The sequence below is a fragment of the Chionomys nivalis genome, chromosome 17, assembly GCF_950005125.1.
Source record: "Chionomys nivalis chromosome 17, mChiNiv1.1, whole genome shotgun sequence".
In the NCBI taxonomy this organism is placed as follows: domain Eukaryota; kingdom Metazoa; phylum Chordata; class Mammalia; order Rodentia; family Cricetidae; genus Chionomys; species Chionomys nivalis.
The window spans coordinates 54,618,021-54,689,358 of NC_080102.1; the positions used below are offsets into that span (position 1 = coordinate 54,618,021).

A 71,338-nucleotide genomic window follows, 5' to 3' on the forward strand; every position below is an offset into this window, starting at 1 on the left:
AAAGGGGAGAGAAACAATGAGGTTTTATAGAGAGGTAGCTGGCATATGGGTTTTGAAGCCACATGGACTTAACTGTTCAGTTTCCCCAGTTCAAGGGAAGGGTTTGAATTTGCATAAGCATTTCCATTTCATTTTTTTTCAGGGACCCCAGCAAAATGGTTGGTTGGTTGTTTTGAAAAAGTTTCTTGATACAAAGCTCTGGTTGGCCTGGTCCTTGAAATCCTCCTGTCCCTGTCTCTGGAGCACTGGAATTACCAGACCTGTGGCCCCCTGCTGGCTTCCAGAAAAAACTCTTTAAACGTGATAATTATTGTGAAAAACAGATCTGTCCAAGGCTCACGGAAGCGGGTGGCACATTGTGTTATGCTCATCCATCCGCATGCTCAGCTGGCTCTATGGAAGCTTTGCTTTGTTCCAGTCTGGTAAACATGCTGGAAATACATGCCACGCTTCCTTCTATGGCACGGTGAAAATACTGCACAAATGGGGCAACCTGGATGGGAGTATGGATGGTGAGGGGCAGGGAGGGGAGTATGGATGGTGAGGGGCAGGGAGGGAAGTATGGATGGTGAGGGGCAGGGAGGGAAGTATGGATGGTGAGGGGCAGGGATGATCTGGGGAAGCCATGAAGTCTGAGCTGGAGATTTAAGGAGCACAAGGAACTTGTCTTATTGGGGAACTATGAGGGTAAAGAACAAGGGGATTCTGTGGGGGGCAGCGTGCAGAAGGCATTCAGCAGGGGCCCCAAAGTGTAGTCTGGGGTCTCTGTGAGTCTTGGAGACCCGGCAAAAGCAAAGGTTGCAACGCATTTCATAAGAGCACTACCAAGGCACTATTTACCTTTGTTTATTCCTGTTTCCAAATTTACAGTGCCTCCCTTTCCCCCAAAGTGGTTGTCACGATGACCATGATACCATGATACCACACCAGGCTGAACACAGAACCCGATAAAGAACAAAGCTGGCTTCTGTTAAGGCCAGCATTAAAGAAGTTTGAGAAACTGTGTCTTTGTCATTAAAATAGTGTTGCTCAGAAGAAGGCCATCTTAAATAATAACTGCTTAATATTAATGTCTAAGATTCATTTACTATATTTAAAACTTAATAAATATATACTTTAAATTTCTTAGTTTTGATTTCTAACAACATAAATATTGCCGGATTTTATTTTTATTTATTATTTATTTAATTTTGAAACAGCATCTCATGCAGTTCTCCTTGGTCTCAAACTCTCACTGTAGCTTAGGTTGGCCATAAACTCTTGATCCTTTTGCTTCCTTCTTACAAGTGCCCTGATTACAGCTATATACCATCATACCTAGCAGCTAGGTATAATTTACATAAGTAAAAGTTCCCAGGGTTCCTTGTTTATAAGAGGCAAGGGAGTGCTGAGAACAGCCATGAGCTTCTGGACTGGCAGGCTCTGAGACGCACTTGTGGAGAGCTGAAGCCTCTTGGATACAACAGTGGCTCAAGTTCCAACATTTGGCGCAGGGACCCAAGGACCCTGGAGAGATAGAGGTGGGGGTTGCACTGCACCCTGGGATATGTGAGCGAGAGAAAATGGCGTAAGTAAAGACGACAGATCAAATCTGATTCCTGACCCTTGTGCAGTCTTCTCTAAGCACGTGTCCCTGTTCACCTGGAGTTATGGGTGTAATCCACACTTCATGAAATTAGGAGATAAGGGGTACTGGTTTTGGTTTTGGTTCTCCTTTGTTTGTTGGTTTGTGGGGATGAGGCTGTAAAAGAAAGGATATAACTGAAAGGAGTTGGCGGTGGCAGTAACCATAATTCTTTGTATCCCAATTTAGATTCCACCCCTCCAGCCCCGACAATCTGGTTGGGTTGGGTCCAATTTGGCTCATTAAATGACTCACTGCCCCCTGGTGGTCAGATGGCCTAATGACACCTTTTTAAGATGCTGATAATCAGGGAACAGAAACCCCTAGCAAGAGGCTGAAGAAGAGGCTATAGACAGAAGTCTGGGAACAATCAAGTGACCCAGAAAGAATCAGTGGACAGAGCATGGCAACAGTATCACCTTCTTAGTACACATTTATTTGACCACCCTGCAGCCCAACTATGATGCTGGCAGGCCTTTCTGATTAATGGCTATGTGCCAGATACTGTGACGAATTCTTTACACAGGGTGACCTATAGCAACAGTAACCTATCAAGGTGGCTACTGTTACAGCTGCCATTTTATAGAGGAAGAAACCAAGGCTCAAAAACATCATGTGACAACCTCAAGACAGGGTGTAGTTTTCACCCTTAACTGTTACTCTGGCTTTCGCTGCTACTGTCTCCAATGGCCTGTTTGTGTGCCTATACTTAGAAACTTAGGAAAGAACACACAATCGGGCTTGTGGACAACTCCAGGCTTCTCACCCTCAGCATAAATGGGGCTCAGAGGCAGCAAGTACAAGACTGGACCGTAGGAGACCCCTGTTTGAGGTGTCCAATGTACTGGTGTAGGAGGGAAACACCATCAGGTTACTTCAGCAGCAGGACCCCAGGACCATGCTGTAGGGTAGTAACTCCCCCTAGTGGTGAGGCTCAAGATGAGCCTCCAGCTGAGATTTCACTGCTGGAAGAGGCTCAAAAAAATCATAGGGGGTCGGGACTTGGGGAGGGGAGTGGGGGATGGTGGTGGTGTAGGGGGAGTTGAGGAGATGGGAGGGATGGGGGTGGGTGGGGTTTCCTTCCCCAAGAACTGCAAGGAGGACACTGGAATACTTCTAGCTTCTCCCCAAGCTAGAGCAGTCCTCTGCAAAAGGTCTGCCTGGTTTAGATAGAACGAGAAGAAATATGCTGTGCTCCTACCAGCCCTTGGCATACCTCAAGGTCACATCAAGGTCACCCTCGATTCTGGGGACAGCCGCACCTAATGGCTCTCTAATGTAAAAGTAGAAAATCGGGGGGGTGAGGGTGAGGAGACGGGGAGCAGTGGAGGGAGGATGGGAAACCTGCATTTGAGATGTAAAATAAATGAATACATTTGATTAATTTTGAGGAAAAAACCCATCTTCCTCAACAGGAGGCCATCCAAAGTCCAGCCCAGCTTTAGGCTCTCCTAGAGCGGCATTAAGACTTTCATTGGGATTGTTATGCTCAGATCACAGAGTTCTCCCAAAACCAACAAGAAGACCGAGTCCTGTATGTAAAAGCAATGAGCCTTTATTCTTACACAGGTTTGTAAACTCAGACTCTCCATGTGTCCATTGTATTGGAGAGATCAGAGAGCCTTGAGTTTGGTTGGGGTTGGGTAGGGGTGAGGGATTTCTAAGGTTCAGGACCTCTGATTGACTGACACTTGTCTAGGTGTGTCCTGGTGAAAAGCGATGGGTGTGTGCTGGCAGTGAACCTATCTACAATGGTTGGAACATTGGGAATTTCCTTTGTATGGTCTGGTCCTAGCTGGTGCCTGGATAGTCTCAGTTTGTCGTCTTTCTTGGAGCCGGGTATTGTCTTAGGGTAAACTAATGACACTTAGTCTCTGTTGAGCTTGTCATGGCTGGGTCCTGTAGGGACATTTCTCAGTCCAACTCCTCTGTCTCATGCTATTTCACACAACCTCTCTCCAGTAAAACTCTGGCCTTCAAACTCCATTTTAGGGTCTGCTTCCTTTGAACCGCCCTCACAACATTGTCCAGCATATGATGTGTGTGTACGGCCACTCAGAGCATATGACGCGTGTATATGGCCACTCAAGAGCATATGACGTGTGTATATAGCCACTCAGAGCATATGATGTGTGTGTACGGCCACTCAGAGTATATGACATGTGTATACAGCCACTCAGAGCATATGACGTGTGTCTATGGTGACTCCGAGAAGTTGTCTGCAGCTGTGAGCCCTGCCCCACAACATCCCTTCTCTCATCCTACCAGAAGAATTGAGTTTGAAGTTAGTCCGTGATATATAGTAAGTTCCAGGCCAGCCAGTGCTATACGGTAAGAGTCTATCTCCAAAACAAAAGCACCAGGGCCGACTGCTTGGGGTAGACCACCCTGTGACAATAAAAATATTCTGATGCATGCTTTCCCTAATGGTAGTTCTGAGGCCGCTGAGCACTGGAAACACTGGGACCTGGCTTGTTCAGTTGCAGAACTGAATGCTTATTTTGGTCTGTTTTTTTTTTGTTTTGTTTTGTTTTGTTTTGTTTTTTGTTTTTTGAATGACTACTAGAAATGGTTTGCTTGTTTTGTTTTGTTTTTTTGAGACAGGCTCTCTCTACATGGTCATTGCCATTCTGGAACTCCCTCTGTAGACCAGGCTGGCCTTGAACGCACAGAGCTCTGCTTGTTTCTGCCTCTCAAATGCTGGGATTAAAGGTGTGTACCACCATGCTCCACTGTTGGTTTGACTTTAGTGATTTTAAATTTAAGAGGTTCAGCAGGGCATGGTGATACATGTCTTTAATCACAGCACTCAGGAAGCAGGGGCAGGTCGATTTCTGAGTTCAAAACCAGCCTGGTCTATAAGGACGGCTAGGGATACACAGAGAAAACCTTTTTCTTTCTTTCTTTCTTTCTTTCTTTCTTTCTTTCTTTCTTTCTCTCTCTCTCTCTCTCTCTCTCTCTCTCTCTCTCTCTCTCTCCTTTCTTTCTCTTTCTTTCTTTCTTTCTTTCTTTCTTTCTTTCTTTCTTTCTTTCTTTCTTTCTTTCTTTCTTTCTTTCTTTCTTTTATGAGACAGGATTTCTCTGTAGCTTTGGAGCCTGCCCTGGTACTAGCTCTTTTAGACCAGGTTGGCCTCGAACTCACAGAGATCCACCTGCCTCTGCCTCCCAAATGCTGGGATTAATGGTGTGTGCCACCACCGCCCAGCTGAGAAAAATCTATCTTGAAAAACCAGTAAATAAATAAAATAAAATAGAACTAAGTGGTTCAACAGTGAGGTATAGACCAAAAGCTTGGCGTGTGAGAATGGATCACTTTGGTCTGCTTTTTGTGTTTCCTGGATTGAGTCCTCATCCGGGCCATCTCTGAGAACACTGAGGATCTGTGAAGCTGTCACTCGGTTTCACACTCCCACAGGTGGGCCTGCCATAGGTAGCTACATGTTCCGTTCTCTAGGAAAACCCTCCAGCCTCTGTCCAGTTCCTCTCTCCGCTTCATTCCACTGGGACATCTTAGCTTGTGGCTTGAGATCTTTTCAGATGTTTCTGTAAATTAAGGGAAATCATGCCCCAGGTTTCTGAACCCACTTAAAAAAAATACGTGTGTGGGGCTTAGCAGTGCCATCTGCAGTTCTCAGAGCTGACTCCTTGGCTAAACATTCTTATTCACTATGCCTGTCTTCCTCTCCTGGGCCCCTAAGGAGTCGTATTTATGCACAGGGCTACTTGTAACACTCTGAGGCGCTGGCCTAACAGATGTCCCCAGTGTAAGGACTTTTACCAGTAGTCCCTTGGTTTCCCAGTGATGTTCTTTGGCAAGTGCCACACCTGACTGTGGCCAACACATTAGGCTAGATGCTTCTTCGGGAGCGAGCACTTTGTGACCCAGCACCTCCAGTTTCACCATCTCTGAATGGAAACTTCCCTCATGTCCTCCCTAGGACAGTAGCAAGACTACCCATCCTCTGTCACCGGGCTTAACTCCGTAGGGGCGGTAAAACATGGCAATTAATCAAAGGCTCCCAGAGCTGGCTGCCCAGGTCTGAACCTCACCTCTCCCTCACCACTAGTGTAGCTGTGGGCAGCCGACCCCCTGCACCGTGTGAGGGCAACTTTCACGGGTCCCTATGAAGAGCAAACAAGTTGGTTTTCACGAGGCCTTTATTTACAGCGGTGCTTGTCACAGAGGGAGCGCTGCTGTCTGGTACCCTCGGCAAAGCTTCTCATGGTTTATTTGACAAGATCTTAGAAAACATTTTTTTTCTCTATAGGAATCTCTTTGGAGGCTCTTTAGATGTCTAATGTCCACCAGATTTGTCATTTATGTCCACCATCACTGTTGGCCCGGCTTGGACTCCCAACTTTCCTCCTCTTAGGCAGCAGAAGGATTCTCCTATCTTGGGAAATCTTGCTGCTTTTCCGTTGTGGGGTCTGTCTGTTTGCCTTCATGTGTGGTAATACCTCTCAGAAGTGCGAGCTCTTTCAATGCCTACCTTCGTGCGCTCAGAATAAACAGACTAGACATGCTTCTTAACCTTTCTTGGCCGGTTTGGTTTCCTCCTGCTCCTAGGATTCCCTGTGGGCGCTGCCTCAGTGGTGGGTCCTTGGGCTGATTAACTGGCCTGCTCTGGAGGCCTGTGGAGTTTCGTGGAGAGGGCAGGAAAGGAAGAGGACAGAGGGGGAAGTTTTCCAAAGACCGACACATGTTATTGACAAGACAACAGTAGCACACAGGGCTGAAGTGGAGAGTCCAAAAGCCAGGCCTTTGCACGGGTGGGTGGGTTATTCTCCGGGGGAAGAAGGAAGTCCCAGATGTAGGTTTGCTCTAAAATCCAGGGCTTCCTCAAATCCTGGGCCATCTACCAGAGCAGTGGAAACAGGCTCGATATAAAACGGCCCAGGGCCATAGTTCAGAGTTTCTCCAGGCCTGGGGACGTTTCTGAGTAAACCCTGCTCTTCTCTAATGGCAGGTTCTGTTATAAAGGCGCTGAGGTCCTCAGCAAGTTTCAGACTTTCCCTCCCAGTGAACGGCGAGCTGGATCAGTGTGTCTGCAGCTAAAATCAAAAGTCTCTCTGTAGTTTTTAAAGCAGTAACAATAATCATCAGTGTACAATATTTTCACACACACACACACACACACATTGCTGATTCAGGTGCTGCCACCTCGGTGTTAGGACACAGTCTAGGTGGGGTCTAATTCTGAAAACAACCCTGATCTAAGAAATTTAAAATGAAACCTTCTGTATGCCATTCTGCAATCTGGGAATGTGGCCCCAGATGCTTTCCACTTGAATTCTGGGACATGCAGGGCAAGGTGGATACTAATCGTCCTTGCAGTGTTAAATCTGTCTTGTCCCAGGGTTTCCGGGGAATACAAAAAAAACGTAACTATGTTCCCACTGACCTGTATTGCTGCTTTCAATGTGGCCGTGTTTTCTAAATCAGGCATCCACCTAAGGACCTTCTATGAGTACCCTTATGAGAACCTCTTCTGTATGGGTCCCACACATCCATGATCAGAAAGGGCTGTACTTGGGGTGAGCGAGATCAGGGTTCCAAGCTCCTGGGCTGGGCTGCCACAGAAGAATGGAGTTTGAAGATGTGCACCTAGCCCATTGCCTGTCTGTTTCATAGGCCTCCCTTGACTTTGGGTGGTGGGTGCGAATCAGGGAACTGGTCCCATATCTTTGTACTCCACACGTTCTGATCACCCCTCTCTGTCTCCGGAGGTGAGGAGTGATCCTGTCTGGTTTTCTATCTGAATAGCAGGCTTGGAGCTCCACTCGGGGAGCTCTTGGTTTTCCCCCATCTCCTTCTAATAGGAAGAAAAGGTAGCTCCCCTAGGCAAGTGAGACACTGCTGCTCCAAATGGGGTTGACGGGGAAGCGGAGATGACTTGTGGACATTCTTGGTGAGTTCCCGGGAAGCCAGAGAAAAAGGGTCTTTTCTAGGTAGGTGGTAAGGCACTGGCAGGGTAAGGGGTGAAGACAGGGCTGGGGATCTTCTGAAAGTTGGGGACATTTGGTCCTGACACATGTGTAGGTAAGAGGAGCGGTTCCACTATCTCCAGGCTGAGGGACCCTCTACTTGATGACAAGGACAGAGGGGTCTCATTCATTGTCCTGCGGGAAGAAGAGGCTGGCTCTGTTCTTCTTTACTTGGCCTGTGTCCCATCCCCTGGGACCTATCCTTAGGTGCTTTCTAGGACAGTGGTTCTGGGATGGGGAAGAAGCCCCCTGGTCCAGAGGTCCTGGCCCTGGAGAATTCCCATGGCAAAACCTCATAGGTGGGAATTCTGGAGCTAGGGGAGTACTCATTGGTTAGTGTGGTAGTGTATTTGGTCATCTTGGCAGTGAACAAGTCCATGAGTATAAAACAAAAGAAGGAGGTCCTGGGATGGAATAGCACACACTGGCGGCAGGATGAGATGGGATGCAGGGGATTGTGTGGGTAGGTGGGTACCCTTTTTGGCAGGGGTAGGGAATTTCTCATTAGGCTCTGGGTAGGTGGGGCTGGAGTTGGGGGGAGGTACAGGTACCTGTCCCTGAGACATGGGCACATTTCTCCTGCCTGCCTCCCTTGACACAAGCAGTAGCCCCTTATAATGGGAGCATCCCCAGGCAGGGCTCTGCCTTCGGCCTCTGCCCTCTATGCCCGCTTGAGTTTCTTTGTCAAATGAGTAGCAGTCTCTCCTTAACTGAAGTCTCAAGGGACAGGGTCAACCTGTGGTCTGCAGGAAAGGGAGACAGGCTGGGCAGGGGAAAGGATGGGCCCGACAGACGTGGGCAATGGCAGAGGAAGGACTGAACTCCAGAAGGGGGCAGGAGGCACTGCTGGACTGCAACCTGCCCAGAGCCTGGGCACGGGGCCCTGGAGGAGCGGCCCCACCCAGGCACCGCTGCAGGCTACCCTGGTCAGGAGATCTCATTGCCAAACACCTCCAGCACAAGGGGTGTGAGCTTCATGCTATTCTCGGGCTGGAAGGAGATGGAGCGATACTGTTTGGAGTGTTCCTCATTGAGGCTTCTCAGGTCAGCCAGCTTCTGGATCATCTTAGCGTAGAGCTGGTGGCTGCCTGGCGGTGGGTGGCGGCAGCGGATATAGGTCTGCAGCGTGTTGGAGAGGCGGTCCTGAATGGCTTCAACCAGCTTGGCGTCTTGTACCCCAGGTCGGTCTGTGTCACAGGGGATGGAGAAAGACACAGGGACACTCAGATGCATTCCTTGCTTCTCGCTTTCACAGTCATCCATCCACATAGATACCCATGTCAGTGTTCACCCAATGACGTCCCACTGTATTTGGGACCTCACTCCTTTTGTCTCTAGGTTCAGTCTTTGGTATTCAGATCTTCCACACTGGCCTCTTCCCTCTGGCTGGAAGTCAGCTCTCGACTCTGCCTGCCTGACTGCTCGTCAGGGAACAGACTCAAAGCCCTTCCTGAAGAAGGCTGTCCTGATACCCCTTACCTCGCTGCTCCAGATCTACCTCAGGATCTCTCTTGTAGTATCACTTCATCTTCATATTCAAAACTCTCACCATAATGAAAATGAGTATATCCTAGCATTCATTTTCCCGCTAACCTTCTTGAGGGAAAAGTCTATCCTGTTTGCTGCGACGCCCTGAGCCTTGCCTAGTGCCTGGCCATAGTAAGCGCTCAGTAAATCATGACTGAGCATGTGAGTGAGTGAGTACATGTCAGCTGGGCACCAGGAGGGAAACCTATGCCTCTTCCCTGGACCTTCAGCCTAGGAGGTATTTTTGGGCACGGGCCACTAGTTTTCCCCTGTGCACACGTGGTCCAGGCTGAGCCGGCACTGTGTTCCTTGGACTTTATCACCGTTGTAACATCTCTAAGAGCACAACAACTCCTTCTCAGTCTTTTCCCACCTTGGGTCACAGCTCACAGCCTCCAAAGTCAAGTCAGGCAGAAGCATCCATTGCTCCACAAGGGTTTGTGCCCTGCCTCCGAAGAACCTCGGGTGACAGGAAAGTTCATCCCAGTTCAGACAAGAACAGAACCTGAGTACTGGCAACACCCAAGCCCTATGTGTGGCCTGTGGAACCCTGTTCATCTGGTTCCTCAAAGTCCTCTGAATTACCCTGGCCTCCATGGGACAAAGTCACATGTGTTGAAGGACTTCTCCACACGCCATATAGGCTATGCAAACCCAGCAAAGTGAGCGTTTCCTCATTTGCCTTTCTTGTTCCATGCTCTCTCAGGCTGCCCCACTGACTCGGGGGGTGGGGGGGGGGCTTTACCACGTGACGGTCCCCACCAAGCCCCAGGTCTCTCCGTTCCTCCCTGCTCGGCTCCATACCTGGGGAAACAATGCAAATGGCCATGAGCAGGACGTGTTCCTCCTCGTGTAAGTTCAGCTTCTTCAGCCCCACCTGGAACTTTATGAGGGGCTCAATCAGCTCCAGGGTGTGCCCAGCTGTGAGAGAGAGCGAGCAGCCAGCGTGAGAGCAGAAGCATCCACCCTGCCCGTCTCTCCCTGCTGTTGCCCGCTTTTCTTCCAGGTGCCTGGTCACAACCCCCAGAGTTCAGAGACTTTAGAGTCAGAGTCTGGGAACTGGGGAAAATAGAGGAGGAGTCTAACCGCACCTTTGGTGACGTCAGTGATATCATACTTGTAGTCCTGGGAGCCACAGTCCCAAGTCATGTCATCCATGGTGAAAGACTGGTTGGAGCGCAGCATGATAACCTCGATGGCGCTTGACTTGAGCAGGACAATCTGGTCGTCAGAGGTGAGATCCCTGTTGGGGAAGGCGGGAAGGAAGAAGTCAGGCAACCAGTAAAAATCTGCAAGTCACAGGCACCTGTTTAGTGTTTGGACAGGGATCTCCTGGAAAATAAAAGAGTGTGTCTGGGAGGCGAGAAGAGACCAAGGCTTTCCCAGTAGCTCAGTGGCCGATGGCAGAGGCTACTATGGTCAGGAGGAAGGGACAGCCACAGAAAGCTCCCTGTGTTGTGGTATGTACCACAGGTTTGCACAAGGCATTGGCAGAGTCACCATCAACACCTCTGCGTTTCCTTCCCAGTTGTCCATCTCTGTAGCAAGCTTAGCCACCTCTGTCTCCAGGACACATGTTGAGCAGTGACTTTACTCTTGCTCTCACTAGGATAGCTCTGGCTCAGAACGCCATGTAGAAGGAGCTGCGGGCAGGCCTGCTTTTCGTCCCGCCCAACTCTCGCATGGCTAGCTTTACACCTGAAATAGCAACACACAAATTGTATTCTTTTAAACACTGCCTGGCCCATTAGTTCCAGCCTCTTAATGGCTAATTCTCACATCTTGATTAACCCATTTCTGATAATCTGTGTAGCGCCACGAGGTGGTGGCTTACCGGGAAAGATTCTAGCCTACGTCCATCTTGGGCTGGAGCTTCATAGCATCTGCCTCACTGCCTTCTACCCAGCATCCTGTTCTGTTTACTCCACGTACCTAATTTTCTGTCCTATCAAAGGGCCAAGGCAATTTTTTTATTAACCAATGAAAGTAACACATAGACAGATGACCCTCCTCCATCAACGCCATTGGTTTTGTTCTTGGTCTGTGTGTCTGTGGTGGCCAGAGGCTGATGTCCAATGTTTTCTATTGAATGCTGTGTCTGGAGATCGGACCACTTGCAGAACCCAGAACTTGCTGCTTCAGATTGACTGCCTGGCTAGTGAGCCATAGGGAACCACTCTCCTCCCTTCCCTAGCACTGGGATCACAGAAGCACACTGCACATCTGGCTTTCATGTGCATGTTGAGGATCCGAACTCAGGTCCTGAAGCTTGCATAGCAGGCAGCTGATCTTCTGAACTGTCTCCTTTGCTGTGGTGGTTTAAATGAGGACAGCCCTCATAGGCTCATATATTTGAATGCTTAGTTACTAAAGAGTGGAGTTGTTTGGGAAGGATTAGGGGGTTTGACCTTGCTGGAGTAAGTGTGCTCAGGTTGGGGGACGTGTGTCACTGGGGTGGGTGGGCTTTGAGGTTTAAAGAGCCCAAACCAAACTCAGTGGTCCTCTCTCTGCCTGCTGCCTGTGGATCAGCATGGAAAAATCTCAGTTACTGCTGCAGCGCCATGCCTGTCTGCTTCCTGATCATGGACTAACCCTCCGAAACTGTAAGCCAGGCCCCAGTTAAAATGCAAGTGTTACGTTGGTCATTGAGTCTCTTCACAGCAATAGAACACCAAGACAATGGCTCTCTCCATGGTTTGTGCAAGGGCCTCCTACTAGAATCCCAGAGTCTCACATCTCTCATTAGTCTTTCCCATTGCTGCTACAGGGCAATGTCATTCTTGTGCATGAGAACCTCCCTTAGGATCAAGCCCAGACTCCACAGCTTGGCTCCGCTTTCCAGGCCTCTTTCCCATAACAAATGCCACCACCCCTCCGTTCTTGCGACACGTCAGCACTCTGCATTCAATTGCGATGCTCCCCTACACAGTGTGCCTTTGAGGATGCTCAGTTTCAGCTAGGAGCAGCTCTTCCTTTCAATTTTTTTTTATTGCATTAATTTATCTTGCGTGCATGAGCCACAGTGCATGGGTGGAGGTCAAAAAGGGTCACTTCAGAGAGTGTCTACTCTCCTTCTAGCAAGTGGGTCCCATGGATGGAGCTTGACAGCAAGAGCCTCTGCCTTTTGTATCATCTTGCCAGGTTCAGAAACACCTTCCTTTAAGTTTCCATCACGCCTTCTGGTCTCAAAACCAAGTGTGATCTCACATGGAGTCCCCCCTCCCAGCAGTCTGGCGGAATCAGCAGAGTGGGTTCTTTCTCTGTCACCAGTGCATACTGATGGTGCTCACTTTCCCCCTTCCCTTCCTGTGCTTGCCTCTGCCTTGCTTGTTTTGTGTTCTGGACTCCGGGGTTCTCCGTAGCCCAGGCTGGCGTTCTCTCTGCCTCCTGAGAGCTGGAATTACCACTCCCAGCACTAAGCTTTGTTTATACTTGAGAGCCAACACCATCTCTTAATTGCGCTATTGTTTCCCACAGAATCATCACTGAACCCTGAGTACAAGAGGATCAATAAACACGTTGATATGACAGGAAGCCAACCATTGCAGGCTTCTGAGTCAAGAACTGGGCTTGTCTGAGCAGTGGCAGAGAGACAGTTGATAGGCCAACCCACTTCTGGCTTTCCCTGCTTTCTTTTCCTGACTGTCTAGACGCCTCTGTAGGAGTCTTCTGTAGACAGGCTAAAATGTTTTCTGCAGCACTTAGTGTGTAAGTGCAGGACACGGACAATAGATGATGGGAAGTGGAAGGCTTCTACGGTTAGGCGGCAGGCCAAGGATCGGGACTGAGAAACTCCAGAGGTAGTCTAGGTGGGAGGTTCCCACTGGAGACTGCGTGGCCAGTTCTGCTCCAGCACACTTGATGAATGGTGGTGACGTGGCGGCTGCAGATTTCTCCAAGAGCCGAGCTCACAGCCTCTGGATCCAGCTGTGAGGATCCAGCTCCTACATCAATTGCCTCTTCTTCTATTGAGCTATAACCAATAGGGCCATATACTTGTGCAATGTCCTAATGGCACACAGAACCAGCAAACTTCTCTATTAGCTGTGAGGACCCCAAACCAGAGCTAATTGAAAGCTTTTATTTTAAAATTTCATTTATTATTATTATTATTATTATTTTGTGTGTGGTGGGGTGCATGTGTGCTATGGCATGCTTGTGGAGGTCAGGGAACAATTCTGAAGAATCAGTTTTCTCTCCTCTTCCTCCACCGTGGATTCTGGGAAATTTGATCTCAGGGCATCAGGCTTAGGCTGACAAGCACTTTCACCTGCTGAGCCACCTCACCAGTCCTGGCGTTTTTGCTTTTTAAATGGAACTACTGTGTCCTTCTTTTGTCCTTTTAATCTCCGAGAAATAGATTAACAACATGGTATCTAACTGTTCCTAAGTATAAATAATTACTCAATGCATGTCAAAACAGCAAATATCAACCAGCTGTAGTGATTCATGTCTATGATAACATTTAGCAGACTGTAGCTGGGGAGATGATTGTGCGTTTGAGTCCAGCCTGGGCTACATAGTAAGTTCCTAACATCCCTGAGCTTCAAAATGAGACTTGGTGTCAGAAACAAACAATCAAATGCTAACACCGACTCCATCTGAGTTTTAGCTCACTGTTAAATCTTTGGAAATTACAGAAAAAGTATAAAAGAAAATAAAAATTCTTAAAAAAAAACAGCTTAGTTCTCAGTAGGCTGTGTCAAGCTGCACCCCAGCTTTATACAAGACGTCTGGTTACTTCTCACTCCGGGTACTCCCTGTGTCTGTGAGGGGGGTCTGTGCTCTACTCAGAACAGGTGTCTGGAGGTGAGTGGTCATGCCTGCTGCTTTGAGGATCGGTGTTTACCAGACCGTCCACCTGCCGTGAGGAAAGCTACGACGGCCCCGCACTCTACCCACAGCGGAGAAATGCGGAGCCTTCTAAGATGGTTCCCAGGAAACTGGGAAGGGGGCTTGTTCTGCTAAAGCAAGTACCAGCCCAGGGCCTGGCCACGCGTCTTCTCTCCCAGCCTAGTCAGTCACTATTCACATCTGTGATCACGGCTAGGCACCCGAGGTGTGCCTTGGAACTAAGCTGCTGTCTGGCAGCCCCTCCCTGCCTGTCTTCCCACGGTGTCTCCAGCAGGTTTCCAGCAGAGTTCTTATCTCTGGGCAGCCTTTGCTTACATGCTTATCTCTTCTATCAGACATCCAGTCCCTGGAGGCCAGAGATGGTGTCCTAATCAACTTCCATCCCTCACAGTTTAGACAAGGAAGCTGCTGGGTGGAAAGATAACCTGGTTGTGCGGGAGAGGGCAAGGGAAGCCTCTAGGGCCTGTGACTGGAGGGCCCTGGAAATGGAAGAGACAGCAAGGCTGCAGGCGGTTAGCTCCTGAAGCTGGGTTTGGGCGGCTGTGGCCTTGTAGCCTCTTCCCTGGGTACCGCTGCCTGCGTGCTGACAGCCCTGGTAGCCACCACTGCTCCCGGCCATTTAGAAACTACTCCTGACCCTACCTCCTCCAGGTACTTCTGCAGTGCAGAGATGTTTGTGGGTGAGCTTCAGCAGAGGAGGGAGAGGAGGTATAAGGAAGGAGCAGAGCCAAGGGAACACCGCTGTGCTGTGCTTGCCTAGAAGAGCCCAGGAACTGCCGCCCTGGGCTGGTTCTGTGCCCATGCTGGAGTCTCATCCCAACCCTGGTCCCCTCACCCACACAGACATCTCATCCTGCCTTCCCCACCTGTCTCCCTCGCCTTCGGGCAGCAAGATCAAAGCTGCCAGGGACGTAACTACTGTTCTCAGGAAAACACAGCTCCTTGGTGTGGAAATCACAGACCCAGAGAGCTACTGGGTTGGCTCCCATCCAGGTATGGCACCCCTTCTGTCTAGTCAGGGTATCCATATTAGCACACTTCCAGAGCTCTGGCAAAGGCCTGGCCCATTTTTCTTATAAAATAATCTGCCGCCGGGCAGTGCTGGTGCACGCCTTTAATCCCAACACTCAGGAGGCAGAGGTAGGCAGATCTTTGTGAGTTCAAGGCCAGCCTGATCTACAAGAGCTGGTTCCAAGACAGGCTCTAAAGCTACAGAGAAACCCTGTCTTGAAAAACAAAAACAAAAACACAAAAAAAGAAAGAAAGAAAGGAAAAGAAAAACAAAAACAATAAACAACAACAACAACAACAAAAACAAAAAAAAAAACCAAAAACCACTCTGCTGAGCTGTCTCAGGCCATGCTGAAGAAAGAAGAGCCGACCTGAGGGTGTTCATCATCAATGTAACCCATTTTGCAGCAATACTTGGGTGGTTCTTGTGTCTGCTCATGCGTATCTCACTTTAGCTGTGACTACAAGGCTAGGCTAGTGAATCCCGTGGGGAAATGGAGCCCGAAAGGAAAGGAAAGGAAAGCAAAGGAAAGGAAAGCAAAGGAAAGGAAAGCAAAGGAAAGGAAAGGAAAGGAAAGGAAAAGAAAGAAAAGGAGTAGATCATCTCAGCCTTGGAGAGAGAAATGGAGGAGAGAAAGTAGTAATAAGAGCTAAATAATAAATAATAAGATATGGGGGCGGGGGACAGAAGCTGAGCTACTCAAGAAGGTGAAGTGTTAGGTGGTCTTGATGCATTTCTTTCTTTTTATGTATTCAGTGAAAGTTGCCTCTGCCTCCAAACACCAAACTTCAGCATATAGAGGGGGCTCAGGGGCCACCTGTTCAACCTTGCCCCTACTAGAGTGAGGAAAAATGAGATTGCTTCTCAGATTCAGGTGGAAGCCAGCTGCTGCCAGGACTTGGGTTCCTTGGGGTGTTTTGTTTTGTCTTGTTTCTAGTTGTTTACACAAAACAAGACTTTGGAAGGCACAGAGCTACCAAACAGCAGCATGCAGCACGGTAGAAGGAGTTGGAACTTGTACTAAACAAAATGTGTTGCCAGTTCCACCGCCAAACTCTGAGGGTGAAGCGGGCCTCATTCTATACAGGAGACCGGTGTGCCCACCTGGCTGACAGAAAAGTCCCTGGCCCTCTCAGCCACAGCTGAAGGTGCAGTGCGGTGGGGCGGGGAGGGGTTCTCAACACGGCCTCTCATGTTGCTCTTCCACATGTTAGCCACACTGACTCTGTCAGAGCTGATGAGAGCTATAGGGCAACACACAGGCAGCTGTCTCCTGGCGGAAACCAGCCTGGAGGTGCTGCGTTAGCTCCGTGGACTACCCCATTGAGAGGATGGTGCGGTAATTTCAACAATAACCAACTGCTTTCCTTCACAGGGAAAAGTTGACAAATCCACGAAAAACCCCTCATGTTAGGTTTTATCCAAAGGCAGTCAATGTTAAAGTCACTTGCAGCTCCCAGGACTCAGCACCAGACCCTAGTTCAGCACCTGCAAGCAGTCTGGCCTCAGTTATTGCTAGCATGGGAAGGGATGACAAGATTGCTTTGTGCTGACTGACTTCTTCCTGTTTCTTGACCATGTTATATACAGGCTATATGGAAATGTACCCAGTGAACTTTTGGAAACAATGAAGATATTGAATATTCATAAATACAAATCTAACTATATATATATAAATTAATTAAATATATATAAAATAATTAAATATATAATAAAATATATATTGACAATGTTGTATTGTTTTAAGAATATTTAAGGTGTGGTGGCACATGCCTTTAATCCCAGTACTTGGGAGGAAGATGCAGGCAGATCTCTGTGAGTTCGAGGTCTACAAAGTTAGTTCCAGTATAGCTAGGGCTGTTACACAGAGAAACCCTGTCTCAAAAAACAAAACGAAACAAAAAAGAATATTTAATACTGCATGGATATTCAGATATAAGTATTATACATGCCTATATATATACACGCACACACACATGTGTGTATGTGTGTGCATGTTCAAATATGCACAGATGTATGTGCCAGCATGTGTGTGGAGGCCAGAGATTGGCAATGGGCAACCTGCTTGATCTCTCATTACTTTATATATTGAGGCAAGGTCTCCCTGAGTCCTAGAGCTGGCTGATGTGACTAGTCTAGGTAGCCAACTTGCCCTGGGGATCCCCTCTCCCTCTAAATGCTGGGGTTACAGGACTACTAGTTACGCTAGCCTGGATTTTTTTTGCCTTTATTTTTATTTTATATGTATGAGTGTTTTGCCTGTGTATATCTGCATAGCATGTGAATGCAGTACTTGTGGAGGCCAGAAGAGGGTATTAGATGCCCTGGAACTGGAGTTACAGACAACTGTGGGCTACCATGTAGATACTGGGAATAGACTTGGGTCCTATGGACGAACAGCCAGTGCTTTTAACTGCTGAGCCAGCTCTCCGGTCCTGGCCTGGCTTTTTTATGTGAGTACTAAGGATCTGAACTCTGCTCTTCACGCTTGTACAAGTGCTCTTAACCCCTGAGCTATATCCCCAACTCCACATGTAATTATTATTAAAATAAATTTGACATGAGTGAGCAAAATCTGTATGAAGGAGTCTATAAGGCAGGACGCTTACTCTAGAACTCTCTGTCTCCACCTATTTGGTCATGTATGCCAGTGAACCTGTCTCCAGTTTTCTAAGATTCCTGAATTATTTCACAAGTCCGGAAGTCCTGACGTCATCCTCGCTGTCACTTCCTCCTGGCCTCGGAACTGGATGTGCAAGAACTTTCTAGGCTGAATCTAAAGGGTTCATGTGAGGACTAGTTTCGAGCCACAGGGCTCTAGTGGGAGCCAGGGGTAGAGAACTAGAGCTCCTTGGCCTGCTTCTGACACCCTAACAGGATCCTAGCTGGTCACGAAAGCTGGGTGGGATGTCATTTCATGGGATGTCATTTCATGGGATGTCATTTCATCATCCAGAAAGTGAGCAGTGGAGGTGCTCTCAGAACTGTCTCTCCACGCAATGCTAGGCAGCTATATGTGCTAAAGGGCTGTCCTGGCCTGGTCCTGAGGTCCTGTGGGGTACAGGCGCTCTGGGATGGGGGAAGCGGTAGAAGATTGCCGAGTATCATCTAGTTCCACCCAGAATTCTGACAGTCTCCCACACATTGCAAGAACGTCTTACTTGAATCCGGGGATCATCTTGGCAAAGCCAATGACCTTTTGGATGCTGTAGCTGACCAGGTCCGCCAGGTGGGGCAGCATGGAGAGCTGCGAGAGATCCAGGCTCACGGAGGGGTCATCAGAGTCCTCTTCATTCAGATCCAGGTTGGAAAAGTTGGACGGTTCCATCATGTCTGGGGGAGATGATGAAAAAGATGGAGCTACTTAAGGACACCCTGGCCAGGCCTTTCTGTGAGGACCCCATTGTTGACTCCATCGTGACTGCCTTTCCCAGGGTTGCTTTTCCTTCCTAGGTTCTCTCTGTGTCTCTCCCCATCTCTTATTTCAGTGTTTTGAGACAGTAAATCCAAGAAGCCAGAGACACTCGATGGGCGCGGGGGGAGAGGGGGTCCTTCTTAGCTATGATTTTGCAAAGTATGAAATCTTCCTAAGAACTCAATTAAAACTATAGGGCAAAAGGTCACTTCCTCAACCCATGAGGCAAAAAGTTCGTGTCTGTTATGATCAAGGAATTACAAGACAGAGACTATTTACATTTTCCAACTATACGTTGGAGACAAACATAAAGTCGATGCTGGTATTTGTAAAGTCTGAAGCGCTGAGGACGCTCTGTGCAGCGATGGGTGCAGCAGGACAGGTGAGGTTGTGCAGGGAATCTAAAGATATCTAAAACTAGGAGCAAAAAACCTTCAGTTTGGCCGGGCGGTGGTGGCGCACGCCTTTAATCCCAGCACTTGGGAGGCAGAGGCAGGCGGATCTCTGTGAGTTCGAGACCAGCCTGGTCTAAAAGAGCTAGTTCCAGGCCAGGCTCCAAAACCACAGAGAAACCCTGTCTCGAAAAACCAAAAAAACAAAACAAAAACCTTCAGTTGCCGAGTATGGCCATGTGTACCTGTAATACCAGCTCTCAAGAGGTGGAGACAAGAGGAGTGAGACAAGGTCTCACTATGTAGCTCTGGCTGGCCTAGAACTCACCATCTGCCTCTGCCTCTAGCACCTGAGTAGAGCGATTAAGGGTGTCTCCCCTGCCCCCCCCAGAGAGACAGAGATAGCTTATCATTATGTATGTAGTGATCCTACTTGCATGCATTCATTATAAGAAAAAAAATTGGAATAAGTATAAATATTTTTACCCAGGAGAAAAACTAAAAAACTAGGAACCAATACAGATATCCAATGGTTGGAGATTTTGATATGTTATATGTTATTATATTTCAGGACACTATTTCGTCTTTAAAAACTTTAGTCTTTGAAATTATTAGACCTTTTCATATCCCAATATCTGAGTTGGGAGTCTCAGAACCACCTGCTACTCTAGATTCAGGGGATCTGACACCTTCTTTTCTTATATGTCACCTGTATATACATGGAAGACTTTCTTTCCAACAAATAAACATATATAAAATGTGGGGATAAACTTCTTTTTAAAAATCCTTGTGACTCATAAAACAATTAGAGCAAAACAAGTTGCTTTAAGTATATAATACAAATCAAACACTGTTTCTTTAAAAATTTGTTATCTTGCATTTGGTTTAAAAAAGTTATTATTTCCTCACTCTGATGCAGACTTACAGGAAATCTTCAGTCATAGGAAACAAAATAATGCCTAAGTGATGTTAATCAATATAATTTTCTTTTTATAAGAGAATAGGATCCTTTTAGTAATTAAAACTCTTTATAAAGTTAAAACATCAGAAAGTTTTATGCAAATTTCTCCAATTATGGTGGATCAGCTCTCCTCACCCAATCCATTGTCTATTATCAGCAAAGGAGAGAAATCGTACACAGGATGACTGCTGGCCAGTGATTTCTTGTTATTTAATTTTGGTTAGTATCTTGTCATTCTTATTTAAGGAACTATGATATGTATTTGAAGGCCTGTCTTTGTGTCTTGTTTTGCCTATGATACCATCTATATTGTTGATTTTATTGATTATCATCTAAATTTATTCTTGTTTCTCTATAAAATGATAGATTTTCAAAAAAAAAAAACTTTAGTCTTAAGTTTTTAAAATTTTATCATTCGTGGGTGGTGGTGGTGCGTGCATGTGAGCACACTGCAGTTGCATGCAGAGGTTAGAGGACAATTTGTGGAGTTGTCTCCTTCCGTTTTACATGAGTTCCAGGGGTAAACTCAGGCTGTGGGGGCACAGCAAGTGCTTTGCCCACTGAGCCACTCTGTGGTCCTCAAGCCATTATCCTGATACATATTGAATGATATCTAGAAATTTTAGATGTAGTTATTCTATTTAACTTGTATGGCTGTTTTGCCTGTGTGTGTATATGTGTGCCACATGCATGCCTGGCGCTTGTGGAGGCTGGAAGAGGACATTGGAGGTCCTGGAAGTAGAGTTTCGGGCAGTTGTGAGCATCATGTGGGTGCTGGAAACCAAACTTGGGTTCTCTGCAAGAGCAACTGGTGTTCTGACCCAAGCGAGCTTTCCAGTCTCCATTGATATACGGCTAAGAGAAGAGAAACAAAGCATCAGGCTACACCACAAAGTTCCACTTCCGAAGGGAATTAGAAAGACATGTCCAGGTGACCAGTCTCTTCCTCCGAGCAGCAGGGGCGAAGATCATGCTATACAACCAAATGTATTCATCTCTATTTTCTAAGTATCAGTGGTGAATGAGTTTGACTTTCGTATAGTAACTTTTTTTTTTAAAGATTTATTTATTTATTATGTATACAGTATTGTCAGTATTCTGTTTGCATGTGTGCCTGCAGGCCAGAAGAGGGCACCAGATCTCCCTACGGATGGTTGTGAGCCACCATGTGGTTGCTGGGAATTGAACTCAGGTCCTCTGGAAGAGCAGTCAGTGCTCTTAACCACTGAGCCATCTCTCCAGCCCCGTATAGTAACTTTTAAATGGTCTCATTCTACCTTTCTGAACATAAGGACCTTGTAAGGACCTTGGAGCAATGAACTTATGAAAAGTTTAAAATCACCAGCACCCAGGAGGCAGAGGCAGGTGATTTTCTCTGAGTTCCAGGCCAGCCTGGTCTACATAGCAAGCTCCAAGACAGCCAATGTTACATAGTAAGACCCTGCTTCAAAGTAAAATAAAAAAAAAATAATAAAACTACCTAAAGGACATAAGTGATTATTAAAAGCTGAAGTACTACTTGTCCCTAACTGGGACAATGACTATGTTGTCAGATGGAAAGCAGAATGAATACTTGGGGTGGGGGTGGGGAATCCCAGTGGGGAAAGGGGAGGGAGCGCCAGCTACAAGTCACGCCCAGTGCTTTTCTCTTAAGTCTGACCGCCTCTCTCCTTTCACTTCCGGTGGGTAGGCACTGTCCGTGCTGTTATCTCAGAGCACTCGGCACTAGCACCCCGTCTCAGTCTGTGCACGGGGGTGTGGAAGAGTCTGGAGCTCTTGTGTCTGAAGGCTAGAGTTACCCAGGAGGTGTGTGCACGTGGTGGTGGGGGTTCCATCCCTACCTTCTTCCAGGCCCTGAGAGAAGAACACCAGAACTGGGTGAGAAATAGAGGCAGAGAGGACAGGGCACCATGAGATAGGGATGGATGGGGCAGGAATGTATATGAGAGCCCAAAGAGAGAAGTACAGCATCCCAGACTCTGAGGAGTTGAAGGCGACAGGTTGTCAGAGGTCACAGTGCTTGGTTCCCCCAGTGCTCAGGCTAGGGCCCTTCCCGCATCAGACCTCATCTTCCTACATCAATTCCACCTTTCAAAGAGTCTAGGACTAAAACATTGGGTAGTGACCTCCAGGTCATTCCAGGGAGGAAGTCAAGGATAGAGCTTGGCTCAGAGGCTGAGCTTGGACCCAGATTTGTACAGCCAGAACCCCAGCTTGGCTCTTCCCAGCATGCATCTTGCTCAAGACGGCCCTTCTTTCACAGTCCCACGTCCCACTCACAGTATGCAAATGGGAGATTTCTGTCTCTTCCCCCTACAGCCTAAGGGCCACGAGGTGGATACTTTCCCCCAGTTTGCTTGGTGGAAGGGCTTCTTACCTAGTGAGGTGGTGTACAGATCGGAGCTGGAGGAGGAGGAGGACACCCCGGAGAAGCCGAATGTGGGCCTTTCAGGATAGCTCTCCTCACTCCCTTCCGTACGAACCGGAGGCTGGAAGGCAAAGATGAATTCTCAGAGGTCTCTATTTGGGGGTCACTCTCCTGCCTCTGAGAGCAACAGCTTCAGGGAAGGTCTGCGAGGGGAAGGGCTTACGGGGGCAGCACAGTCTCCATTCTTTCCCAGCTCCCTGACCCCCAATTCCTGCTCCCCACGCCTAGGCTGTCTCTGATTCTCCACTACCCCGGCTCAATACCTGGACCAGCGGACGTACCCGGAAATCCCTGAAGTAAGCATAGGTGGGGTCATAGGTCTTGTGGTGGGCCTCCAGGAGGATGGCTATGATGCGTTGCTGTTCCTCCGATAACTTCGGCCTCAGACTGTCCTTCAAGGCTTCTTCCTCTTTTCTCTTCATGATCATCTCCCGCTTACGCTGCACCTCCTCGTCTGTTAGAATGACTGTGGGGGCGAGAAAAGGAACCCAAGGGATGGCCCAAAATTCCTTCTGGAACCCTTCCTCCACAGGTAAAGGGCTGGCATGGGAGGGGCTGGTCCATGGGACCCAGCCATCATGTTAACTCCAATGCCGTGACGTGGAAGAAACTGGATTTTCTACGGTGAAAAGGCAGATGCACGTGGGAGGAGTGGAGGTTTGTCTGGCAACAGGAAGTCCATATTCTCAAGGATAAGATGTGGGACCTTGGGAAAACGGTGGGCTTTCTGGCTTCATAAAAAATGAGCAGTTTGAAGCCTCTGGTCTCGAGAGCACCACCCGCCCCAAGCTCCCTGCTTTGAGAACTGGATGTGACTGGCACAGTTACATGCTAGTTCTTGCTCATGCCTCACGCTCCACGGCTGTGTGGGCCTTTCCTTTCCTTCTTCGTGGAAGCTAGGGAATGCTGAGAAGAACCCCTTGAAGAGGCCATTTCCACATTCTCATTTCCTGACATGGAACTCAGCCGCCCGCTCCACTCTAAACAACGCGAGAGTCTCTGTTCTTTTGCCCCTCTGCATAACAACATCTCGGTCTTTGAACCTGGTTATGCTTGGGACCTCTGCTCAAGGAATGTTTTGAGACCTCTTGGAAATCTCTGAAGACTGGAACCTGATAGCTGGGGCCTGGGGCGCTCCTTATAGTTGGCAGTAGATGACTGGTCATGGGGGAGATTTTGTCACCTGCAGGCTGGTACAGGGGCGTCTCAGTGACCCCTGCCACCCTGTGTTGGGGCAGCTGCCTGCAAGGACAGCTTGGGAGCAGGGATGCCTGGCACAACAGTCAGGCAAACAGACTGCCTGGCCAGGGCTTGCAGAGCTCTGATAGTAGGAGTGGGCACTAGGGGCCTCAGCCTGTACCTACTTGTTCTATGCTCAAGCTGCCAGGGCTGCCAGGGCATCTGCCCACAGAAGTGTGGAGTTTCACAAGAGCTGGGGAAGGAACCAGAACCAGAGAGTAAATGGGTTCTGGGCTTCAAGAGAAGTCCATTGACCTGAGCCTGTCGTGAAGGGAAGGGATGAGAGAAGTCAGTGGGGGTGAGGAAGTACCGATGGGAGGCAGGGATGGAGAATCAGAGCCACAGGCATAGCAGGAAAGGGAAATCTTAGAGAAAGATGGTGCCTTCTTCCCACAACCAAGGTGCACAGCCCAAAGAACAGTGCTGGAAGGAAGCCACGCCCAGGTGGTGACTCATTCGCCCAAAGAGCTGCCAACCCTCCTCTTACAGAGGTTGTCTTTCTGCTCAGCCCCTAGGAGGTCAGGCGGGGTTGGGGGCAAAGGAGCTAGGAGCATCCCAAGAAAGGTAGGGCCAAGGAAAGGCCTGTGGAGCCAGGGCCAGGTGTCCCGTCTCTCCTGCCCCTGTGAAGGGTGGGCAGAGTGAGAGAAGGAAGCTCAGGAGGCAGGGCTCTTCCTGCCTCACTGTGGGCGTCCACGGGCATGTTGATCAGCCTGGCACATTTTGGTAGCCCTCCCAGGATTCCGTGGTGTTATTCTCCTACTTAGGAGCTTCTGCATCTTTCCTGCTTGCCAGGACCAAATCAAAGGCAAGGCCTTTCATGATCTGGCTCAACTCTTTCCAGCCTCATTCCTCCTCAGCATCCTTGGACGCGGTTTCTGTTCTAGGCACGTCAGCGATGCCGAGCCGTAAACACAACCTGTTTACACTTGTGCTGGATGTCCGTCCCTGCGTCTTCTCCTCCTGACACCTACACACAGACTCGTCTTCCCTCAGTGGCTAGCTTCTGATCTCTTTTCCACAAAGCCTTTCTTGATTGCCCTGATCTGCTCTGAGCTCTCGTTCTCATTTTCATGCATAACTCGTGTTTTCCACACGCACTGGCACCTGAGTCTCCCACTCTTCGAGACTCATAGCTGACGCAGGTTTTAATAACTGTTGACCGAGAGACTTGAGAGACTCAAGGCCTCCTTTCCTAGCACACAGGATGCCCAAGGACAGGGGCTACGGCTTACAATTCTGTGTTCCCTCACAGAGGTCAGTCGGGGGATTCCTGCCATGGAGTGTGACACCAGCTATCAAGAACATCAGCACAGAGTGTGTCTTCTCTGTAAGTCATTTTCATGGGCACCGAGAGGCCTGCACCAGGCTGTCTGCATTCTAGTGTCTGGTATAGCTCTCAAAGCACACAGGTGAGTAACCCACCGAAGCCGACCTCTTTTATTTAAATAATTGTGATTGAAATGCTTCTAAGACAGACTGATCAGTCAGGGACCACCCAAACAACACAAGCTTTTCTCAGATGGTGCCTTCAGACTCTGCAAGCTCAGGAAAAACTCCAGAACTGTACGCTTTTTGTGTGGGGGTGTCTTTGTGTGATTTGGCACAGCTTCTGTCAATACCTCTGCCAAGTTATGTGTTGTCTGTGGTTTTGGTGCTTGTTTCTAGAGGCATGGCTTTCTTGCTCTTTGAAATTTATTTATTTATTTATTTATTAATTTTAGGAGTGTTTTGCCTGCATTGTGTACCATATGAATACCTGGTGTGTGCAAAGGCCAGAAGAGGGCATCGGATCCCCTGGGACTGGAACTACGCATGTTTCTGGTGCTGGGAATCAAACCCAGATCTTCTGGAAGAGCATACAGTGCTCTTACCCCTGAGCCATGGCTCCAGCCCTACCTGTCGTTTGTTTGGCTCTTTCTTTCTTTCTTTCTTTCTTTCTTTCTTTCTTTCTTTCTTTCTTTCTTTCTTTCCTTCCTTCCTTCCTTCCTTCCTTCCTTCCTTTCTTTCTTTTTCTTTTTTGACAGGGTCTCACTATGTATCTCTGGATATTCCAGTACTTGCTATGTAGACCAGGCTGGTCTCAAACTCAGAGATCCATCTGCTTCTACCCCCAAGTGCTGGGTAAGTACCACCACATCCAGCCTTAAGATTACTTTTGAACTTTTGGGACCTAGAATTTCTGGTGATCAAGTTTGGCATCATAAGAAGATAAGATTAATGGGTGACTTAATTGGTTTTTAAATGTACGAAGCATTATTATAACTACTTTTTTGGGCCTGGCAGTGGTGGCACATGCCTTTGATTCCAGCACTTGGGAAGCAGAGGTGGGAGGATCTCTGTGAGTTTGAGGCCAGCCTGGTCAACAAAGCAGGTTCTAAGGCAGTCAGAGCTGTTACACAGAGAAACCTGTCTCAAAAAAACAAAAATAAAGAGGTCCTTTTGCACATTGGCTCACTAAAACAATCTTTTAATGTAAAATATCATCATTATTCCCATTTTGTAGAGGAAACAGAGGCCCAGAGAGGTTGTGTAGTTTGCTCAGGGTAACACAGCTAACAACAGAAGAGCCAGCATTCAGACTTGGGCAGTCTGGTTCTGGGATGAATGGTCATGCCCACAAGTCCATCTGTCTCTGATTGTATTGAGCTGTAACTGATCAATAGGACGCTGTCTCTTAGACATGGAGTCCGGACATAAACTGTCCCAAGTAAAGCTACAGTGTGAACAACTAAACAAAGTTCGTCAGTGATTTACTTGAAAAAGACAAAGAAGATTCAAAATTAACTTCAGAGACAAGCAGCGTAGGTCAGTAGGAAAAGTCACAGTGAGTAGAGTGCTTGCTTGCCAAGCTCACGACTTGACCTTAATCTTCGGGCCCGCCTTGTGGAAGGAGAGAACTGACTCCCACAAGCTGCCCTCTGACCTTCACATGTGAGCTATGACACACGCCCCAGCCTAAATAAATAAACAAATAATTTAAAGTTCAGCATCAACCTTTACCACCTCTCTTCCCAACTGCTTGCACTGAATAGCAGTCGTGGCCTCTCTGCTCAGGACTGGTGAAATCAGACTCGCTGGTCGCTGTCCAGAGCCTCCAGGAAGGAACACTCATGAGGGACAACCATACCTCATTCACATATTCACATACACTGCTGTGATTTGTGAAATAATTAGTTCAAAGGGCTTATTAACCTCTTAGGAATTTTAAAAATAATTTTCTTGGTGAATCGATACTTAGATGCTACTACTACAGGTCAGATGACAAGGCTATGAGATGCAGCCAGCAGCTGGTAACTGGGTTCTGGGGAACTCTGCAATGAATGAGATTGAACGTCAGTAGTTGGCTTTGGTAGCCTGTACAGCCCCAGAGTCACTTTCTCCACGTCCTTGCAAATCTCTTGGGGGAAACAAGTAGTTTGGCATAAGTAATTTGCATATAAAATGTTTCTTGTCCAACAAAGCCTAGACTTGAGTTGGAAAGCCAAGATCTGCAAACATCTTCAGCTTTAAAACGTGAAGACATCACTAGTGACCTCAGAACACCAAGGGAGAGAATGTAACTCTTCCCCTCAAATGAATGACTCAAACAATATCAGATTTAGGCTGTTTACTGATCTCTATAGATTGATGAAGATCTAGAAGAAGTATGTGGAGAGCTGATATTTACTTAACACATTTACTGAGCGCCTCCTATGATCCAGGTGCTATGCAAACCTAAGGAAACTGGGAGGAAAGATACACATCTGTGAAAACATTGAAGTTATCACAAGGGGGTTGTTCTGTGCAGGACAGATGTAGCGCAATGTAAGAACTCAACTCCACAGTCAAGACCTTGAAGCAGAGGGTTGAGGCCAGCCTGGGCTTGCATAGCAAGACCCTACATCAAAAACAACAAGAATAAGAAACAAACTTCAAATATGAACCACCCAGGACTTGAGAACAGAGGAAAGGACTCTTTAGAGGGACAAAGCTCTCATCAGTCTGTTTATTCCTTCGGGGTCCATGCAGAGTGTGGAGATGGAATAAGTGCTGACTCACTGGGAGTGCCTATAGGGTTCCCCTCTATGGAGCCCGTAGGCCAGACCTAGGGCAGAATAGATGCAGATAGCATGCTAGGTCAGAGGCATAACAGGTTCATTCTCTTTGACTTTTCTTATTTGCTAAAAAAAGTAATATTCACATGCTTAGGGGTTGCTAGAATTTAGGAAGAAAACGTGTATTCTCTGTGCAGAATTTGGCACCAGCAGGTTGTCAACAGGCACTGGTTCCTGCATTTGTCACCTTTCCATAATCCTCCCCTCCTGGCTTTCCTATGAAGGTCAGCTCCCTGCTCCGACTAGAAGGAAGACTGAGTAGTTCCTAGTCTCTTCCTAGTAGTCTGAAAATAGTGAGATACTTGATTGTCTCTGAGAGGAGAGGAGAGGCCACTGGGGACAAAAGCCACTGCAGGGGTCGGCTCTGGAGGGTTATAAGGCAGGGACTTAAGCCTGGACGTGTGAAGCTGGGTGACCCAAAACAGGAATTGCATCTCTTGGGACCAAGCTTCCCTCCAGAGCAGTGAGAGGTGGTTCCATTCTAGTTGGAGCTCTGCTTGCTCCCTCTTCTCATTTCTCAGCTCTGCACAGTTTCCCTCTGGGAGAACCAGGATAAGAGCAAGACAAAGCTTGTGAGACACCACAGAGGACCAAGATGAGACCCAAAGCTGCTTTGGAGGAGACCAGCTCTTGGATGGATAGATATTGCACCATCGTGTAATATCATGTATGGGGGCGATCTTAATTCAGCACCTCATTGAGGGCTGGTGCGCTCCTTGTGGGGCTCTTGTGTGTTCTAGAATGGGATCTGAGCTGAGTTGTAGTCCCAGATCACCAACCAGCTTGCTTTTGGATTTCAGTCCTGACGTATTGTCCTTTCTAGGTCTGAGAGGGTCTCTAAGTGTAAGCAATGTGTCTTATTGAATCCCAGCAATGGAACTCACAGCCGTTCTTGGATGGCAGAAACCTTAGGACCCTAAGGAACCTTAACAAAGAGGCATCGTGTTCCACAGAGGCAGGGCACTCCTGTGTGCTCACAGAACAGGCCCCATTAAGAATGTCTGAGAACACCTCGCCAGCCTTGGGCCTCCGCGTCTCACTCTCCAGTACAAACACAGGAGGCGGGGTGGGGCGGCGACTAGGTTGCACCATGGCATGCCTAGACCTGCACATTCCTGTGGTGTGAGCAGCAACCAAGTCTGGAAACTCCTTCCAGGGCTGCCCGTGTTGGCCAGGAGCTGGGATCAGGATTGAGGAGTCTTGGTGAAGGCCCTAGAAGGAGGCCAAGGTGACTCTCTGCCTCTCCTTTGACCACCAGTGCATTTTATGTCCCTCATGAAAGACCCTTGCTTCCTGAGACCTTCTGTTCTAGGACTTGTGTCCATTCCTGACTTGTCTTCCTGGTTCTTCTCCTTTGCCCCTTTCCTCACACTTCCATAGCCCAGGCTTCCCAGGGTGACTGCAAACCCTCAGCTTGGCAGGGCAACGGCTCTGTTCTAGAGCCAGGGTTTGGGCTCTGGGTGTAAATGCTGGCGGCACTGTGCGAAGGGAGGGGGTGAGGGTGGGGCTTCTGTGAGGACCCAGTGCCCATGCTCTAGTCCAGGAGGTCCAGATGAACCCTTCCCAGCATTTGCTGAATTATATGGGTTCCTTCTTTAAGCACACCCCCTTGATATACTCCAAACTGAAGCCTCAACAGCGTTGCTTCACCCACACCCGTGTCCCTGGCTCAGGATCTGGAAGAAGCAGACCTCGGTGGAGGAACCTGCGTGACAGTGACTGCAGCCATTGTGTGATGGCAGCTTAGCCCTCACTCCCACATGTCCCTGGTCACTCACATTCCTTCATCATGCCAATGTCCACACAGCGTTTGAGCCGGCAGGCCTGGCAGTGACGGCGGTTGTCCTTGGTGATTCGGCAATCTCCGTTGAAGGGACAGGTGAACAGTGCCTTCCTCTTCATGCTCCGCCTGCCGAAAGAGCACAACTCCGCACTGAGTCACTGGCCTGGCTCCTTCGCCCTGCCTGAGAACAGCCTTCAGGGGCTGTCACTATGGAGACCTGGCCACAAGGCCCTCAGATGCCCATTTTCTATTCCCTTGGGCCACTCTCAGTGACCCTGAGCCCTGCCCTGAGTTAGGTATACCAACCAAAGGCTCACAGTTCACATTCACTGGGACATGGGGATTGAGACAATGACAGTCTTCAGACAACCAGACTGACTTGGCACAAGGATGGGGAAAAGACCCCAGAGTAAGACTCCGTAGCCACCACAAACAGTCACAGACGGTTGGTGTGACAACCTCACTTAATAGATGGGGTCGCTGAGGTTAAGAACCGTTCAGTGAGAGATTGATGCTTCAGATCTGAGAGTCGTAGGGGTCCAAGGCTCAGCTTCCAGCTCCTTGGACAGCTCTCAATCCTAGAACTCAAAGTGTTCAATAAACCTGAGCCCTCAACTAAATAGACCCGGACAGTTGGCCTCTGAGCATGGCTCAGTACCGCATGGGTCCAGGATGAAGGGCCATCTGTTGCCTCTGGACTTTGGCTCTGGTACCCTCCACTGATGACACCTCATACCCAAGGGGGCAACAGCAGACCTGGGGCTGTAAGGACAGTAGGAAGTGCCAGGATGTTAGGGGCAGTGTGGCGCTAAGGCTAGGCCATCCTATCTGTCCTGTAAATCCTCAGGAAGAGACGGGGTAGTGGGCCGATGTCCACTTCTGTGGGGACAAAAGCTTTCAACTTTTGCCTTTATACCTCTACTGCAGGGACAGTCTTTTCCTAGGGGACAGAAAATACAAAAGCACTTTGGGAGCCGTCAGGGTTACCCAGGAATGATGAGATCATCATTGCCACAGTGGTCTATTCTAGGCTGTGAGCCATGTGTCCCTTGCGTTATCCTTCCTCTCTTTCCCGTCATGGTTCTTGAGGCTTCACCTGTTACCACAAATGACCACGGCTCTCTAAACCTACTCGAAGACTGGATGTTTCTAATTCAGAGCAAATTCTCATTTCCTTTTTGTTCACAACTAGGTATTTTGTCCCAGATCTTAGTGGGGACGCTTCCTTTTCCACCCACTGTCTTGTCTAGCTTAGGAGTCCTTGCTGTGAATCCACCATCTGTACCTTGGGTACCCAAAACGTCTCCTATGTGTGCCCTTCACTGTGGCACGGCAAAGCCTCAGCCAGTCTCTGGCAGGGCAGAGAGCTTCCCAGACACCAGGTGGAGTAGCCAGAGCCTTTTAGAGGCCTGCCTGTACTCCCTCAGGTTCTAGGGTCTTGCCTATGACCTGTGACTGAAGGACTTAGTTTCTTTCCTGTCACCATGAGGGAATACTGTCAGCAGCACGAAAGTTATGCCAAAGGGTTTATTTCAGCTTGCAGTTCATCAGAATAGGGAGTCACAGCGGTAGGAGCTGAAAGAACAGGTCATACCGCCTCGATCCCTGAGTGTCGACACAGTTTACAAAATGCAAGAAGTGGCCTATAAATGTGTAAGGCTTTTAAATTATAGTTATTATTTTAAAGTATGATACCCAGCTTTTCCTGAGTTTCTCTAAATACGGAACTGGGGGGGATGGTGTCTGGGAAGACAAAATTTGGACTTTATGCTCTAGGAGTGGCAGAAAACTCACTAGCTGGTCACTGGCTGGCTCATTCTCAGAACCAGAACCGATGTGGAGGTGGATGTTTGCTGGACCACAGGCTCTGTTGGCTGGGGGGCCAATTTATTCTCTGTCCTGCCTTCTCAGGGTACCTCCACATGTGACTGTCATCTAGCGTCTGCCCACAAGGAGTCAGGGCAGCCAGCCCACCAACCCTGGCCACGTGCTTTGTCCTGAAGACCCACACCCTCCCCTGCTTTCCTCCCAAAGCTAATTGCCTAGGCGCTAGTTTGGTTTTAAGAAACAAGAGCCTTCCCATTCCACGGGAGCCCAGTGTCTCTCTCTGCTGCTTCTGAGTCTGAACCCTGTCATTCTCTGGCTGGTTGGCAATTATACCCTAGTTCAGGAAGGGGAATGGGGTGGTGCAACTCGGCTAAATAAAGAGGCAGTTTCTAGAAAGCCAAGGGTTATAGAGGACATTGAGCAGTTCTCATGCCAGAGACCAATTCATCAAAACATGGAAAAGACAAGGAGTTCACAAAAGCTTCAAGTGCCAGGGGCTGGGGCCTCAGGCTGGCACGTGGGTGGCTTCTGTCAGCAGCATGGTGTCAAGTGCCTTCTGAGTTTCGTCTGTGACTGAGTCGTGGAGAACTCAGTGTCTGCGCAGGACACAGGGGCTGCATGGAGTCCTAGACAGGGGAGATCCATGGGAGATCCATGGGAGACCTGTGTGAGATCCGTGTGAGATCCATGTAAGATCTGTTTGAGAGCAGTGTGAGATCTGTGTGAGATCCGTGTGAGATCTGTGTGAGATCCATGTGAGATCAGGGACTCATTATCTAGGCTGATTGTTTTGATCACCCCAGAGTATGGTGTGTGTGTGTGCACGTGCATGTGTATGTATGTGCATGTGTGTGTTTGTGTGTGTGTGTGTTTGTGTGTGTGTGTGTGTGTGAGAGAGAGAGAGAGAGAGAAAGAGAGAGAGAGAGAGAGAGAGAGAGAGAGAGAGATTGCATTGTGTACCTTAAATATAGACCAGCTCTCCTTATCAAATAGAGCCCAGTAAACTGGAGCAAAGGTGGCATGTCAATGTCACTGACATGGATGTTCTCAGAACTCTGAGGAAGGTTAACAATGATCAAGACTGCAGTGCTGATTTCTGGAGGACATGGACCCTTAAATGCCTGGGTTGTGGATCTATCCTGTGGGTAGGTCGGGAGTCTGAAAACCAAGCCTGACGTCCATGACAGAGAGTTCATTATGTCAGGACTGCCACACGATCTATGACCCGGAAAGTCAGGGGGCAGTCAGAAAGGGGAATGGGCTCTCACAGATAAAGATACAGAATCACCATGGTAGTGTCATCCACTCACATACACCAACATATGAACACACACATGTGGACACAGACTTTCATACACATACACAGAAGCAAGAAGGAGATAGCGACATTAATTTCTGCCAAGAAGAAATGGGACCTGAAAAAGTGGGTTGAACAGGAGACTTTGTTTGTTTTGTTTATGTATTCTTTTGAACTATTTACTTTTTGGGTTATTTTTGTTATAGTTCTTTGAGGTTTTGTTTTGTTGATTTTTTTGAGCCAGGGTCTCATGTCGCCTTAACCTTGCTTTGTAGCTGAGGTGTGCCTTTAACTCCTGATCTTCCCGCCTCCATCTCCCGAGTGCTGAGGTGACGAGGGTGGGCCACCCCATTCAGAGATCTGGTTTTTTAGAAAATCAGCTTTGTTATAGTTTTAGAAGTATTTATCTAATACAACTATCTAAAACCAAAAATTACGCACAGTCTTTGGCTAGGTTGGTCTATTAGGGTTCAAATATTAACACATATAACCTTGGCCAAGGTAGTCAACCTCCCAGGCCTCAGTTTCTACATCTCAGAAGTGGGAGCAACAGGTGGAGTCATTGTTAGGATTCACTAAAGAAAGGGAAAGAGAACATAAGCAGATGAAGGGAAAGAGAGAAGCTGCTAGGGAGGGACCACCAAAGGAGAGGGAAGGCTGTCAATTTCACCTGTTTCCAGGAGACCCTGATGCCCTGGAAGCTGGCATCAGGCCTCACACCCACTCTCCAAGTGCCCAGCGTAGGGCTAAGCAGACAGCAGAGGCCAAAGTAGAGCCATAGCCATGACAGTCACCACAGAGCAGTTCCAGGGTCGTTGATGTCTGGAAGGTTCCCCCAGGGTCTGTTGGCCCAGCATTCCTTTTCCATCTGATGTTTAGTTCTTTCTACCCTGAGACCCCCCCTTTCCCCCCAGAGACCCCACTAACACATATTCACACACATCCAAGAACACAGTAAAGACAGAGAGGAAACGGTTCTCTGTCTTCAGAAGTGAGGCATTACAAGGGAGTAACAAGAGCTTTATCACCAAGAGTAGCCCAGGCCAGCATTTCTCGTTTATCTCCAATACCCTTAGTACTTTTGAGGAATACATACTATCTTTATTCTACAAGCGGTTCCAGAAAGCACAGTGAAGTCCAATAGCTTACTGCCCTGTAGTGAATAAGTATGGCAGGGTAATATAATTAAGATCTACTGGATTCCAACAATCTACAGTTCTTACACTCAAAGCTCTTTATCATGAATCATTTCAAAATAAAGCAGCAAAGACAGGCCTTCCCAGCACCCAGGAATAGAAGCAGAAGCCATCTGAAGGTCTCCTCTGGGGTGAAAAAGGTTGGCCGTCCCTAGCTGGATGTGTTGGAAGTATGGAGTAACACCTGGTCACACAATCCTTCTGAGAGTGAATTCATGCAGATAGCTCAGATCAGAGCACCAATTCTTAAAGACATACAAACCGTGACCAAAAGGAAATGGAAGCATCTTTTTATATCTTCGCAGCTGTCTTTCTTGACAGTCCTACTGCCCTTCCCTTCTATGTTCTGCCCTCCTCTCTCTAGCACACGACTCTTGTGCCATCTATCAACAACCACACTGACGTTCTTCCTTCCACACCCTATGGCATGGGTAGGGACAGCTGCCCTGGACAAAGCTTTCTTCAGCAGCACTGACTATTGAATAAGCCATCTACTTATGTCCATAGAAGACCCATGAGTTCTTTCCACTCATACTTTCTATTCTTTGGCTTCCTTTAAGTACGTGGTGTTTGGATCAGCTGGACATTTCCCCATTTCTCTGCTTCCTTCACAGCGAATTCTTAGAACCATAAACGTCAGACGAGCGAACTTCCTGAAAGCAGAATGTTTCTCTTGTTCCTGGACTCTCACTAGTCTGCTTTTAACCCCTGTATGCTGGAAGACCCATAATTAACAAGGCCACTGAGGACATTAGGGCTAGCAAGTGAAAACACAGTTCTCCATGTTGTTATTGGTTTTTTTTTTTTTTTTTTTTTTTTTTCTGTCTTGGAACTGACAGCACCTGGCTTTACAGTGTGTTTATTTGATTACAGAATCAGGGTTCAATCTAGGGCCTCAGACAAGACATGCAAGCACTCTACCACTGAGCTACACCCTCCACTCCACAAGACTTTAGTTAACAGGTATTAATATGGTAGAAGGCAAAAAAAAAAAAAAAAAGATAAACAATGAACTGTTTCTCAATCTAGTTTCCAGGACCACTGTTAGATTTCCTTATCAACCTTAATCTCTTCGTCAGTGGGCCCCTGGGTCATTCTTCTCTGTCTTTACACCTTTCTTTTTAGATCAGACCTTAGACAGAACCATTCATGATTAAAAAAAAAATCCATCCACATCCATCCATAGTTCATCCATGTTATGTATGTCCTATAAAGTATCTATACGTTTTCTCCTTCTGGCCCTTCTTACTAGGGCTCTGCTTGTTGATACATAATCAAGCGGATTTGGATATTCACAAACTTAGTTTTGCAGGTCTTTAATCTACACCGTATATCATCTTTGGTGTTCATGTGCTCCAGAAGGGCAGGAAGCACATAGAACATGGAACAGACTACAGGAGGACCTAGCCAGCACTGGACTCTAACTCCTGACTACAGAGCAACTAAACCATTTCAAACTTCAAAATCACCCTTGGACTTGAGTCTTGGCACTCGGGCTCCTCAAAACTACTGTCTCTGCAGTTAGAAGCCAAACCACTAATGGCTGAAGAGGGCAGCCAGTTCCTGGGCTTAGGGGGCATCCTGTGAGCCAAGACCAGGGCAAAGGTCTTCCCTGTAACCGCCATGCTGGGGCAGGAGAAGCTTCTGAAGAGCTGCAACTTGGTCACATCATCTCTTTAGACCTAGAGAGACGGTGTCTGAGGAGGGGCAGTACTAGTCGCTGCTTAGCGTGTGAACAGATGTGTGATTATAGACTGCTCAAGCAGCCTCTGAACTGGATTGTACTGGAAAAATCCCAAAGGAAATTTAGGTGAGTCAAAGAAAGCAAAGAAGGTGGCGGGAGACCAAGGGGAGGAGAAAGGATGTAGATGCAGACAATTCTTGGTACTGCAGGACACGTGATTTTTCTCTGACGTCACCGTGAACACTGGAGTCCTGAATGCTATATTGTCTTCCGGGGGGATTCCAGGGTCAGGTTCCTGTGAACCTTGGATTGCAGCATTTTTCATCACTTTGACTCATATATGCTTGTTCTTTAAAGTCTTCTTGTTTAAAATATAGTGTTAGTGCATTAGCATTGAGCCACCAACAGCCGCATTGAGCCACCAACAACTGGCACTGAGCCACCAACAACCGGCACTGAGCCACCAACAACCGGCATTGCTCATAGAGGGAACCACGCTATCGCACACATTTAGCCTCTACAGAAGGCACACCACGGCTTCTTGAATTTAACAGCACACAACAACACTTCAGTACTAAACTTAAGAACCATTTTAAGTAACAAAACCACTGATAACAACAACAGACAACCTAGAAGAAAGTCAGCAGACTGCTAAAGGAACACTGCCCACCACGGCTGGAGGTGCAGCTTAGCGGTAGAGCGCTTGCCTAGCATGCCCTCCAAGACGAAGGTTCAGCAACACAGAGGGGGCAGCAAAGATACAGAGACATTGTTTAGAATGACAGCTGGAAGCAGAGGCAGCGTGGGGTCCCTGCTCAGCCTTTTCTCAGCGTGTGTATCAGGATGACTCGGCTTGGCACAGCTTCGCATTGTCAACAGACGACAACCAAGGTGTGGCGAGGATTCATTCTGGTAAACTTTAGCAGCTAGGGACAACTTCAAATACGGGACTTACACACAATGCGCTTCAACTGTATGAATATTAATTCATTTACAGATCAAGCGTAAGCCAAGGAAAACCACAGTTGGTCTCTCTGGGAGCATCGACCGCAAACACATCAGAGTTCGGGTTCTGTGAGTGAGAAACCGAACATCACTATCTCATGATCAATCAAGCAGCCATCTAAGGGCCCATTTTGCACAGCTGGGTCCCAGAGGGAAAGACAGATAGGAAAGACAAGGTGATTTGCGGTATGGGTTCCATCACTGAACCAAACAGTTTCGAGAGCTGATGGAACATTGTGGTTACAGATAGTGACATATGACCTTTAGTGAGAATATCAACTTTAGCATCTCCTGGCTTTACGTTCATTCAAATTTGGTGAGTGGGTGAGCAAAAGAAAACATACCAGGAGGGGTACTGGGAGATGGCTAACAGAAATTTCTGCTAGGGCAGAATTCCACCAAGGGCATCAGCTTTGGCCTGTGTGGCCAAAAAGACTCTCTTTATCTCTCTGAATATGACTGCCTCACCTGCCCTGGCAGAAGAGTCCAGGTGGCACTTGGCACAAAGGATTTGAGATCTGGAAGGCCCGTTCTCTGGCAGTATGGACCTCATGTAGCCATGGGGACTGATCGATGGGACTACAAGACGATAGCCAGGGACATTGTTGGTCTGGTTCATTAGGGAGCAGTTTGGTAATACACCAAGAGGGCAGCCTGTGCCAGGCCAAATAGGCAATTAGCACCAACAGAAACCCTAATGTCCAGAGATCAAAATTGCTCCAGGCCATGACAGTGGCCTGTGGCTCCTGAGTAAAGGGTCAGTGAGCCAGAAGCCTCTGGGATTGAGAAATGTCCCACACTGTGGATCTGCCTACAGGTTCATTTATTCTCTAGGCCAGGTGAGCTTGCCACTTCCCACCGCTTCGGACTGCCAAGCTGACCGTATCGCCTGGTTCTGAACTTGATTTGCGGTTGTATTTCTGTTCTTCCATCTACCACCTGCAGCCACTAGTCCTTTTCCAAATAGTTTCCTCCAGGCTACTCTCTTTCCAATATATGCCGAATGCTTATTTTTCAACTTCCTGCTTCCCAGATCCTCTTTTCTCATCTACCCCTTTCTAATCCTTCATCTCTGACTTGGATAAGATCATCCTTTGGACCCTCTCAGTGGTTCCCCTGCTGTCTGTGCCTGCAATCTTAGACTCACTGAAGAGAACTGGAGGAGACACTGGCCCTGAGTGACCTAACAGGATTGGTGCAACCCCCTGACAATGACTGGCCGGCTCCTGCTGATTCACCCGGGGTAAGCAGGCTATGGGTGAAGAACCAAGCACAGGATCAGGTTTGGTAACCCACTGAGGTGTTCAATCTCGTTTGTTCCATGTAAGCTTTTAGATCGGATGAAGAGGCAAGAAGAAAGACATGCTTTCCCAAAGATATGCCTAACTTTTAAATGAGGAAGCTGCAGTCCCTAGCGAGGAGGAGGTTCACTCTCAAGGGCAGACATGGCACTCAGTTCAGCAGGTCAAGAGCTAGTGAAAAGAAAAGTCCACCTCAGGAAAGCAGTTTCTGAGGGTTAGAGGACACAGGTGGATTTGAGAGGGTGCAGGGAGATAAAAAAAAAAAAAAACCCTCACCAAGCCCCTATTGCTTGCAGGAATTGGGAGAGCTGCAACGTTCCACAGAAAGCGTAGGGGTCCTCTTGAGGGAAAGGCTTGCTTCTCTCTTTCCCATCCCTCTGGAGAGGAGACTCACCTGAAGAAGCCTTTGCAGCCTTCACAGGTCATGGCATTGAAGTGGAAGCCCGTGGCTCGGTCTCCGCACACTCCACAGATCCGAGGCACATTCCGGTCAAAGTCACCTGGGTCAGGCAGGGAAGTGCTGGCTGCCATTGCCTCCATCCCTGTAGGAACAGCAGGCAGGTCACAGCCAGGGTGAAAGTCAGTGCCAGATAGGGCTGGCACCTGTAGCATAGCCACCGGCCTAGGAGAGCCCTTCCTGGAGACAGAACATAGAGGAAATTCCTTAGAGCCCTTGCTACATGACTGTCTTCACCAAAACAACACGAACAAGGCTCAGGATCACACTACATTCAGATGCTACACCTTCCAGCTCCATTGCAGGAGGCAGTGGGCCTCTCTGTATCCCACTTCCTCATCAGAAGAGATGGTCTACTTTTGGGGGTGATCTGAACAAATGTGGGCACACCCCCCGGCACAGGCTCCAGCCTAGCTGACTTAAACAGGTCAGTGCTACTGTCCAAGAAGAAAATGGGAGGGGGGGGGGCGCACAATGGCATGTAAACCCATGCTCTTCCTACTCTAGAGTCTGGCCCTTGCAGCTATGTCTTCAGCGGTACCATTTCTATTTCTGTCCCTGACACACTTTGTGTGATTTTGGATGTTCTTCTGAGTAAAGTGAGTCATAGGCAATCAGCTGATTTTGATTTTGGAGATGGTTTCATAAGTAGGCATTATCATCTGGCCATGGACTTCACACCTGAGGAAAAGGGAGAGACGGGGAACAAAGTGTGGTGGCACTGGTACGCCCTTCTCCAGAAATGGCTGACCTTTCTCTTCCATGAGGTAAATTCGGCCATGGGCTTTGCTTGCTGCCTCTAACTTGTCAGGCCCAGAGTTTACTCCGGGACACCTCAGATCTCCCTAAAATGTTTTTGGACTCAATCTCCTCGTTCTTGTGTACCCTGCCAGAGCCTTTGCAAGTCTGAGTGGCCTCTGTGACCCAAGAAGTGGGTCACCTGGGTCAGGAGGAAAACATCAGAGAGACAGAGATGAGGGGTGTGCACCTGCTTCTGCCTCAGACTCAGGTACAGCGGGTGAGAAAGCTAAGTCTGGGCACATGGAACCTCAAAGCCCATTAATCAATTGTGGGGTGTGGGTTTCCAGACAGTTTCTCTGAGTAGCCTTGTCTACCCTGGAACTTGGTCCAGGCTGGCCTTGAACTCAGATTCATCTGCCTCTGCCTCTCAAGGACTGGGGTTAAAGGTGTGCACCACCACCACCAGGAGCTTTAGTTGGGTTTTACTGTCTCCCCACACCAGCCCCTCCAACGCTAACCTTCACAGTGTGGATGTGAAACCGCTCACAGGGAAGCCTAGGGAAGCCCCAGCCTTGAGGAACTCTCACAGCCACTACTGGCTAATGGATGGCACAAACACTTTATCTTTTTAAATATCTCATAAAGAGCTTCATGACAGAGGAAGAATGGGGAGCAGGTAAGCAAGGACATGACATTGTCAGCACCCAAGGACAAGGGTGTGGCCACGACACAGATGGCTTCTCTTTGGCTCTCTGTTCCAGGGAACTTTAATATAATAATAGTGGCATAACTGGTCTTCTTCCATTTGCAGGTAGTTTTAGACTTGTGAATTATGACACACACATACATAAATATAACATAATACACAATTTGATTTAAAAAACTTCTGAAGAGACAAAGCTGTAGGGGACAGGAATGCACAGCATTCTGTAGGAGCACTGCTGTTTCTTTGAGTGGCAGATATATGTCTCATTTCTATGAAAATATAATGTTTTATGCGCACACACACACATACACACACATATATATATATAAGTTTTTTAAAGGATTTTTGCTCATTTTTTTGTTTTGTTTTTTATGTTTTTGTACTGGTTTTTGTTATTTTGTTTTTGCTTTCTTTTCAAGACAGGGTTTCTCTGTGTTGCTTTGACTATCCTGGAACTCACTCTGTAGAACAAGGTGGCCTCAAACTCATAGAAATCCATATGCTTCTGTCTCCCGGGTGCTGGGATTAAAGGTGTGTACCACTACCTCCTGGCCCTTTTTCCAAGTTTTTTAAATTACATTTACTTATTTATTTTGTATGTCTTTGCGTGGAGGTTATGTTTTGCTCACGTGTGCCATGATATTACTTGTGGAGGCCAGTAGACAACTTGGGGGGTTGTCCTCTCTTCCCCCATGTGGGTTCCAGATACTGTATCTGATCATCAGGCTTGGCAGCTAGTGTCTTTGAGTGCTAAGCCATCCCAACAGCTCCCAAAATACTTTTTAATCTCAAAACAATCAAAAATAAAGGGAAAGGAGCCCATGTCTGGCAACACTATCCTACACAGATGTGTCCAACCTATTTCCCACGCACCACATGTAGCCAAAGATAGTTATAAATGTAGCTTAACACAAAAGTGTAAACTTACTTAAAATACAAAGTGTGGGTGTGGATGTCTAATTTTTTTATTTTTGTTTGTTTTGTTTTGATTTTTTTTTGGTTTGTTTCTTAATTGAGTGGCTCTCAATCATGAACTTTGCAGCTGGTAATGTCATGTTGCAATGTCAAAAGGCTGAACACGCCTGTGGGATGGATCCTAAGTCCAAGGTGACTCCTACAAGTTTCTAGAACATAGCCCGCATCCAAGATGTGGGCATGAATCCCAGGGCCCAGTATCATGACCGGGTATTAGGAGAAGATGTTTAGGATGCATCTGGCTTCACCACAGGTCCTCAGAGACGCTGCTGCTCTGAGTCATCATCAGGTTGCTACAGAGCTGGGGTTAGTCAGGCTCCCAGTGTCTTGTGGGTCTGCTGGGAAAAGAGAATTCTACTGGGAGATGGGGAAGAATACTAGTCAGTTCAGTCCAGCAAGATGAGCCCAGCATCACATGACCTCACTGAAGAGGCTGTGATGCAAGTCAGTTGGAGCCGTGGAGCCACAGCACGAAATAGTGCAGGTGAGACACTGCCTTCAGTCAGGGGTCTCCTGGCATGGGGTTGGGGGCCATTGCACCAGGCTGGACAGGAAGGCTAGATCTGGCTGCAAGAGACGCAGAGCGAATAGGATCCTCGCAGGACAGCAGAGAGCATGCCCAGCTCCACTTGGGGTTTTTAGGTGCCACTAAAAAGTCAGCCCTTCAGCAGGATCCAGATGGAGAGAGGAGGCTCAAGACTCAAGGGCCTGGAAGCAAATGTTCCAGGAGGCACTGACAGAGAACAAGGGGGCAGAAGGAAGAAAGAGAAGGCAGGACACTCGTCTGGGGAAGAGCAAGCTCGCCGGAGTACCCCACTGACCAGCTCTAACTCCCACCCTACCCCACGCACCAGAGTCTCAGTCACAGATTTTGCAGTTGTGAGCCTCACGTGTGCAAAGGCAGGGCAGCATTCCTGCCTTTCCTCTGCTGCTTTGCAATGGCCCCTGCTTGCTCCTCAAACACAGAGAGCAGGCTAAGGAGCTTGTGGCTTCTGAGGACACACCCACCTGAAGGAGCAGGGGTGAGCAGGGTCCAAGGATGCTCTCCTGGGAAGTCTTGCAGGTATGTCTGACCAGCAGAACTCTGAAGTGAACAAGGAGAGACATTTTATCTAGAGAGTCTTTGATCTCCCAGCCAGTCCTTTAGGGAGCCCAATATGTCATATAAGACTTGCCAGGGGAATTAGGTCCTGAGACAAAACCAGGAAAAAAGTGACTTTGGGGGCATGAGGGCTGTTGCTGGCTCGGAGGAAGAGGGAACCGGCAGCAGTCAGAATGGCTGTCCCTCAAGGCAGAGGGCCAGTATCCACAACACTGAGAAGTGAAGATCGCAGCTAGAACAGGGTAGGTGCATACAGCTTCCTCTTACAAGGCCCCTCTTGCTTGTGTCCCTCTGTCTGAGGGAGCCCTGGTACTCTGCTGACCTCCCTCCAGATTTGGAGCATACTCTGGGATGTGGAACACAAGGCAGCGAAGAATGTGGCTCAGAGCTGGAGGGGACCTCAGCCTGAGGCCCTGGCCTCTCGGGTGCCTTCACGGGCAGGCGTCTGTGATCTGTCTATGCGGAGTGAGAGTAGGGATAAGGTGCTGTGGGGGTTAAATACAGCAACACACAGCTCTCAAACCGGATGTTTCCTGCCACTTTTAGCTCTTTTCCAGACATGCAAAGCCTGCGTAGTAGGTTTGACCCAGGGGCTAGACTCTGGGTTTTAGTGGTATGACTGGTTACCAAGGTGGGGCTGGCAAAATTTCACTCTTCCTACAACTGTCCACACGACAGATAGGCAGATAGACAGACAGACACACACACATGCACATGCATGTGTCCTCCCTGATACCAATAGGAGGTAAATGTGGACATATATAGATGTGAGAGTACGGGAACCTGAAAAAAGCCAATAAGGCAAACCCCAAGGGGAGAGGGTCCAGTCACCCCGCCATTATTGATGCTCTCCAGAGATCTCTGTTCCATCGTGGCCTGACTAGGTAGGAAAGGAAACCACTAAGGAGCCTCTAAGACCTGAGCCCGACACTAGAGTTGCCAACCCCCAAGCCCTTTGCTACCCTTGGGTACCACCAGGTCCTAGGAATAACAGGGAAAGGCGGTGAATGTGGAGCTAGGCTCGCCCACTGCAGGCTGTGAGTGGTGGGAGCCAGGCCGCTTGGCCCCAGGCAGGCGCTCCCTCTGTTCCCATGGCTCATGGTCTGCTGACCACACTGCCCAGCAATATATGGATTTGCTAGGCTTCCTCCCTGCTTCTTAGGAAGGCTGGGATGAGAACGCAGGTAAGAAGGGGCCATTGCTTTCCTGTCTTCAACTCAGAGGTCATCCAGGTAGCCCATCGCCCTTGAAAAGTCTGGAGACTATCTAACATTTCCTAGGCTAAGTGATACACACTTAATTTCATTTAACCCTCACAGTGGTCTGGGAGGCAGGGAGCACCCCCAATTTACAGATACCAAAACCAAAGTTCGGAGCTTCCTGAGTGACTTGCCAGGCCGTGGGTGGTACCCAAGCGAGGGCAAATGAGGGCAAGCTGCTTCCGGTGCCCAGGTTGCCTTCTGCAGACTCCTCCCACCCCCAGGGACGTCATCAGAGCAGACACCTATCGCTCTGTACTGGGCTGCGCTCCAGGACCCTCATAGTGCTCACTCATTTCAGTCTCGCCACACCCTTAGTCAGGCATTGTCGTTATTCCCTCTTACGGATGGGAAAACCGAGGGACGCTGATTGTGTTTGGAGCTTAAGCGGAGTCTCCATTCAGCCTGCCACACTCCCTGGGGGAAATCTCTCCAACCATAAGCGTGTCTACTAAGCCAGAAGGTGATGCAGAAAACAAACAAACTAACTAACTAAAAAACAAAACCCAGGGTCATAAAGGGATGATGCTGATGCCAAAGCCCTCATCCGGGCAACTCTGTCCAACACATAGACCTTTGTCACCCGTTCAACCACAGGATGGTCCTTTCCGGAGAAATTAGGCTCGAGTCAGCTGCCATGTCCAAATGCAAGTTGGTAGTAAACTGGGTCAAAGACATGGGCTTAAAATGGGGAGCAGTGGAAAAACTACTTCATGTCTCCATACACCCACCAGCAATTGTGTTCTGAGTACAGAGAATGTCCTACCGCTTCTGCTGGGGCTGTCCCCAGAGCAGCCTACTCCTGACCCTGACCTAGCCCTGACCTTGTCTTAGCAAGAAATGAGATCACGCAGTTCCTGCCCGACACCCATGTCACAATCATTACTCCCTTCCACCCCCACTTGCCCAGTTCCCATATTCCAGCAGCAAAGACCCTGAGCTCAGACTAAGTCCAGGACACAGCACACACCCCTAGGTGCAATAGGTGTCTACTCTGATGACGTCACTGGAGGTGGGAGGAGTCTCAGAACCCCTAGATCCTCCTAGGGTTCTGAGAGCGACTGAGCTGAGAGGGTGCAGTTGGACGGCCTGGAACTGGGAAGAGACTGGCCACGGATGTCTTCCCCAATTCTGAGAAAGTCTTGTCCTGATGATGATGTCACTAAAATTGACTCCTGATCTCTTAGATAAGCCCCGACATACGTGCCTTAGATGACACATAGGAAGAACATAATGCCCTGTGAACTATAACTCCCAAACACCCCCAAATGTTGGATGAGTACTCAGGAGAGGTGTCTTCAGCCCACTGTGTGGGAACCACAGGGATCAAACTTGGCTTTTTAGTGATTGACACTGGCTGAAAACCCCTGCTCTTTTCTAGAAGAAAATGGGAAACCAAAGCATTCCCCACGGGGGAGAGAATTCTTCCTAACACACACCCACAGAGAACCTCACATCGGGCTCCTCTGGGGTAAGTAGGCCTATGTGACTGCCAAAGCTCTGCATGCCGACTTGTGTGCACATGCCCACTTCTTGCTGTTTCTTTTATGTTTACCATCTTCCCGTGCCCAGGATGAGCTCTGCATGACCCTTCTGACTTTTCCCTTGTCGTCTTGTGTCAGTTGGGCTGGCCACAGCGACACACGTCCTTCCATCAGCACCGTTCCTGCTCTACACCCACTTTCTTTGTCCAGAGCAGCCTCGGCGGCAGCATTATCTCCCAGAAGAAGCTGGGGCGGGAGGGGGCGGTGTGCAGGGTGAGCATGAGAGAGGGGACAAGGTGAGCTGCATAAGCAGATTGCATCTAAATTTCCCCTGGCCTCACTGTCCGCCGTGTGGAGCTCAGTGTTGAAAGGTGACCTATCACAACCTGACCCAACTGCCTTCGTTCCTGTCTAGAATATTCTGATCAGTTTTCCTGATAGAGAGCCATTGCTCATGGCAATCCACTCTCTTTGGATGAATCCCTGCTTGGAAAGTTCATTACGCAAAGAAGCCATGTACATTCCTATTGATTGCCGTACTGGGAGCCATGTAGCTTCCGATTCCTTTCAGAGGAGCCCAGTACGCCATTCCCTCGGGGTCTTTTGAGGGGAGGGTTTGGAGAGGTTGCCACATGGGGTCATTGTGCAATTTAAAGAGATTTTTCTGCCACCAGTCAGCAAATTGTCATAAAATAAAAAGACCTACAGTGTTATGGTGTGAATGGGGCAGGAGGGGTGGAGAAAGGAAGGAAACTTGAGGTGCATTTAATTTTGAATTGATCCCAGGTACGCTCATGATTTCTACAAGGGCCTTCCCAAGGGAGGAAAGGACTGGTGGAAGCCTGCTGTGGCTGCCTGTGCTCCAGCCAGGACTGTCTGCTGCCCCTGTGCACGGCACTACAGCTCTGTGCACAGTTATTATGCCTACCAAACATATTTAGCCACTCGCTGAATAATAATAATCTCTGTGACTGATGACCCTGGCAGTTGACAGGAAGGGGTTTACGCTTTGGGGTGGTTCTTAATCAGCCATTTGGTAAATACACATCTCTGAGAACCTGTAAAAGTCATAGACTGGTACCCCATAGCATCAGGGGTAGAGAGTCATGCCATAGAAACTGGGCTCAAATTTTCATTTTTTTTTTCAAGAATCTCTTGGATGACAGTCCTATCATCTTTGGGTGTACAAGCAGTGTCTTAATGTTGGGCAAAATTCAGAGTTAGGAGCCCCAGGCAATGGGAAGCACACGTGGCTGGCTCGGATGGGTCCCCATTTCTTATCAGCAACAATAATTCCTGCAAGCTGCTTTTTTTCCAGTGGAAACGCTAGCCTCAGCTTTGTCAACAAGATTTCTGGGCTGATTACTGCTCTCCAGGTAACAGGCAGTAGGCCCCATCATTGCTGGAAAGCGTGGGCTGCCATGGTGGCTGGCGCAGCACACAGGGAACCAGCCCTGTCATAAGACACAAAGCCAATCTCTCCGGTTCAACAGCCGAGGAAACCGAGACCCTCGGGAAAGTAACTTATCTGAGGCTACCTAGCAAGAAAGTGTGCTTCCTTTCTACCACCCTTGCCAAGTCCTCAGAAATCTCACTGCCAGCCTGAGCATCCAGAGGAGACTGTGCAGTAGTGAGAAACGAGTTCATCTTTGAAGGTGGTTGTGGGGTGGCTACTGTAAAAACCCTGATAGGATGCTGTGATCATTGAAAGTCAATCCCTCTTCTACAGCAAATACAGAGGAACAGAAGGGTGGATGAGGTCTACTCTCTTGCTACATGTTCCGTTCTTGGATTCAGCCTTCATAGCCAACAAGCAGAGAGTCGATGTGACCAGAAAACATTTAGATGGATGTGGGGTACATCTGGTCTGATCTTTTGATACTCTAGCTGGGCCATCTTAGGATATTAGGATGGGGCATTGCTTAGGGGTGTCAGGTATATATAAAAGTTGGGAGGACAAGGATTATTTGCCCAGTGACTTGGAGACCAAGAAATAAAAATTGGGGTAACCCCAAAAATATAGGGAAATTGAGACTTCTGTGAGGATCCAACCCCAATATTGCTGATAGCTAAATGGAGCTTTGTTTTTTGAAAAGTCCCAGTAGACACAATGTGTTTCTTCTTGTAAGATACCCCCAAGTGCAGCTTCTGGTGCCCTCCACACCTCTCTCTGGGTGGAATCATCTGGTGCTGGGGCACTTGGGGATGTTCTGGAGGCTGGTTCACTGGAGCTCAGAGAATGCTCGGAGGCCCACCTCTCCCTGCCCTAGCTGACCCTGATCAGGTTTCTTTTCCTTCTTTTCCTCCTGAGACCGGTGGTCATCTCAGTCACTCAGATCCTACTTGCATCAGGGGACAGGTCAACACTCCATGTCCTGTGAGCTCTAAGACATTGGTGGTCGTGGTGGTCCTTGGCATCAGATCTCTTGTTTGCATCTGGCCTCTAAAGCCAGCTGGATGGCCACCCAATCACTGTCACTGGATCTGCATCCACAAATAGTGACATGGATTGAACGTTGGGGCTGCTGTGATGAGCAAAAGAGACCCCTAAGAAGCCATCATTACAGAACTGTGTGTGTTAGATCAGCCAGAAGAGTGAGAAGAACTGCAGGTTCTAGGCTGGGGAGGGCAGGAAGTCTGTGTTCCATCTTAAACTCTCCATGCCAGATATCGTTCAGGGTGTCATGCATCTGCAGGACTGAGAAAATAACTAGCTAGTCTATCCATTCACACGGCTTGCAAAACACTGGCTGCTCTGAGTGGAAGAAAATGAATCATCCTACTCTCTCCATGTAAGCGGAGAAACTGGCCTACACATCTAGACTCCCTCCATAAGGAAGATAAAGCCTGTGGCTTTCCAGTTTTCACTACTTACTAACCCTTGATCTATCATTTAGCATGTGTCCCCTTTTGTGCCTTTGCCCTAACCACAGAGGGTCTGAAATCACTGCAATCTCCCCACTGCCCCCTCTCTATTATTAGGACAGCCCACTATCGTGTATAGGAACACAGGAAAAGTCTGGGGTTGGAGCTGGGAGGTGGCAATGAGAGACACCCTGAGACCCTGGCTGCCTCTGCTCCTGGGACATCCTATAACAAGACCTGATCCAGGCTGTGGTGGAACTGGCTTTTCCGTTCATTCTGGGGATCAGTGAAGGGCTCTGGGCTTCTCTGAGATAAGCAGGTTTGGCAAGGTCCAGTTCTATGAGTAACCAATTCACCGTAAGGTGTCCTCTGTATCTTCTGGGTCCTTAGTGAGGAGAGATGGCCCCGTGTGTTCATGGAGCTCCTAAAGGCCTAGGCCAACTGGGGGAATCTCAGTCTTAGAGGGTACCAACAGTTACCCCAGTGGGAGGATCTCAGTCTTAGAGGGTACCAACAGTTACCCCAGTGGGAGAGTCTCAGTCTTAGAGGGTACCAACAGTTACCCCAGTGGGAGAATCTCAGTCTTAGAGGGTACCAATAATTACCCCAAGTGGGAGGATCTCAGTCTTAGAGGATACAAGCAGTCACCTCAAATGGAAGAGTCTCAGTCTTAGAGGGTACCAACAGTCACCCCAAGTGGGGCAGTCTCAGTCTTAGAAGGTAACAACAGACACCCCAAGTGGGAGAATCTCAGTCTTAGAGGGTACCACAGTCACCCCAAGCAACACTGGCTGCTCCCCAGCTTTTGATTAGCGTGATCTCTCCCTAGAAACCTTCCCTATACCTTTGATTTGCTCAGGCATTTGTTATCCCTCTGTGCAGATCCCTCTGGGGGACCCATTATAGGGCAAGGGAGCAAAAGCATTTCCTCTCGGTCTCACAGTGGTGGGCATTGGTGTTGGTGTCTGTTACCTAATGTTTGTACCGAGGACTGAATCTCCATCCTTGAGCATGCGAGGCAAGCACTCTACCACTGAGCCATCTCCCCAGCTGCTACCTGAGCTTCGGTGGTGACCTCTGCCTTGCCCTAAGCACCGACTCCAAGACAAAGCTGGAACTAGAAGCTGGAGGCATATGCTGAGCGAGATGTAGCTTTGGCCTTTTTGAAGTTTACAGTACACAGGAGATGACAAACAGGATCCCTTGATTCCGTGTGACACGTGTTAGGATGCAGGCAAGCACAAGAAAGGACAAAAACATGTAGGGGAGCTCCTGTTTGCATCCCCATGGGATGTGGTATAGACCCTGAGTCATAGGGGAATTCTCATAGAGCCGTTAGTCACTGGGCTACAAGAGTGAGGCAAAGGAGAGAGGGTTCTAGAACATTTCAGCCCAGTTTAAGTGACCAACACACACACACACACCCCAAAGCTTTCACGGGAGAAGATGGAAGAACAAATGATTTAACCAGGGCGGAAGGAAGCTGATGAACAAGGCAGCTCTCACATCACCGGTCAATCCTCCTCCTATTCATCAAGTTTCCTAGGGCGGTGAGATATGGTTGCTGGGCACAGGAAGAGCAGATACCACCCAGTTTCCAGATCTCCAAATCTGCCTTTGCCAGGCCACTCAGCCTACCCTGGCCCTCCTGGCCAACAAGTCACTTCCTCGTTGCCAGGAGTCACTTTAAGGAAGGGGACTGGGTGCAAAAATATGGTGCTCACAAACATCTTACATCGTGGATGGGGTGGTGAGCACTGTCTTTGAAGAGGCATATACCAAAACACACTGAGGCCAGATGTCCACATTCACTAGTGCCCCTATGCAAGCCTCACCTAACCTGAAATCTCTAATGGACAGTAATGCTTGAATTCAGTGTATCAGGTCAAATACTGTTGGAGGGTTCTTCCCCAGGACCACAGAGGCATAGGAAAGGTCAGCCTATCCAAGCTACTGCCCACATTGCCCAGCTCCTGCCCACTGGCGATCATTCTCCTCTTTAGGTACCCCGGACAGAGGGAAATGGAGCAGATTTAAATCCTAGCACAGCTTTTGATAAATGCCGCCTCAGGACAAAGGAGTTAATCTGTGGGTCTCTAGAGGGATGGATTCTCTTTCCTGGTAGACAGCAGCTGTGGCCCACAAGCAGGGACCTAAACAGAAGGTGGCCCATGACCATCTTCCTCCCGGATTCCTAGACCCCCCCGTACTACACAGAACTCCTCTTTGTCTTCCAGCTTGCCAGCAAAGGCAGATATCCTGGCGAAGGGGTTGAAGAGGCAGTTCAAAGCTTGACTCTATAAAGACTTTCAGGAAGAGCCTTCTGTGTTTAAGGCCCTCCCGATGTCTGTTGTCCCTTGGAGCCAGGCTTTGCAGAAAGGTGGGGACCATGATCAGCTCACTCATTACTGGCTTTCCTACCTGGGCTGGCTTTACTGAATCAGCTGGAGCTGCTGCAGCCGCTGCCAGCTGAGCAGGCAGTGTGTAGCTCTCCAGGCGAGGCCAGTGGCCATGGTCCTTCCTGCCGCGGTACTTCCTGGGAGTAGAGGTGGTGACCCTTCCACCCACTGTTTCCCCTTCTGTGCCAGAGCTCCTCCTGACCTGAAAAACATCTCTGTAGCCAGTTCTTCAGGAGCTCTGGATTGAAGTTTAACAGAGACAAAAATAATTCTCTTGAGTGAGCTATTTTCTGCTTCACTTTTGGAATAATAGCTCATGGTGACAGGCAGTAGGGGTGGCCACGGGCCACCATCCTCTTAGGCCCTTCCACATGCCCACTGCCTACTCCCCCGATGGAACCAGGCTTTGAAGAGACAGTCACTGCTGTCTATCATCACCTGCTGCCACTTGCCCCCACCTGTGGACTCGGGGTGGGAAGTGAAGGTCAGCCCTTGGGGGAGCCAGGGGTTAGAAGTCTTCATGCATAGCTGTCTTTGAATGGGAAGAGGAAAAACAAGGTCTCTTCATTGAGCCTCAAGTTAAACTATAAACATCTCACAAGACTGTTGAATCAGCTGAGATGAAACATTTTCAAATGTGTTATAAAAATTGTCCCACCCCATAGAAGCGTTAGCTGTTATGTTACTATGATTCTCCCGGGTTTTGAAGAGGGGGAGAAGGAATAAATTTAGGAAGAAGGAAGAAGCTAAGAAAGGCATATTTAAGGATTTGAGGCGCGTGACCGGCTCTCTGCTGGCACATTTCGAAGCACCAAGTCCAGCATGGCAGAACCGAGTGTAGAGCAGGGGATGGGATGTAGCTCAGTGGTAGACCACTGAGGCCCAGGTTCAATTCCCAGCACTGCATACAGGCACAGAGATCATTTGTAGTATATGCTGAGCACCGGCTTTTTAACAAAGCTCCACTGTTTTCATGGTATTGTTTTGTTTTGACTAGTGACCCTTTCTCTAACTGTTAGCTCCTTGTGGTTTTGTTTGCTTGTTTTGTTTGGTTGAGACAGTGTCTTATGTAGCCCCTCCTGGCCTCAAAGTCTCTACATAACCAAGGAAGATCTTGAACTTCCGATTCTCCTGATTTTGTTTCCCAAGTGTTGGGATTGCAGGTACAGATCACCAAGCTCAGTTTACGCCATGTTGGGGAGTCAAACCCAGGGCTTTGAGGCCACTAGGCAAGCGCTCTGGCAACTGAACCACACCCCTAGCCTGAGTAGCTTCTTTCTTACCTTCTTTAATGACTTTCCCTCTAACGCTCATGGGAGAATCACTGACTGGAGAGACGATGTTTGGGAGGTTGAAAGAGAGGGAGGGGGAAACTGGAGGGAAGGAAGGACCTCAGGGGTCAGCCGAACACTTTCTGGATCACTCACCACGGACAGTGGTTCTGTGGAAGGACCAAGTAAAAACCCTTCTAGTGGGAGGCTTTCCCGTCTCCTACGCAGTACTCACCCACTAAAATGAAGTAGCAGAGGATTCCTTAGAGAGCTGGGAGCCTCAGGAGGCCACATATTCTGTTGCCTACCCCATCTCCAACAGAGAGCACACACCTTTGTTTGTTTTTTGTTTTTTGAGACAGAGTTTCTTTGTGTAGCCTTGGCTATCCTAGAACTCACTCTGTAGACCAGGCTGACCTCAAACTCACAGAGATCTGCCTGCAGTCACTGCCACCTGACAAGAGTACAAGTCTTAACAATTCATTATCAGGGCTGGAGAGATGGCTCAGTGGTTAAGAGCACTAACTGCTCTTCCAGAGGACCCAGGTTCAATTCCCAGCACCCACATAATGGCTAACGACTGTCTTGTAGCTCCAGTTCCAGAGGATCTGACACCGTGACACCAACGTACACAAAATAAAGTTAAATAAATTTAAAAATTCATTATCAGTATTTAACAACAGAGCGATTTAATTTGATATAAAGTGCTTGTCACGCCTAAGGACCTGGGTTTGGATTCTCAGCACCCATGTAAAAGCCAGCATGGTAAATTGTACCTATAATTCCAGTGCAGGAGAGGAGACAGGAGGATCCCTGGGGCTTTCTGGTCACCCAGCTGGTGTGGCCAAATTGATGAGTTCCACGTTCAGTAAGAGATAATGTCTCATCAGAACAGGTGTAGGGAGCAGGGCCGCGCTGGAATACACCCTTAATCCCGGTCTGGTCTACAGAGAGAGTTCCAACATAGCCAGGAATATACAGAAAAACCCTGTCTCAACCAAACCAAACAAACAAAAGGTGTAGAAACAACAGAGAAAGACACCCGAGACTGACTTCTGGCCTATACCGGTGCTCACATACAACCCCATCCCTCACACACTCAGCCCCATCCCTCACACACACACAGCCCCATCCCTCACACACACAGCTCCATCCCTCACACACACACACAACCCCATCCCTCATGCACATAAACCCATCCCCCCACACACAGCCCCATCCCTCACACACACAAACCCATCCCTCACACACACACACACACACACACACACAGCCCCATCCCTCACGCACACAAACTCATCCCTCACATACACAAACCCATCCCTCACACACACAAACCCATCCCTCACACACACAAACCCATCCCTCATACACACAAACCCATCCCTCCATCCCTCACACACTGTCCCATCCCTCACATGCACTGTAGAGAAAAAGAGAGAGGAGGGGCAAGAAGAGGGAGGGGGGATTGTACCATATACAAACAACAACAACAACAACAAAAACCACCCAGAATGCATGTCTAGTATGTCTAGCTTGCTTGTTATAAAAACATAATTGGATCATGAGGCCACACTGGGCTGTAGCACCAACAACATTCTTGCTGGCCTGAGGGGAGCCCCATCTTTATATCAGCCTGAAGTCCTCTGGTCCATCTCATGCCATCTCTGGCTTTGCCCCTAAACCAGACAGCTGTGACAGCAGAGCCCTGTGGTTAGAAGACACAGCTGGAAGGGGAGCTCTGGAGCTAGCCTGTACAGCTGGAAGGGGAGCTCTGGGGCCAGCTGCACAGCTGGAAGGGGAGCTCTGGGGCCAGCTGCACAGCTGGAAGGGGAGCTCTAGAGTCAGCCTGCACAGCTGGAAGGGAAGCTCTGGGGCCAGCCTGCACAGCTGGAAGGGGAGCCCTGGGGCCAGCCTGCACAGCTGGAAGGGGAGCCCTGGGGCCAGCCTGCACAGCTGGAAGGGGAGCCCTGGGGCCAGCCTGCACAGCTGGAAGGGGAGCCCTGGGGCCAGCCTGCACAGCTGGAAGGGGAGCCCTGGGGCCAGCCTGCACAGCTGGAAGGGGAGCCCTGGGGCCAGCCTGCACAGCTGGAAGGGGAGCCCTGGGGCCAGCCTGCACAGCTGGAAGGGGAGCCCTGGGGCCAGCCTGCACAGCTGGAAGGGGAGCTCTGGAGCCAGCCTGCACAGCTGGAAGAGGAGCTCTGGAGCCAGCCGACCTGACCGGCTCAGGCTCTGGTTCTTCCCTTGTCCTTGCCTACACTCTCTCAGCTTCTGTTCCCTTATCTGTGCAAGGAGAAAAATAATAGTACACACCTCCTCAGCCTGTGGGACAATTCGTGCCAACCGCTGAGTTCCACGTCTGGCACACAGCATCTGCTCAATCAATTTTGGTACCAGTGACTGTGCCCAAATGGTGTAATCACTGGGGAAAATTCACCCAAACTTCAGTCTGGCTTTTAAAGATAATTTAACCTTGCAAACACTGCCCCTCACCATTTCTTTTTACTTTAGCCTGCTCAATCTATCCACATACACAGGAATTTCTATTTAATAAGAGACTTCTGAAGGGCTCTGTGATGTATTTGGACTCCATTGTCGAGCTGGGACTTTTTGATGGCGGGATTCTGCTCTCAGGGCTCAGATGGAGCGGGGATAGTGGGCGACTGAACACATGGTCACAGCACTGTCGGGTCCAAGATCTCCTCCCCAAGCCGGCCCTCAGCTCTTCAGGCATTTGGTATTCAAAGGGGTCCTGCTACAGATTTGACTGTTTCTCGTCCCAGGATCAGAAAATCCTAGGTCCTCCTTGGGAAATCCCTGATTTAAATGCTCTCCCTTCATCTCCAGTTTCTCAGGCTGCACATGGGATTGTAACAAAGGCGTCAGATCTCAAATGGAGTTCACTAGGATGGAATTTTACCTGAGGCAGCCCCTCCTCCACTTCTTAACATCATGGCACCCAAGATGTGCATGTGCTTGCCAAATAGGCTGGGCAGAGGTAACTTCCCATCCCTGGCACAAGGCCGGAAATTCAGAACCATTTGGAACAAAGAACTCTGCCCTGAAGGTGTTTTCCAGCACCTCCGGGCCAGCTTGCAGCTGCCCTGCTCCCCCTGGCCAGGCCTGACTGGCCATCTCATTTCCAGCCCTCATGAACAAGAAGGGGAGGGGGCACTGAGCTGAAAGACCTCCACTAAAGAGGAGAGAGCCACCACGTGAAGAGGGCTCCTCTCCGTCCTGGAAAGACCATAACTGAGTACTGGTTCTTCCCCAGTAACTTAATGGCTTTGAGCAGGAGAACCAACCTCTTAATCCCTTTGAACCTCCGTTTCCTCTTCATAAATCAGGGAGAGGCTTAAGTGAGAAAACATATAAGAAACATTTAATAGAGTGCCTGGAACATGGTAAGTCTTATAACCTTTGGTTAATATGACTTTCAGCTATTATATAATATGGTAACCTCCTAAGGGTCAAAGGTTGCTGTAGGGAGAGACACTGGAGGGAGCTGGCAGTGTGGGCAGCATGGGGGAGAAGATAGGCAGGGTTTGGCTATTAAGCCCTGTTTGGACCTGGCAGCCAAGGTGAGTGAGGCTTGAGGCAGAGGTACTTGTCTGCCCTTGGAGCTGACAGGCACAGACTGGCTGGGGTAATTATAGAGTTGATGGCTAGGGTGGCCCATGCAACTGCCCAGCCAGCCACATTCTTTAGTTGGGTGGGTGGGCAGCTGAGTGTTTATGTGGCTACCAGGGCACTGAGCAGATAGCAAACCCTTTTCCTGGCATCCCCAGGTGGGCTCCTCTCCCCATGGCAACTTCTCTGTACCCCATCTCAACCCTGCAGCTGCTCCCTGCTTCCCAGACAAGTCAGAAAGCTAAAGAAACAGGTCAGACTGAACAATTGACCAAGTATCCTAGAAGGATCCTAGAAGCCCTGTAAGAATTGCATCACAGCCCAGCTGTGGTTAACTAATGTTCATGGCTCACATATTCTGATCCTTTTTGAAAAATGTACGTCCCAGGAAAATATGTACTCCTGAACCATTTGACAAAAATGCAATCCAGGAGGTGTTAACTGAGCATCTAAGCATATATGCTCTGGGGAGAGGTGAAAGGTTGTGAAATTTTGGCAAGCTTGTAGACTTGGGTCCCTCATCCACTGCTGGTAGGAAGCTAGAAAGATAAAACGTCAGTTGCAACCAGAGGTCAGGCACAGAGGTCACAGAACCAGGGTCCTCCTGTCCACAGTGCCTCAGACTAGCCCACCCACCAGGCAGAGACTAGGTCCCTGGGCCCCGGCAACACCACGGTAGCTGAAAGGGTCTGCAGAAGCATGTCTAGCACGACTCTGTCGTTTTAGAGATGAAGTCGGTATTAAGTTAAAAAACATGAGGAAGGCCGGGCGATGGTGGCGCACGCCTTTAATCCCAGCACTCGGGAGGCAGAGGCAGGCGGATCTCTGTGAGTTCGAGACCAGCCTGGTCTACGGAGCTAGTTCCAGGACAGGCTCCAAAGCCACAGAGAAACCCTGTCTCAAAAAACCAAAAAAAAAAAAAAAAAAAACATGAGGAAGAATGGAACTTCCACGCACAGCCAAAGGGAGAATATTGGACTTTAAAAAAATTATCAACGCCAAACATGGAATTCTGTGTGTATCAGCAATGATGAGCTAGGAAGCAAGAATGCTATCGTTTCATAGGAGCCCCAAACTGGAAACAACCCACAAGAGGGAGGACATACAATGCAAGGCATTTTCACGTTGGAATACTAGATCACACCATTAGCTAATGTGCGTCCATGTGGAGGTGCCTCAGAAATAGAACTCCAGCGAAGGAACGTGTGGCAGACAGTGATGCGGGCAAACCTCAACACCATGCAACCCAGCACCGCACACTGCTTCAGAAACACACTGAGATGAGCACTTAGAAAGAGAAGCAAGGAATGATAAGCCCAAATTTCCCTTGCGCTGGAGAGTGAGAGGGGGGCTGGGAAGCAGGGCAAGGCCAAGGGTCTGGAGAGAAGGCACAGTGGGTAAAGTGTTTACCCCCAAAGCATGAGGACTTCTGTTTGATCTCTGAGTGGCGGGAGTTTGTAATCCCAAACCAGGAGATGTGGACAGGCAAATCCCCAAGACTCACTGCCACTCTAGCCTTATTGATGCGCTCCAGCCAGTGAGAGGCCATGTTCCACAAGTTGACACATGAGGTTGTTGTCTTTTGACCTGCATGCCTGCCTATGTGCACACACACACACACACACACACACACACAGAGAGAGAGAGAGAGAGAGAGAGAGAGAGAGAGAGAGAGAGAGAGAGAGAGATGAACACCCACACGCATATGCACACAGTAAGGTTTTTTACATTTATTCATTTATTATGTGTGCATGTGTATGGCGGGCACCACAGTATGGACACGGGTGTCGGAGGACAACTTGTAGGAATCAACTCTCCCCTTCTGCCATGTGCGTTCTGAGGACTGAACACATCTTGTCAGTGCTGGCAACAACGGCCTTTCCCCACTGAGACCTTCTGTCAGCCAGACACACATATACTCTAAAAAGCTTAATTAATTACTGTAAATGCTCTACTCCTAATGGGTGATTAGCTCCTAACAGTTGCATAACATCTGTAAGCATGGTATATATTCTTGTATGCTATATTATTTCTCAGTTAAAAAACAAAACAAAACAAAACAGAAAAACAGCTAAAGAACCTGGAGCACACAGAACGCTCCCTCAGAATTGCACCCAGCAATGCTCCCAGGTTCCTTGTCTAACACATGGCAGGATGAGAAATCAGTTTACCAAATCTGTGTTTAGCCAGGCTCTAGGATGGCCATTTCTGAGTTCCCACAGAAATTTTCACAAAGCCTGGGTTTCTGTTTGGAAACGGCATGATAATCTTTCTTTTTGCTGTTAAACTCCTGTTGTCTGAGCTCATGTCCGCCAAATGACTGTGAGCCTTTAAGAGCCTACTCTGTGCCAGGCGCTTGACTCTGCTCAGCTAATCCTCAACAATCATGCATCTACCATCACCCCCAATTTATAGAGAGGGAGACAGGAATTTGGAGGGATTAAGAAATCTGCCTAAGGTTTCTAACTAGAAAGTGTCAAAGCCAGAAACCCTGACTATTTCTGCTGCTCTTCCCAGCTGCTTGCCCAGCCTCGAACCCTCTAGCCACACTAGAGAACATTGTAGCATGTACTCTGCCCAGGGGAAGCATGTACAGGAAAGGGTTTAGGTGTTCAGCACAGGGCCTGACTGGAGGCCATCAGAATAGACGAGAGTCCATTTCTCCAGGTAAAAGAGCTGGGGTCAGGAACCTAAAAGGGACAGTCGGGGCAGGGTCGAGGTAGTTAAAGGAGAACTCAGAGGGCCAGAGGGACGGTGGCCTCTAACCTGCTCACTTGGCACACCCCGGAGATTTGTTTCAAAATGAAAGAAGATTTCTGACTTCATTGCCTTCTAGGCCATCCAAGTCTTGCTGGATTCTGTGCAACTTCTGCGCAATGTTACATTTCTCAGGTTCTTTGAAGCCTCTGAAATACGGTGTGTATCTCAGACCACAACAGAGGCGTAGAAGTTTTAAAGGAGCCTTTTGAGACACCACCATCCCCAGAGCAACCTTTGGCCAAAGAGAATTTACTCTCAGGTCAGCTTGTTCAAACTAGTTAGTAAATCTAACCCTACAGCTCACAAACATGTATTACGGGCCTATAACACGCCAGCCACAGCTCTAAGTGTCTGTGACTGCCCTGGGAACACAGACGTGTGGAGCTCCTGGGGGATGCTCATGTGGTTTCAGCATCCTACAGACTCGAGTATCAGTCCTGACTCTCCTTTACATGTTGCAACCTCACCAAGCCTCAGTTTCCCCCATTACAGAGTGGGCACAGGAGTCGCTCCTTCTTAACAAGGTAGAGTGGCAGGGCCAGGAGGCTGTGCTTATTACGAACACAGAATAGCATCTGGTGTCTGGTGCTCAGCCAGCCACTGCTCCTGGAGTTAGGACTCCGGTGCCAGCAGGTGGCACACACTAGACCTGTCACCAGCAAAGGCTGGAAAGCTCCACAGTGCCTAGATTGTCACACCACACAGAACACCTCAAAGCTTCAGCTTGGCATCAAAAGGCCAGTGAGAGGCGGTAGCTTCCCAGGAACTGGTACTAGGTCCTGCCCAAACTCCACTTTCCCGCTGGTACAGCTGCCCACACCCTGCTAAGGACCAGGACTCTCCCCTGTGCAGAATGAGGACTTTGTGTGGCATCTGGTTCTGGGAACATTGCTTAGTCTATTCTTTGGCATGAGACCTGCAGGGCAGGTTTGTAGAAGCACGGCGCACACTCAGCCTCTCACAGTTCCCTCTGCTACTGCCTGCAGCCTCTGCCGTTTGCCCACCAGCCACCCTGTTCTCCCTCAGCCAGGCTGGGGGAGGTCTCAACCCCTACACATGAGCAGGTGGGATTTCCAAAGAGGTCCTACTCGCTCTTTTCCTTTGCGGTGATGAGAAAGACTGACTTTCTGCTTGCCAGAGTAGACAGTCATCACACAGTCATGGAGGCTCTGCTCCCCCATGTCTTTCACCCTAATCACTCAGACACTCAGCCTCTGGGAATCTCCAGAGAGGCTGCCCAGAGTATTTGGACCACAAGTCCCAGGACTAAGCACAGAGGGCAGTTTCTCTTCCACATGTCACTACCACAGGATGCTGTTACTGCCGCCAACACCTATCGCTTAGGTTGAGCAAGAAGCGTCTGTCCCCACCCTGGACCAACAGTCAGAGACAGGATACACAAATGCTAGCATCCGAGGGCATCAGTTCCATGCCTTGCTCAGCAGCTTCTCCTGGGCTTTTCTTCCTATCTTGGTTGTCATTTCCCTAGATCTTGATTCCAAGTGACCTGTGTCCTTTATCTACATGGACAAGGTCTGACTGCCGTTGCCTTCCTGGTTGTGCACTCACTTCAGGTGGGACTTCTGTGTGGGACATAAGAGTCCCCAGAGGTCTGGGAAACTGGAAGGACAGGGAAGAGTCTAAAGGAAAGGGGAGAAAGGAACCACAAGGCAGAGTCTTTGCTTCACTAAGTCCCCCCCCCCCGCGCCAGGTCCCCTGGGGAAGCTGAAGAGTTCACAGGTCTTCGCGTCCCTGTCTGAGGTGGGGTGGCACAGGACAATCCAAAGGCAAGGCCAGCCACAAGTGAAAGATGAAAGAATGTCACTTCACTGGTGGGCTGCATCTGGGGACAGGGTGACTAGGAACAATTCTACCCTTGAGGCAGGGACTGGAAATGGCTGACTAGGCTAGAGGGCAGGCTGGGGTGTTGGGGTTGCCTGAGAATTATGTGGCCTCACCCTCTCACCTCAGCATTAAGTCTCTCCCACCCTCCTGTCCCTTAATCACTCTGTGTGACCTCTCCTTGGTTTGGATAATGAGATGCTCAGCTCGCCCTGATTTGGGTTTATGTCTCTACATGGCCATTCACAAAACCCTCCTTTAATTCACGATCATCCCAGTTTGGACAGTAAATCATACAGTCACTAAGGAAGGTTAAGAACACATCAAAAAGAAGTCGCTAGAAGTGAGGTCCTGGTGGTCTAGAGCAGCTGCTGGGCTGGCTTCAGTCCCATCAGAGCCTTCGGACAGGACAGCAGTGGAGATAGCACCAGGCTGCTGTTCCCCATGGGGCTCTTTTTGGAGGCTGAAGCCTGGTTTGCTGGGATTTGCTTGCTGACATCCCTTGGCAGCCTGGCACCACGCCGGGGCACACACGAGGCTCTGAATCAAATCCGGTCATGTCTTTATTCCCTCTACCTGCATCCTGAATGGACTCTCAGCAGTGACAAGCGGAAGCTTGAGCCCTCTAATCCACTATCCAGCTACAAATTAGAATATGCCCCGGGTACTTTGGCCTTGTCATTCTGCATAGACAGCAGCAGCCCAGAGACTGGTCTTAGCCAATTCCCAGGATATAGGGTGAAAAAGTGAACAACAGAATTATCCTATCTTGGATAACTTCTTGGTCTAGCCCACCAAACCCTAGGCCAGAGGTTCTCAACCTATGGGTCATGACCCCCACAGGAGTCACATATCGGATATTCTGCATATCAGATATTTGTACTACAAGTCATAACAACATCACAATGATAGTCATGCAGTAGCAATGAAATAACTTCATGGTTGGGGGTTACCACAACATGAGAAACTATATTAAAGAGTCACAACATTAGGAAATTTAAGAACCCACTCCCTAGGCCTTCCTCTATTGGGGCCCAGGCTTTGGATACCTGCAATCCGTGCTGAAGGCAGAGGTCTTTGTGGGATTCCTAAATGAGTTGGTCCATCAGAGAGATCAAGTCAGAGACAGACGGGGAGGGAGGCTGAGAAACCACATTATGGGTAAGTGGAGCATCCCAAAGCACAGGTACATTCAGGGCCTCCAGAATATCCAGTCTTATGATCGTATCTGGAGAAGCATGAGGGGTCAGCTGGGCTGCCTGGCTCTCTTCCTTTCTCTCCTTTCCTAGTTCTTCCTCTGTCTTGGTCAGGAACCAAGTCACGGCTGCTCAAGAACAGCCAAACCTAAAGCCATGAGACTCTGCCAGAACACAGACTGCGGTCTCCTACTTTTTGCAGTTTGAGGCAATGTCACAGTGTTGGCCTCCCTGGGTTCTTCTCAAACAAGCTAGAAGATGCTACTGTGTGGACCCAGGTCACCTATTTCTTCCCAAGGGTCTCTTGTATCCAAAACAAAGCCAGCAGAGACTTTCACTCTTACTACCTGTTCTGGCTGCTTGCTGGTACCGAAAATTATTCCAGAGAGATCCACAGAGTTCTTTCCAGTCTTCAGCTGGAGAAGGAATAGAGACAGTCCCCCAAATGGAAAATACCCTTAGCCCACAGAGTTGAGGATCCTGGGTCCAGACAACCCCTCTCTGCCTTTCAGAAATCCATTCTTACTCCCTAGCATGGGGAAAGCAGTCCTTGCCTTTTCTGTTCTCAAAACCTTCTGATTTCTCCTGTATGCCTGCCTGCCTTACTAGGCAAGACGGGTAGCTTACATGGTAGAAAAGGAACCAGTAGCTGGTAAGTCCACAGTATTGGGATGTGCCTCCCATTTTAGAGACTAGTCAAAGTCTCTTCATGGCCATCTATAATCATCCCATGGCCATCAAACGACCATTGCTGACACTCCCACACCCCCGATGTCCAGGCATAAGACAGCCTTCCACAGGGCAATAGGGCAGAGCTGAACCCTGTCCAAGGGAACTTCAGAAAATGTCTGTCCAACTGCTTGCCTGGGCTCTGGCCCCTCTGCTGCTCCTGAGCCCAGACAGGAGGCTGACTCACTCACCACAAGGAGGAGCAGGAGGAGGAAGAGGAGGAGGAAGAGGAGTGTGGCCTAGGATCAGAGAACCAAGGCTCCCCCAGCACAAGAAGACAACCTCAGGTAGGTGACAGAGGTAGTGGAAACTGGGGACCTGGAGATCACAGGAAGTTCCCTCTGGTTTTCATACCACGGAATTCAAGGTCCCTCACTCTCCAAAGAGAACCTATTTCTTAAAACCCATCCCTCAGTTTCCACGTCGGTCCCTGTGTTCCTCGGGACATCTGTGGAAGGCTCTTCTGAAAAAGAAATCCAGTCCACTACGTCTCAAAGCACCGGCGGTTTTAGAAAGTCAAGAAAGGAAAACTCCATTTAAAAAATTTCACTTCGTTCTCACAGGTGATCACACAGGAGCCCTACATGGGAATAAACAGGCTACACACACTCCACCCCCAGAGACCTTAGCTCCATTGACAGTCAATCACTCCCTTTCTTACTCCTCCACTCCGCGCCAAAGCGCCGGTCCGAGGAAGGAAACAAACGCTTGTTGTCCAGTGCAGAGAACCGTCTTAGCGAAGGACTCCTGCGCTGAGCCGCCCGAGCACCGCGGAGGTGGCTGCCTCCTCGCCAGGCTCGCATGAATTTCAGCTTTCTCAGACCTGGGTGCCCTCTCAGAGTCCCAACCTCATGGCACCACAATCCGGATCTCAGACACCAACTTTGCTCCCGAGATTTTGACTCTAGTGCTTACGCCCCGGCACTCAGACCTCTGGATCCCAGACGCCCGCCCCCGAGTTTATCCCTCACCCAGGACCCACTTCCCAATGCTCTCCGATCCTCACCTGGTCCGGCGGGTGGACACGCTGCTTGGCGCTCCCGGCGTTTGGGGTTCGGCAGCCGCCTTTTGACAAGCAGAGACGGCTCAGCACCTGGCCCCGCCCCTATAAGGGACCGCCCCATAAGGCCCCGCCCCGGGCCACCCTTGCCTTAGCCACGCCCGCCAGATCCAGCCCTCTCCTGCCTTGAAACCTTCTTGACTTGGAATCAACCACTGCACTGTCACCTAGGAGACCCTACCTTATGAAAGGGTCCACGACCTGCGGCCACAGCGAGGCGCAGGCTTCTGACCTCCGTGGGGCAGTCTTCCATGATCTCGTGTGTGCAGATCCACATTTCTGTCTGCGGTGATCCGTGTTGTATCCGCCACCCCTGCCGTCGCGGTGGTTCTACCCAGTCGGCTGCAGACGCCTCCGCCAGGTGCGTCACCCGCACCTGAGCTGACCCCGGACCCCGACGCCCGCGGCGCGCTGCGGGGAGTCGTTCTCGGTGCGCCGTTGGGAAATCGCCGGCAAGTTTCTGCTGCCTCCGGACTGTGCTCAGCCGGACTCCACCAGTTAGGAGAAGCACAGGGGGACCGGAGTGGAGGCTGAAATCGCGTCCTCTCTCCTACCACCGCAAAGGAGCACGTTCCTGGCTAATCGCCATCTCATTCCACCTGGCTTTGCCTTAGCTTCTGTAGTCTCTGCACCCCCCAGACCCTCCCTTGCCAGCAAGACTCTGATGTGAAGGAATGAAACAGGCACAAAGTACACCCCAAGAACTGAAACTGTGGATGGCTACTGAGAACTCACTGTAGAAAAATGTGAATAAAAATTACTCTCTACCATAACACATGCGCCACACTGCACCAGATGCTGGAAGACGATGGGGTCGATAGGGCTTCCTCCTTTGAGTGGGAGGATGTTTGAACCAACAAACGTAAGAGTGTTCTAGAATACAAATACCCACAACGTCACCCAACAGTAGTCAGGGAAAGTTAGGTTGAGGAAGTTCGGGAAGGGACAGGGAGGTCAGGAGCCAAGGCTCAGGGAGGATGAGAACTAGTGATTTGCCCATAAAGACCCAGACAGAAGATCAATGAAGGACGAGAGCCCAAAGAGTGCGTTAGAGCCGGAGAAATTCAGTTCCTTTCTTCCTGATGACTGACCCTAAAAAACCGACAGGGGCTACACAGAGAGCTTCCAGACAGTGGGACTCTGAGGGCAAGCCGTGAAGGGACTATCACGGGAACGTTCTGGATAGGATTTTACATTCTAGAAAATGGGAGATACCTGTTGTTTTAGTTCGGGGATGGACAATCTAAGTCAAATGAATGAATGGAAGCGGTCTTTTGAAAGCCCTATCAGTCAGGTGGAGGGGTTTTCTATTCTAAATGAATCACTTTCCAGAGCATTCTGGAAAAGCTGACTCTCATGAGAAAAAAAAAAAAAAGCCTAAGAGGAAATCTCAACACCCAACACCTTAGGGTATTCTGAAGTCCCATGAGCCTCCGGAAGAGGTTAGGAAGATGAAAGCCTACATACTCCATAATGATCAGCTGGGGCTTTTCTCACAGCAGTGAAGCTGGAAGTTAACACATGTGACATAGTGTATAAAAAGAATTCTCTAGAGCGGGATGGTGGTGGCGCAAACCTTTAATCCCAGCACTCAGGAGGCAGAGCCTGGTCTACAGAGTGAACTCCAGGACAGCCAGAGCTGCTACACAGAGAAATCCTGTCTCAAAAAACAAAACAAAAATTTCCTGGAATGTTTTATTCGATCTACAAATCAACCTTTCAAGATAGAGTAACAAAACTTGTTGACATCTTACAGCTGGGGAATGACAGTCACTTGAACACCTGCCTAGTCTTCTCTCTGAATAAGCTCATTGCTCATGGTGCCCCCCAAAGAAAAAATTCTTTGCCCCCATTTCCTTTTCACCCATGTGATCACAGTCTAGAAAAACCAGTCACAAAGAACTCAGAGGTTCTATATTTGGCAAATCTGCCCGGTTATAGATGTCACGGCTGTGTTTAACACACTGTGGTTGACCTTATCATCACACCCCTATGGATGTCCTCCTTATCCTCCCCCAATTCCTGGACCACCACCTCCCATCTGGCCCTCCAGACTCTGTTCCCTCCCTCATTTCTCTGGTCATCTCATCAAACCTCTGCCACCATCTCCAGGCAACAATGATTCACCATAGTGTGTACTACTCTATCATATGGCTTGTTAACTTATAACAAGACATTTTAAGTTTATATTGAACAAGGACTTTTTCCACCCCAGCTTTATTTCCAGAACAGTCATTTTATAACAGTGACAAAAGCAAGATTCCGTTCTCCTCTTGTTCTTCTAGAACCTCTTCTTTCCTGACTCCACATCTCCCTGGGTAGGTCCTCGAATAAAGGTGACTTTCTTATACACCCTTTTCTAGAAACCTTGAGGCCAGGAAGCAGTGTTTGGTAACTCTACTTCAGAGTGAATAGCTTTAAACTCATCTAGACTAGCTAGGTGGTGGAGCACACCTTTAATCCCAGTACTCAGGAGGAAGAGGTAGGTGGATTTCTGTGCATTCAAGGCCAGCCTGGTCTTGCAGAGTAAGTCATGGCTGCACAGAGAAACCCTGTCTTGAAAAACAAAACTCCTCTAAACTGATGCAGGAGCTACACACCAGAATCTCTGCATGCATAAGGTGTGAATTTCACTTGTCTTTTTTCTAAAGATAGCATTTCTTGAATTCTCTGCTGTCCCCCCCGGAAGGGTGGTATTGGTCACTTGGTCAGACTGCCTCTGCTCATTGTTTTTCTCTGATCAGTTTTCCCAGGGAATATCTGTGCATTTTCCCGACACAAGACGCTGCTTTAAAGCTGTTACTCGGCCATTTGTACACTAACAAAAGATTCCTGCCAGGTGCATGTTCTGCCAAGGATTCCAGGGCCCGGAGGCCACCTTGTGCATTCCATAAGGCCAGGTCTGGTCTCTAGGCATCTCTCCCAGGCCCTGGGTGCCTGTGGGAGGCTTGGGCAAATGTGGCCTGTCCTCAGTCTTTTCTGTATTGTTACGGGCATAGGAAGACTGACAGAAAACCTCTCACTCAACAGATGCCGGAAGAAAAATGCCCCGAGCCCCAAGAGCCATGGGGGGGGGGGTCATGGAGGCCCAAGAGACCAGAGCATCTTCTCACTTGGTTCCTCTTGTAAATGCTTTTAAGAAATTAAGTTCTGGAAGGTTAACTCATCCATCTTTTAGGACAAAAAGGACCTGGGACTATTCTTGTTTGTGTTCAGGTGGAGGAAGCTGCAAGCAATGAAAACAAATCAATTGAAAGGGGCCTTCCAGGACAATGGTTTCCGAGCTCTTGCCTGCTGTCCAGCAAAAATGACTATTCACCACGACCAAGAATACATGCATAAGTTCTCGTGAAACAAGAGATGCCCTGAAATAAGTTCTCTCTCTCTCTCTCTCTCTCTCTCTCTCTCTCTCTCTCTCTCTCTCTCTCTCTCTCTCTCCTCGTCTCTCCACTTTCCTATCCCAGTTTCTGTGACCTTAAGTCAGGTGTTATCTTATAACTCTCCTGCCTTTTCTAGTTTTGGGTCTGCCAGCCACAGGCAGCTCCAGCATCTTGACTTGCCCAACACAGGACAGCTTTGGGGAGTCATGAGTGAGAGCTGCAGACTTAGCCTGGTCTAGAAAGAGTTGGGTACTGCCAGGTGTCTACTCGAAATCTTCCTGGCTCTACTTCTCCATTCCCAGCAGCCCAGCTCATGTCTCTATCCTTGGGGTTTGGGGTACTTGTTTCCCATCTGCTCCCACATCCTCAAGCCCAAACTGCCCATGCACTGGCCCGCACACAGTGTCAGTTGGCATGGTGATGAAGAGCCTGGGGGGCCAGATGGAGAGATGTAGACTTCCACCTACAACTCCAAGCAGAGGCAGCCCAGAGCTCTCCCAGCTCGCAGGTATTTACCAGGCTCCTGTCCAAAAATGCAGCAGACAGTGATGACTGCTCTCCAACCCCCATATCCAGCCATTACTACCATCGGAGCAAAGCAGAGGCTCAGACGCCTCTCCCATCCTGTCCTGTCTGAGGGTTTTGCATGGGTCATGAATAGTCTTGCAGGAGACGACGAGAATCTCATTTACAATCCACTTGGGAATTTGTAGTTTGTTCCTCTAAGGAAGAGAGTCTTGTGGAAGAGCCTAGCGTTGGGGAGGCTGTGTGGTTTAGGGCTGAGCCACTTGGAAGCAGGTGACAGTGGAGTTACTGTCATAGTGCTGCTGGAAAAGTCAGTAGGGATAGCTGGCTGCTTTCAAATCCCCCCTTTTGAGGAGGAGAGTCTCCAGGGAAGGTGGTTAGGCAACCATCTCTCTTCCTTCATTCCAGTGAGCAAAAGCCCCAGAACCCAGGTCCTGGGCACGCCTCGCATTTCTCCAGAACAGGAAGGACATGCCGTCAGCAGCCCAGGAATGCGTTAAACATCTCTCCCCTGGGGCCCCCGACTCCAGAAAGATGCAGCAGTTGACAGTTCTTCTCTTTCGCCTTTGGCCTTTAGCCTGGGACAAGCACACCACAAATCCTGGCTGGCCCAGTCTGTAGCATTCACTTTATTGTTCTCGGTTGTCAAAGACGTCAGTGTGCTTCACGTTTGTCTTTCTGCTGCCTACCTTCCCTTCCAACTGTACTTAACATGGACAGGATGGCTGTGGTGTCTCGTGCTGTGCGCCGTCGAAATGTCCTACAACCGAGAAGTGATCTCGAGATGCTTTAGTTGTGGAAACCTACTGGCAGAAGAGAAACTGTCATGCCTGAGTGAAAAACAAAAATAAAAAGGAAAGGACATAACTGGTCCTGGGTTTCAGAACCAGATGAATTAAAAAAAAAAAGACAGGAAGGAAGGGAGGGAGGGAGGGAGGGAGGGAGGGAGGGAGGGAGGGAGGGAGGGAGGGAGGAAATTCTTGTTCCTAGGTGTGGTAGAGGAAGAAAGTTTATTGTAGGTGTATGAGAGTGTATAACCAGAGAGACATCTGGGAGACCCCAGAGTGGACACAACTCTGAGCCATGTGAGGGGAAGGGGAAGGGAGAGAGGAACCAGATGCATCAGCCAGGAGGTCCAAAAGAAGAGTAAATGAAGAGCCAGGTAACCAAAATGGTTGGATCATATATGGAAGGACAGCTGGGGGAAGGGCAGCCCAGCCCCTGGGCTGGAGAATTCGGGGTAGGGGGGTGAGTATATCAGCCAGGAGGGCCCTGTAACAGGGAAGGACTGGGGGATGCAGGGAGAAGCTAGCCACCAGGTCCACTTCGATATGCTAAATATGGCACCTCAGCTGCTTGGTGGAAAACTATTACCAATAGCCATAACTCTGGGTAGACTCATCCTCAACTAACAGATATCAGCCCTTAGTTTGAATGGTATACTTCTCAGCTATTATTTCGAATTGGTACATCTTGAGCCTTTTGTCCTGACTCCCCTGGTATCTAGTCTTTGTGCTCAGATATCACAAAGCAGATCTAATACTTGGCTCTTGGGGAGAAGAGGTCAGAACATGGTATTGATGTCCCTCTAATGTAATCAACATATTAAAACTTCATTTTTTTTTTGTGATTTAAAAACAAAAATTAAACCAGGCTTGGTGGTGCAAACCTCTAATTCCAGAAACTCAGAATGTGGAAGCAGAAGCATTGGAAGTTCAAGGCCATATTAAGCTACCTAGAGAGTTTCGGGCCAGCTACACGAACCCCATCTTAAACAAACCAGCAGGCAAAACTCAAAAACAGTTCAAAAAAATAGACAGAATATTGCCTCCCTGTGCCCAGAGGACCACACAGAACATCTCTTCTTAGAGGCAACAGCTTTGGAGAAGAAGAAGCAGCATCGAGACCCAGAAGCCTCCTGTGAGATGTGCGGTCATCAGTCATGTTAGATGATGCGCTGTCAAAGCTTGTTCTTCGTGAGCGAGCAAGTGGGAACTCACAGGCTGAGCCTGCTGTCCATCTTTTGTTTGTTTGTTTGTTTGTTGTTTGTTTGTTTCTGCACTGCTCTGTCCCTCCTCTTCCTGCTGCTGTTGGGAGCAACGGTGACCCTGGTTTTAAGAAAGGGACCTAGATGTACAGCCTTCAATTCTCTTCCTGTTTGGACAGTCTCTTTCTCTGGAAGTTAAGTTTCTACATGTAGGATGATCTTGTTGGAGTCTTAATTTGGGCCATTTTCAGGCAAGTCTGAAATGGTCTTACCTTTGGAAAATACAGGAATTTAGATTTGTGATGTCTACATTGCCGAGGGATCTCTGCGACACATCCCTATAAGGTCCTAAGGACTGGGAGTGAAGGCAGAGTCAAGGAGGCACAGGTTTGGGTGACACCTCTCTCACTGGCTGAGTGATGTGGGGCAATTGCCAAGGCTTTCTGAGCATCTGATTGCCATCAACAGAATGAGACTAAATCCCAGTCCCTGGGCTGTTGACTCGAGGGGGCTGCAGGTGGGCACGTGCAATATTAACCTAGTAGCTAACTGTAGTCATTAGCAGAACTGCTTAAAATATATTTCCTTGATCTTTGCTTTTAGACAGAATCAAGGCTGGTCTGGAACTATGTAGGCCAGACTGACCTCAGACTCAAGATCCTCCACCTTAAACTCCCAAATGCTAGGATTACTTGCTTTCTTGAACAACAACAACAACATAATGATAATAATAATTATTATTATCATTATTATTGTTGTATTATTTTGAGCCAGGCATTCTCCATGTAGTCCTGGCTGTCATGGAACTTGCTATGTATATGAAGCTGGCCTCAACCCACAGAGATCTGCCTGCCTCCGCCTCCCAAGTGCTTGAATTATTATTATTATTATTATTATTTTTGGATTTTCGAGACAGGGTTTCTCTGTAGCTTTTTGGTTCCTGTCCTGGAACTAGCTCTTGTAGACCAGACTGGCCTCGAACTCACAGAGATCCGCCTGCCTCTGCCTTTGAATTATGTTTTTTTAACTTAATTTTACTTATTACAACTGTGTCTGTGGTGGGAGTGGGAGTGCAGGCCACAGCTCATATGTAGAGGTCATGGGATAATTTTCAGAATGAGTTCTTTCTTCTACCATACATACATAGGCTCTGGGGCTCAAACACTGGTTACCATTTTGTGGGGCAAGACTATTACCTCCTGAGGCATCTTGCCAGCCCTTTGATCTTCCTTATCTCAGAGATTAAAAATAAAGGGAGGGAAGAAAGAAAGAAAACATAATCTGGAGAAGAAATCGGAGTGCTTGATCTTACATAATTAAAAAAAAAATCTGTAGCTGTATTATCAACACTGCCCCCAATCTCAAAGCCGAGGCTAGAGTAAGTACTGGTTAACGAGGCATCATGTTACCAGACACAAGGTTTTAGTTTATTTTTACCTAATATGCTTTAAAGTTAGGCTAACTTAGGGATCTTTGGCTTGAGGCAGTCATTGTCTGCTGTGATCAACGAGGAACTAGCAGACAGCAGATGGATGGTTTGTGGGGGGACGATGATCGGAAGAATCCTTTACTGATCACCTCCAGCAGGTTGCTTCTACCTTGTGACACATGGGGAACGAGCCCAGAGAACCAGCTGGAGAGAACTGCCCAGAGTGCTGCCCGTGTGCATCTTCGGAGGAGTGCACACTGATCCAGCACACTTTGGCTGCCTGATGTTGCTGCAGGAATGACAAGCTCAGAAATAAGAGCTGCTTGTACCAGTGCAGGAACAAGAACATTTAGGATCATTGAGTAAATCATGTAAGCCATAGTTGCTTTTGCTTTATGCCAACTGTCTAGAAAGATTCGGCACTTTGGAGGAATTCGTCTCTTGGTCTCAAGAAGTAAATGGCATTTTGTAGTCTGCTTCTCACAGATGAAGGGGAGGCTAATGCAGAAGATGAAGATTGAATTGGAGAAAAATTTTCTGACCCATGAATGACTGCTGTGCTTGCTTTGTGTAAGTGGTTTATGAGTACCCACCGGGGCTTTATGAGGCATATTTTCAGGCTGCCAAGCTCAAACAGCTAGCATCAAGCCTTAGACTACCTTATTCCCAAGAATGGCCCTATTCATGCAGTGGGAGACCATCTGCTTGATACCAGGGCTGGTTTGTCAAAGCCTCGACGTATCATAGTGCGGACTGTAAAGCTTTGATTTCCCAGCCCCACAAGAAGATATATTGAATCTCTAAACAACAATAGGCAGCAAGCTAATGGGCTCACCAGGCTCAAAAGGAGTCCCTAGTGATGTGCTGCATAGGCCCAGGCCATGTGGATCTTAATGGAAGGCAGGATCCTGACATCCGTGATGCTGTAGACACGGCAGGCCTCTCCATCCCATATCATAGCCCTTAGGGACTTAAGATATTTGGAAGGATGCCTAACAAATTCCCAAAGTACTCTAGAAGCATCTGTTTGGACCTTTAACCCCAGAAAAGAGATCTCAGCAGGTTAGGCCTCTGCGCCTTGTGTGGCTTGCGACAGCTCAAACTGCTGTGTAGGTTCATCTGGAAGCCTGGGTGTGCCCCACTGGGTCAAAGCTAGAACAGGAGATACGCCTGGAAGGAGATGGGAGGTCATGACCAGGACAAGCTATTAGGGGGCTTCTACGGTATAGGTCCTGGCTATTTATTGGCCTGGGTACCAATTATTTGCATGAGTTGCCTTTATGGGAACTCACCTCATTCTTCACTTGAGATCTGTGATCTTTCCTCTGTACATGCTATACAGCTCAGTAGAAAGCTCATCTGAAGCCGAGTTCCCATGGCATTCTTGAGAGACCATCTCCGCAGTGTCCTTCATTGCTCTCCTTTTGCAGGTGGGGACTTGATGCTCAGGGTGACTCTGTGCCCAGCCACGGTATGAAGACCTGAGATCCTTCCCATAAATGCAACCGGAAGGTAACTGACAGTAATCTACACTGGGACCAGGAGTTCTTTTTGGGCAAAGCACCACATCCTTGTGTGCTCTAGGGCCTGGAGCAGTGCTGACAGTCTAGAACCAAAGGGCCTGATCGGACTGAACCAGAGTAGGATCCCAGGAGATGGTGTGGTGGCCCCCTGAGGACCATCAGAGCAGGAGAGGATCCAGTCCATTCTTAGCTTGGCCACCTACATTCTGGAGGGCAAATGTCACTTCATTGGGGTTGCTGATCTCAGAAGAGGGGGTGTCCAGCTTGTCTGGCCTCTGTGTGGTAGCTACTACGTTAGGAAAGAACTTGGTGACAAGGGGTTTGCAATCCTTCATGGGCTCCTGACATGTGAACTCTTTCCCTACCCTCTTCTTCCTGTTTGCTGACCTGTTCT

At 48.8% G+C, this 71,338-nt stretch overlaps 1 protein-coding gene across 1 annotated transcript; it reads right to left on the reverse strand.

The window, feature by feature from the left end:
* Window positions 1-6,744: 6,744 nt before the first annotated feature.
* Vdr (vitamin D receptor) lies at window positions 6,745-41,584 on the reverse strand. Its single transcript, XM_057792028.1, has 9 exons — window positions 41,512-41,584; window positions 38,019-38,261; window positions 29,310-29,440; window positions 22,480-22,664; window positions 22,148-22,259; window positions 18,164-18,335; window positions 10,228-10,379; window positions 9,941-10,057; window positions 6,745-8,796 (listed from the first exon to the last, which is right to left on the reverse strand). Exons 2-9 carry the CDS (start codon window positions 38,234-38,236, stop codon window positions 8,537-8,539), a joined length of 1,347 nt encoding a protein of 448 aa, XP_057648011.1. The 5' UTR covers window positions 38,237-38,261; window positions 41,512-41,584; the 3' UTR covers window positions 6,745-8,536.
* Window positions 41,585-71,338: the final 29,754 nt, after the last annotated feature.

Coding starts and splice junctions, on each gene's coding strand:
- Vdr (XM_057792028.1), bottom strand. CDS start 38,236: ATGCTACAGGTGCCAGCCCTATCTGGCACTGACTTTCACCCTGGCTGT. Junction 22,665..29,309: donor CATTGGCATGATGAAGGAAT/GTGAGTGACCAG, acceptor TCGCCCCCACAG/TCATTCTAACAGACGAGGAG. Junction 10,058..10,227: donor TATCACTGACGTCACCAAAG/GTGCGGTTAGAC, acceptor TCTCTCTCACAG/CTGGGCACACCCTGGAGCTG.